Below are 72,089 nucleotides of genomic sequence, written 5' to 3' on the forward strand. Positions count from 1 at the left end.
TTAATGTTCTTCCTGTGGCCATATGGTTTTCCCCTTGGTGATCCGGAGTCCTTCCACACCTGGAACCACAAGTGGGTGGAAGAATTCATGGGGAGAGAAAGTTGCAAAGTTAAGTTGCATAGAATTGATGGGCCAGAATAGCTTCTTCTATTCTGTAAGGAAACAGAGAAGAGTGGTGAGAATGTGGGACAGTGCCAGAAGTCAATGGGGCTTCTGAACGACAATATGCGTAAATTCGAGTTGTTATTCTTATTAAAATACCAGCAACTCCAAGTCATTTATAAGAAAGAAAAACCTGATGAGGAATACAAAATAATAAGAGGCATAGGATCATGTGGATAGCCTAAACATTTTCCCAGAGCAAAAATGGCTGATACCAGGCTGACATAAGTTTAAAGTGATTGGGGAAAGATTAGAGGGAATGTCAGAGAGTGTTCTTTTTCCCACAGAGAGTGGTGAGTGCATGGTCAGGCATGCTTATAGAGACAGATGCATTAGGGGCATTAAAAACTCTTAGATCGGAACATGGGTGATAGAAAAATGAAGGGTTATGTAGGAAGGAAGGGTTAGACAGATCTTGGAGTAGGTTAAGAGATTGGCACAACATCGTGGGCTGAAGGGCCTGTGCTATGCTGTACTGTTCTATGTTCTAAAAATAGGGCATGCATTTTTGATCCAATTGGGTTAAATGAGTTTTGGAGAAAGAAGAGGTTGAAAGAGATGTTGGTCTATTAGAAATAAGAATTTTTTTTGTGTTTTGATAGTTATTGGGTATTTCTGAGCACTGAAGAGCTGGGTTTCATTTGTGTTTCTTCTGCTTAGAAGATGACAGTTTCCAGAGACAACCTGAAGCAAAAAGTCCAACTGAGCCATGGCAAAGACTAGGATATTAAAGTTAATGCCTCTCTTATTGTTGCAAGCAAGGAAAAGATTCTATTGAAATCATATCTGGGCCAAACTTCCAGAAGTTCTAACATAATGGTTCTTGTATTAATGCCTGCACTTAAACAAAAAGTTCTTAGCTGACACTCCACTGTTCTTCAGATGAAGCATAGGACTGAGGCTATGCATTCAATTTGGCACTTGTATTAGGTACAGGAGAGGAACCTGGTGTGGCCCTCAGCTTCTATAGCCTATCCAATTCAAGGTCTGATGTGTTGTGCATTCAAAGATGACCTTCTGCATTCTATTGTTGTAACACACTATTATTTAAACAACTGTTACCTTCCTGTCAGCTTGAACCAGTCTGGCCATTTTTCCGTAACGTTTCGTATTAACAAGGCATTTTTATCCACAGAACTGCTTCTCATTAGATTATTTTTTGTTGTTCACATTATTCTCTGTAAACTTTTGAGACCATTGTTAGTGAAAATTTCAGATCTACATTTTCTGAGATACTCGAACCACCCCATCTGGCACCAATAGTTATTCCACAGTCAAAGTCAATTAGATCACATTTCTTACCCATTTCGATATTTGGACTGAACAACAATTGAACCTCTTGACCGTGTCTGTATGCTTTTATGCATTGAGTTGCTGACACATGATTGGCTGATCGGATATTTGCATTATCAAACAGCTGTACAGCTGTACCTAATGAATTAACCACCAAGTTCATTTGCCCTCTTAGTTGGCTATAATAAATTTGATAGCTCATTTCAATATATACCTTTTTCTCAGGCCCGAGTCAATATTCAGTATGATATTATTGTTAGTGTGACCAAGCTGTGTTCAAAATGTTTTTTGCATTTATCATGTTACACCATCACGAAAATGGATTTCATCAACTGCAAAGCATTTTATAATGTTCTGAAAGTTGTTACAGAAAATTTGTCTTTCCACCTATTGATTTAAAGAGAGATCTGTGATCTGTACTCCAACTCACTATCACACAGCTCACCTAGACAAAATTAACCCCATTGTTACTCTACCTAAAATCCCAACATTAAATGTGTTTACTGAATGGTTCTCTTAACCCCTCTACTTGCAGCTAGCCTGTGTGTAAAGCCCTGGTTCATATTTTCACTATCATGCTGTACGTATTCTATTTTGTGCTGTTCTGTGCAATTGGCTTGTTTTCAGCTTATGTGTGGGTTATTGTTGAAGATAAGAGAGGGGATAAATGTCTGCCATCCAATTAGGATGGTCGGATTAAGAGGAGCTTTCTCTGGTGAGGGACACTAAGGTTGGGCTTGGAGCTTTTGTTCGAGAGGAGATGAAGAGAGAAGACACTGGGGAGAACCAGTCGTAGCATACGATCTGGTGGGAGTCCCGTTTGTTCGAGATGGATTGCGAGCGAGGTATGCTGCTTTCATGTTGACCGAAGGCCCAGCACATGAGTGACAGAGAAGTTCAAGATGAGCTCCAACTTGTACACATTTGACTGTTTAATTAGAATGGGCCCTTTTCCTTTTGTTATTCCTACTATCCCTTTAGTTAAGATTCATAAATATAATTCCTTTAATCGTATGCAGTGTACTGTCTGTTATTTTGTGGCACTAATTTGTAATAGGGTAGCAAATTACACAGCATCCACACAAACTGGGGTTTGGGGTGGGATCAAGCACGTCTCTATCTCAGACGTTTGGCAGGGCCAGAGGTTGTCTTCCCTCGACTTACGCGCTCAAGGAAACCAGGGTGTTTAATATGTGTAAATGAATGCTTATCACCTGACAGGTAAACTTTCTGTTAACTGCAACATCCAAACACACCTTTCTCAAAATCAAAATTCAAAGTAAATATATTATCAATGTACGTATAGGTTACCAAATACAACCCTGAGATGCATCTTCTTGCACATATTCACAGTAGAACAAAAATACAGCAGAATCAGTGAAAAACTATGCACAAACAGACTCACAGCAACCAGTGTGCAAAAGAAGACAAACTGTGCAAATACAAAACTAATAACGACAATCAAGTAGCAGACATCATTCACCAGAATCTTGCTTTAGAATACAAACTCGTAAAAGACACCCTACCTTACTATAAATACAAGTCTGATCCGGTTTTAGAGTCAGTGTCCAACAAATTACATTATGTCCAATCCATTATTACAGATAGGATAATCCCTAATAACTGTCTGGATATAATATTACAGGATAAACAAGCAGGGACAACTTACTTAATAGATATAGCCATTCCAAATACACATAACATACTGAAATCATTAAGTGAAAAACAACAGAAATATGTTGAATTAAAAGACTATGGAACATGATCAGAGTATACATTGTCTCAATAGTAATATCTACAACTGGTATCAACTCAAATTTACTACACCATAGGATTAAATAATCAGGGCAACACAACCATATTTCTGTAAATCTCCAGAAAGCCACAATACTAAGTACCGCTAGAATAGTTTGAAAGTTCGTAGCAACCTATGCCCATACCGCAGGTTTTACCAGCTAAGAAGAAGCAATAATAGTTATAAATATTTAATACTGAGAACATGTGTTGTAGAGTCCTTGAAAGTAAGTCCTTAGATTGTGGAATCAGTTCAGTGTGTTGAGGTGAGTGAAGTTACCTCCGCTGGTTCATGAGCCTTATGGTTGAAGGGTAAGTACTGTTGTACATCTGGTGGGACAAAACGCTCCTACACCTCCTTCCTGATAAAAGCAGTGAGAAGAGAGCATGGTCTGGCTGGTATGGGTCTTTGGTGATGCTTCTATAGTGTCAGAACAGTACAGTACATCAGCCTATGTAGTCCATGACACCCTGATCTTCTGGCTAATCTCATCTAGATGTACCCAAACCATATCTCTCCAAACTCCCCCCATCCATGTACCTATCCAGACTTCTCTTAAATGTTAGAATTCTACATCAGAAGATAATGTGGAACTATGGTCAGAACATGGGGCTCGATACCCGGATATTGAGGAAATGCTCCGTTGCAGGCGTTGTCCTCCGGTGAGACCGACCATGAAAGTGGTGTCACAGGTAGAAAAGATGGTGAAGAAGGCTTCTGGCATGCTGGCCTTTGTCAGTCAGGGTACGGAGTATAGAAATTTGGGTTGTTTTTTTTGCAGTTACACAAGATGGTATTGTGGCCACACTTGTAATGTTGTGTTCAGTTCTCGTCATACTGCAATAGGAAAGATGCCACTATGCTGGAAAGAGTGAAGAAGACATTTACGAGGATGTTGCCAGAACTTGAAGGACCTGGCTATATGAAGAGGTTGGCAAGCTAGGGCCTTACTCCTTGGAGTGTAAGGAACTGATAGAGTGTACAAAATCATGAAGGGTATAGATAGGGTGAATGAATGCACAGAGTCTTTTCACCATGGTGGGGGAATAAAGAATCAGAAGGTTTAAGGTGAGAGAGAAAAGATGTAATAAGGACCTGAGGGACAACATTTTCACTCAGAGAGTCAACAGTAAATGGAACGCGCTGCCAGAAGAAGTGGTCTGGGAGGGAAGGTTAACAACATTTAAAAAACATTTGGACAGGTTTAGAGAGATATGTGTCAACTGTAGGTGGATGGGGCTAGTTTAGATGGACATTTGGGTCAGTATGCAAACCTTGGGCTGAAGGGCCTTTTGTCTGTGCTGCAGGACTCCATGACTCTATGACCTCTTGTTGCATTTCTGAGGATGGACAAATATTTATCTACATTACTGAGTTTCATTGCTTATCTCTAAAGTTGTTTAAAGCTGTCAATCCATTGTGTCCTCTTGTGCAAGGTGAAGCAACCCTCGGGGAAATGGAGCAACACCTTATTTTCCATCTGGGCAGCCTCCAACCCGATGACGTGAATATCAATTTCTCCTTCCAGTGAGCAAATTCTCCCCCACCTCCTCTATTCCCCACTCTGACCTTTCACTTCTTCTCACTCGCCTATTACTTCCCCTCGGATCCCCTCCTCATCCCCTTTCTTCTACTGTCCACTCTCCTCTCCTATCAGATTCTTTCTTCTCCAACCCTTTACCTTTCCCACCCACCTGGCCTCCAGCTAGCCTCCTTTATCTCCCTCCCACCTGCTTATTCAGGCATTTTTCCCCTTGCGTCTCAGTCCTGAAGAAGGGTCTCGGCCTGAAACGTCGACTGTTTACCCGTTTCCATAGCTGCTGCCTGACCTGCTTTACTTTACTTCATTGTCACCAAACAAGTGATACTAGAACGTATAATCATTACAGCGATATTTGATTCTGCGCTTCGCGCTCCCTGAAGTACAAATCGAAGTAAAAATAATAAAAATTTAAATTATAAATCATAATTAGAAAATAGAAAAGGGAAAGTAAGGTAGTGCAAGTCAGGTCCGGATATTTGGAAGGTACGGCCCAGATCTGGGTCAGGATCTGTTCAGCAGTCTTATCACAGTTGGAAAGTAGCTGTTCCCAAATCTGGCTGTACAAATCTTCAAGCTCCTGAACCATTCTCCCGGACGTAAGAGGGACAAAAAGTGTGTCTTTTTTGACAAAAAGCATTTTTTGTGTGTGCTACTTTGTTTAAAGCTGAGTTTATTGTTATATTCACAAGTACATGTATGCACAGATACACTGAAATTCTTGCAGCAACATCACAGGCACGTAACATTACACCTGTATAAGGAGCATTCACAAGAAAGGCATAAATGAAGTACAAGTTAAACATGTTTGTAAGAAATAATAGATTTAGAACAAAAATAAAGGTAATTTTAGTATAAGGTGATCAAAATGGCCATCCTGCTGCTAAATTTGATTGACCAGAGTCACTTTCTGGAATGACTGGGTCCGGGAGTAATCCCATTATAAATCTTACATTCGGATTATTCTATCTGTGTGACAGGAAGGGGAGCGTGGGGAATTGCATTCACTTGCCTGAGGTGTGCCAGGAGATGCGAATAGGAGGAATTGAACTGGTTCGGATGTTGTTTGATGTTCCATCCTTATTTGAGCTCAGGTAAGCTGAAAAGCTGGAGAGCCGCTTTCCACTCACCTCCCAGCAACCTCTCAGCACGCACTCTTAACACTCAGCAGTGGAGAACAGTGACAGACTTGGCAAATTCCCTCTGCTTAACAAGTACTGTGAACAATTCAGCACTATTCATGAGGCGAGTTCATCACTCGCATAATTAAGTCTGATAATTTATTTCCAACGGTAACATCATTTTATATTACACATATTTTATGGATTATTAATAATCAGTTGCCTTCGATCTCTCCAGAGTCCTGCAAAGTGTGCAGATCCACGTTCTGTATTAGCATTAATGTATCTGGTCTCTGTCAATAGTGCTCCCCTATTACAACGATCCATCTCTTTTGTTCTTTATTCTCTGTCATCTTCTTGTCAATGGATAAGCAAAAAGAGACAGAAATGTCAAAATATTTTTGGACGGACCAGATGTAAGAGTTCTATTCTATAAACCTGTACTAAGTCTAAATGCAAATCAAGTTACTTACTTACTGTCTGTTACACCACCGGCATTTAGGGCAGCATTGAAGGTCCTCCATCTCTGGTGGTGTTCAGGCTACCTTGACGGAATACAAGCTGTTGCTCAGCTTTTACCCTGAGGGTGGCCTTGTCTTGGCACAAGAGAAGGCCATGGATTGACATGTCGGAATGGGAATGGGAATCTGAATTTAAATATTTGGCCACTGGGATGTTCCGCTTTTGGCAGACGTAGCGGAGATGCTTGACGAAGCAGTCCCCCAATTTACAACAGGTCTTACCAATGCACAGGAGGCTGCACCAGGAGTGCTGGACACAATAGACGACCCCAGCAGGTTCACAGGTGAAGTGTTGCCTCACCTGGAAGGACTGTTTAGGGCCCTGAATGGAGGTGAGGATGGAGGTGTATGGGCAGGTGTTGCGGTTAGGCCACTTCTAGGGATAAGTGCCAAGAGAGAGATTAGCGGGGAAGGATGAGTGGGCAAGGGAATTGCAGAGGTAGCAATCCTGTGGACAGCAGAGGGGTGGAGGAAATGAAGATTTGTTTAATTTCATTAATTATATTACGCTATGCATCCATTGTTGTAATAGAAACCTGGACTTACTATTAGACCTGTGGATAATCACTTTGTCCTGTCTTCAGGACCTAGTCTGTTACTTAATTCAGCTTTTCTGTAGCCAACATTCTGTTAACAAATTTTACTGGTAATCTCATCAACTGAGAATGTAAAAGCTGTACCAAATTCATGCTCGGGCATGTCAGCTTTGACTGGTCTCCCAGAGCACACCAGTTTTTTAAAAATAAATTGCCCATTAGTTCAAACACTAAGTCCGTGTCATCTCTCAGTTTGCTCCAACACGCCAGCTTGCACCATGGTCAGTGTTATTGGGCCCATCTCATTGCATCGCATCTTGCTCAGTCAAATTGGTTTGGAGGCTTTGAAGGCTATAGGCCTCTCCAGGTAGTCTAGACCTCCTTTGTCTCCTACAGGTGGTCAGTAGCCCAATTGCCCCACTCTCAAGGGCCAATGGTCGTATTTGCTCTAACTCCCCAAGTGTGGATCTCTGTGATGGAAAAGGCTCTCTGTGTTATCATGAGGAGCTTCTGTTCCAAAGGGATACGTAACTGTTCGTACTGACTCAATGCTAAAGATGTGATCCGCTGGACTATACTGACACTGGAATGCTGAAGTAATAAAAATTAATGTTCGAAGGATATTTGATTTTCTTCACAGAGGCAAGCCCAGAGCTTTTTTAAATTGTCTGCACCTTAAATGAGCATTTTAAACGAGATGTAAAATGGGAAAAAAGAAGTTGAATATTACCTTCGACAAATGTGGCTGAAAGTTTTCAGGAATCCCTGAGCTTTGGCTCCAAGAAAATGAAAATATTTGATGTGATTTGTTTCCTTGCTGTTAAGGTAGTATCATTGGAGAAACAATTCCCACTATCATTTAGAAATCTAGAGCAAAGGAACAATGACTTTGATTTAGGAATATTTTTTTCTTGTCAGACTGACTTTGTCCAAGACCCTTCTGGCTTTCATTTCTTCATAAACCCACACCTCCATATATCACTTTCCTCTTCAGAAGGGCCTGATGCTGGTCTCATTGTCTAACTCTGTCAGATGGTGGATTCAAGTCTCACCAGAGTCTTTAGGTACAAGAATCTTGGCAATGGACATTGACATTGAACTAATGCATACAAAATGCTGGAGGAACTCAGCAATTCAGTCAGAATCTATGGAGATGAATAAACAGTCAATGTTTCAGGCCAAGACCTCTCATCAGGACTGGAAAGGAAGGGGATAGAATAAGAAGTTGGGGAGAGGGGGAAGAGAACAAACTGGTGGGTGACACGTGTGACCATGTGAGTGGGTTGGAGAGGTGGGATGAGGTAAAAAGCTGTGAGGTGAAAGGTAGAGGAGGTAAAGGGCTGAAGAAAGAGCACTCTAATGGGAAAGGATAGTGGACAATGGGAGAAAGGAATGGAGAAGGGGAACTAGAGGTAGGTGAAGGGCTGGTAATGTGTAAGGCTGAGCAGGTAACTATAATGAAGAAATAAAAAAAGAGGGGAGAGTAATTACCAAAAGTTAGAATAACCCAGGTTACGCCATTGGGTTGGAGGCTACCCCGATGGAATATCAGGTGTTGAGCATAGAAATATAAGAGATGAATTGTTACTCCAAAGTTCTGTCTGCTCTGTTTAATTACACAGCTACCGAGGCTATTCAAAGGAGATTGAAATTTGGATCACATTTGATACTTTGGTGTGACTGCATCTGGAATATTGTAATCAGTTTTGGTTGCCCCATCATGGGAAGGAAGTGGAGGGGATATAGAAGAGGTTTACCAGGATGCTGCCTAGATTAACGGACATGTGGTGTATAGGGACTTTGAACAAATTGCAGACTTCTCTGGAGTGGAGGCTCAGGGAGAGAAACTTAAAAGATTTGAAGAAGCATAGAGTAGACAGCCAGTATCGTTTTCCAGAGGTCGAAACGTTTAATACTAGAGGGCACACATTTAAGGTGACAGTGGAGATATGTGGGACAAGTTTATTACAAAATGAATGTTAGGTAACTAGAATGCACTTCCAGGAGTGTTAGTGGAGATAAAGCTGATAGAAACATCTAAGAGGCTGCTAGATAGGTTGATGAATATGCAGAGACGGGAGGAGTATGGACATAGTGCAAGCAGAAGGGGTAAGTTCAATTAACCATTAAATTACTAGTGTAATTAATTAAAGGGTCTATTCCAGTACTATGCTGTTCTATTTATTAGCAGCCACCAGGAAAAGCCCTTCAAGAGGACCACAACCCTGTCGTGGTTAGGAGACTTGCATGCTTCGTTGACCTGTAGAGCTCTGCCAGCTGGAATCATCGCTTTCTGCTTTGGCTCTCAGTAGGGTCACCCATGCCAAACAGGTCAAAAGGAAAAAGCCAGACTAAGAGTGGTCTACCTGGCCTCCAAGGCCAGCAGTTCAGTTCAGGGCTAACAAGCGTGACCGGTAAAGCAAACTGTCATGGAAACAGCAATGAAGAATCCTTCTACCTCTGAGAGTGACGCTATTCCCGAGTCTCCACCTGGAACTTGCGTGACTGACAGTAGTGAAAACTGAAAGGAAGCTACTGGCGTGATGAAGGAAGCCCTGATCTTCACAAGAGATGGAGGACCTTCATTGTTGCCCTAAGTGCCAGCAGCATAATAGGCAGTAAGTAAGCAAGTAAGCACCAGGAGAAGGGAGAAACATGGATATTTACGGTACAGTCATTGGTCAGCTGGTGGGAAAGTAAAGTGCCCAACTTGGAGATAAGCAACTTTGAATGCAGTTACAAAGTTAAACAGAGCAAGAGTGAGAGTAAAGGTGCGAACTTTAAACCTGAAGCATCATCGGGAGTTTGCATGGGCCAGCAAGTGATGATGAGCACCGTGTATTGCAGAAATCATCTGGGTTTACAGAGAGAACAGTGCCAGCATATCAGTGGAATGGACAAGTTGCAGACATGAAGGGTGGGGTTTCAGCAGCATGTCAGCTGAGGGCAGAGCTGGATGCAGGGAGTATTCAGGAGCTGGTTGCGAGGGAACGTGGCTCTGTTAACTCAGAGAAAGAGCAGTGTCTGTCTTTGGTCAAGGACAGAGGGTGGAGAGCCTGGCTGATTTTCTGAAATCTACCTGGCCCTTGATTCTTGTACTCCGTTTAAACCAACGGTTCCTGGCCATTTTCTTCCGTGGACCAATAACATTAAGCAAGGGGTCCATGTACCCGAGGTTGGGAACTCCTGCAGTTTCAACAGACCATGTTCACGGTAAAATTCCCTATTCTGCCGTGTAATATCAAAAAAATTATTTAATAGTATATTGAAGAATATTAAAAAAAAGAAAAACATTTAATAGTCCAAGAAGTCTACTCATCAAGCTCTACCAAACTCTAGAGCAGGCTAGACCAACAGTGTTAATGTATAAAATAAGCAGCATCCATCATCAAGAAGCCCCAGTATCCAGGTCATGCTTTATTTTCACTAGTACCATCAGGCGAAATGTACAGGAGCCTTAGGTCCCACACCACCTGGTTCAGGAACAGTTATTATCCTACAGATATCAAGCTCCTGAACAAGCGTAGATAACTTCATTCACCACAACACTGGACAGATTCCACAACTTATAGACTTACTTGCTAAGGGCTCTACATCTCTGCTGTTCTCAGTATTATAAGACCATACGACATAAGAGCAGATTAAGCCCTTCAGCCCATCCAATCTGCACCAACATTTCATCATGGCTGCTACATTTTCCTCTTAACCCCATTTTCCTGCCTTCTCCCCACAACCTTTCCTGCCCTGACTAATCAGGAACCTACCATAAATGTACCCCGTGATATTATTTCCTTACTTTTTTAAAAATTATTTGCCCAGCTTGCCAACTATTGCACATTGGTTGTTTATCAGTCTTTGCTTATGTGTAGTTTTTCATAAATTCTATTGTGTTTCTTTATTTTCCTGTAAATGATTGCAAGGAAATTAATCTCCGGGTTGTATATGGTGACATATATGTACTTTGATAATAAATTTACTTTGAACTTTGAACTAAGCGAAGTGACAATCAGAACAGTCATCCCTGAAGTAGATCCTAAGGCTCAGTGTGCAGAGTTTGGTGCCCTATCTTCTCTGTGGCTCCAGTTCAGAGGTACAAAGTTGTGAGAGCTTGGACCCTGGTCCAACAGTTGGAAGTAGGCCTTCAGTATTTCAGTAGGTGCTTCTTGCCTCTGTCAGGACAACAGGTGATTCTAACTTCATGAGATTGGAGAGTCTGCGCCCATTCCTTGCTGAAGTGCTTGAAAGATGGACTGGGTCCACAGAACATTGGATCCAAGGAGGACATTGCCTCCAGGAAGCGTTGTTACGGTGACACCAAATATACAAACTATTGTGCTAACAGATAAAAACGTAATGGCTCAAACCGTGAATGAGAGTAGCGTCCCAGGAGCCTGTATGGTTTAATAATTCAGTAGATGGAACTATTTTCAAAGCATAGTAAGAGACTGTTTAGTCCAAGAGGCAAGTACTTTGTTTCATCAGCTTAAATTCTACTGCCCCTCATGTGTTTATTTATTTTCGTCTTGAACGTGTCTGTAGTAACCATTGTTCCCTCAAAGGAAAGCTCTATGTTGTTTGGGTAAAGTGGTTTTTCTTAAGCTCCCTCTTGGTTTATTAGTGACAATCAGACATAAATATTTTCTCATTTTGCACGCAAGAGGTAATGCATTTTCAGCCTTTACCCTATTAAACAGCAAGACTCTGGAGGAGCTCAGAACGCAGGCTTAGATTGCTTTATAAAGTGGCAAAAATACTTTGACAAATCATTTTTGAAAGCGTTTTCAATGAATGCAAAGTTATTGATTTCTTTCCCTGAAATCTGTCTGGAACAGTTTATCCAGCTTCACCGTGGATGTTTTGAGAAAGCCCCAGCTTACTTGTACAGGAGCTGTTTATTGCTCAGCCCCCAGGTCCCCTGGCCTCCACTGGGGTCATTACATTGATTTCCTGACTGGCTCAACGGGACCAGGGCTAATAATATAATTTATTTATTTCTTGGGATACCGCGCGGAATAGGCACTCCTGACTCTTTGAGCCGTGCTGCCCAGCAAATCTCCGATTTAATCCCAGCCTAATCATGGGACAATTTACAATGACCAATTAACCAACCAGTCGGTATGTCCATGGACCGTGGAAGGAAACCGAAGCACCCGGAGGAAACCCATGCAGTCGTGGGAAGAATGTACAAACTCCTTACAGGCAGCGGCAGGGATTGAACCCGGTTGCTTGTACTCTAAAGTGTTGTGCTAACTACTATGCTGCCATTCCGCAATCCTTACTGTTTAAGACCATAATGCCGTAAAACGATAAGATATAGGAGTGAATTAGGTCATTGGGCCCATCGAGTCTGCTCTGCCATTTCATCATGGCTGATTCACTTTTCCTCTCAGCCCTGATCTCCTGCCTTCTCCCTATATCCCTTCATGTCCTGAACAATCAGGAATCTATCAGCCTCACCCTTAAATATATCTAATGGCCTGATTTCCACAGGCGTCAGTGGCAATAAATTCCACAGTTTCACCATTCACTGGCTAAAGAAATCCCCCCTCATTCCATTCTAAAAAGGCACCTCTCTATTCTGAGACTCTCCCACCTCCACTCTATCAAGGCCTTTCACCATTTAATTGGTTTCAAAGAGGTCACCCCTGGCTCTTCTGAATCCCAGGGAGTACAGGCCCAGAACCATCAAACGCTCTTCATATGACAAAGCCTTTCAATCCTGGAATCATTTTCATGAACTTCCTTTGAACCTCCAATGTCAGAACATCCTTTCTGAGATAAGAGAGCCAAAACTGCTCACAATACTCCAAGTGCAGCCTCACCAGTGCCTTATAACATTGCATCTGTGCTTTTATATTATTTTACATTGTATATTACATCATTTTATTTATATTTAAACATGATTAGCTTGCCTGATGTAAAATGGGGGCTGCTTTGCAAATAAAGTGTTTATGATAAATCAAGTTTTCACATTGTTGGTCATAATCATTGAAGAATCCATTCCTTTCACAGTAACTGGTCATCCAATCACTCCCACTCCCCTATTCTTCACCTACAGCTCTCCAATGGTTCAAGCATTTATGCAATTTCCCTGCATTTATGCCAAGAGGTTATTGAGGCTGGGATTGTTATTATAGCTTGTTGTCTTTCATGGTGATGCAGTCACCAAGAAAGCAGGCCAGCAGCTATACTTCATTAGGAATTTTTGCTCAGTACTGCATGTCCCTCGTGATCTTACAAACCTCTAGAACGTCATCCATAAGCCTCCTTTATTCAAGGAGAAAAAAAACCTGGTCTATCCAGTCTCTCTTATAACTCAGGCCTTCCAGACCTGGCATCATCCTTGTGAATCTTATATGCACATTTCCAGATTTGTCACTCATCAAAGTATGGTCCACAAGCGTGACTGACTGTAGGATGATTTAGTCAGCTCTGGCTACTATATCATTGTCACTATCTGCAGACTTAAATGTTAATATTGTCTTGAAACCAAAAATGAAGTCGAGGGAATACACACTGGTCCTTATCAACAGGTCAGCAGTGGAGAGGGTGAGCAGTCCAAATTCCTGGATCTCAGCATCTCTGAAAATTAATCCTGGGCCCAACATATGGATGCAGTTATAAAGAAGGCATGACAGCAGCTATACTTCATTAGGAGTCTGAGGAGATTTGGTAGGTCACCTAACATCCCCCCAGATGCACAATGGAGAGAATTATGACTGGTTGCATCATTGGCTGGTATAAAAGAGGAGGAGCTAGAAAAGATGGTGCCAGAGGTTTTTATGGACCCAGGCGACTTCTTCCAGTTCATCCACAAAATAAATTATTCTTCTTTTCTCATGGCTGGGGTCCTGTTGGAGTCCGTGATCTACAGCTCCAGCTCGAACTATGGTGGGTTCTCGGACTCCCCGTGTGGCCTGGTTTTCCAACATCTCCAGGAGCTTCGCAGAAGACGTGCTCCTTTGGGGTGTGGCCCCGTAGACAACACTGTTCCTCGCCGATGGCCCAGGCTGAAGCGTAGGGGGAGGCAAACACTGAGACAGCGGGTGGTGTCTGTTGCTGTATTCAAGTGATCCTTTCTCTCTCTTCTGACGGCGAGTGAGAGCCTGTCGGTCCTCGAGTTTGGGGCCTCGGAGAAGTGGCGCGGAAGATCGTAACGTTGGAACAGCGAGCTGCTGGTTGTTGCAGGAGCAAGATCTCTCTCCCTCGCTGGTGAGACAGAGCCTGTCTGGGATACCAAAGCGTGAGCTGGATCACGGTCTGTTTGGGGGCTTTTGCTATTGCTTGCATGGTGAGGAAGAGGCAGTGGTCTGTACTGCCGATGCAAGCATGGGAAGGGGGGTGGGGGGAAGGAGAGGCAAAATGCTTCTGCTGCTGCTTGTGTGTGTTGGGGGGAAGGGTATGTTTTGAGGCACTGATATTTCTGTAATTCATTCTTTGGAGTCTTGTGTTTCATGGATGTCTTCAAATAGTAAGAATTTCAGGTTGTATACTTTCTCTGGTATTAAATTGAACCATTTAACTTTTTTTTGCATGAGAAGCTTTAGATGGTTGGAGCAAGCCTACCCAACTTTGAGGCCATTTTTAAAAGTTAGTGCCTCAAGAAGGCGGCATACATCCTGATGGACCTTCACCAACCAGGACATGCTCTCTTCTCAGTACTACTGTACATTTTGTTACTTCTAAACATTAAACTAATAGAAAGGAAGAGACAGGAGTCTATCTTCAGGTTTATTTTAAGCGAGCTGCGCACTTATCACACGGTAGCTTAAAGACTTAGGCAATTAATGTATTTTTGATGAAGATGGCATCCGTTAGTCTCACGATCTGCACCTGGAAAGTCTTGCATCTCCAGGGCTCAGGTCTGGGCAAGGTTGTATGGAAGACCGGCGGTTGCCATGAAACAAGTCTCCTCTCTCCATACCACCGATGTTGTCCAAGGGAAGGGCAAGGGCCGATACAGCTTGTCACCAGTGACGTCACAGGAGTTGCCAGAACGAGGTTGAAGACAACGTCGGACTGCCTTAGGGACTCCAGCTCCAGATTTGTCCTCAGGGTTTACTCCCAAAGCCTTTCCCATGAGAGGGTATGGCCGCAAGGCAGCGGAGGTTTGAAATCAGAGTTTTCCCTCTCTTAGATTGTCTGCCTTCTCAGGCTGACGAGCTCCATCTACCCGAAGCACTGGTTTTAAGGCACCAGGACCCGCCTTCATCCCTTCTCCTGTCAGTAGAAACAGGTCCGCTGGGCTTAGAGGCACATGAGAAGGCCAGGAGTTGGACTTGGTTGTCAGAGGCGATTTGAGGCGCATGCCGTGAGGAGCACTTTTAGGTAGTGGGAGCTTGACCCCACTACTACTCCTCGGCTTGACAACCTTGGAACATATATATATGTAACCAGGTGACCATTGAATATAATTTTTTTTATTGTAAAGTGCACTCATGTACTCACCTTGGTAATGCTAAAATAACTGCCTGTGCCTTTAAGAGAAAATGGTGATGTCATTTTGCCTGGGTGGAGTAGAACAAAGAGTTGCCATGTTCTAGAAAGGACGACGTTCAAATGCTTTTGCCAGGTTTGGTGAGGAAAGATTTTCACGAGTAAATTGATCAGCGTTGGATAGCCTGATTGCAAAGTTCCTTAATTGGACTACTAGCGTGAACGAGGAGAACTAATTTCAAGATCTAGCCTATATGTGTTTGGAAGTTAAACATGTGTGTACCAAATGTGAGTATATCTCTTCGTTGAGATGAGATGTATTCATTCATGTTTTTGATGTTGTCTGTAAGGTACAGGGTTGGTGAGATTCTAATGTTGTTTGTATTTTTTTTTAGAATTGCCACTACCATATTGGTTTTGTATATATTGGTTTAGTTGTTTTCATGCTGCATATGTTACAAGGGTGTGGTCTGAAGTTAAACCGAGATTGTAATAGCGGGAACTGTTTTAAAAAAAATTATTTTGTTGTCTTTATTTTGATACTCTCTTTCTGCAATGAAACATCTAAAACAGGTACAGGAATTTAAGACCTGAAGAAATATTTGTTGTCCTGCATGTGTATTTTTCCCCAGGCTACAAAATTTATATATACACAAGATTACTCAAAAATCATTGAAATAATAAATACTTAACACTCCTACAGGAGTTGGAAAACCCTCACTCAATGTTTTTGGAACAGTTTCTCCCACTTTGCCATCAGATTTCTCAATAGTCCATGAAATCATGAACACTACCTCACTATTCCTTTTGCTTTATTTATACTTTTATTGTAGCTTTCAGTAATTTGTTATGTCCGCACTGTACTGCTACTACAAAACAACAATTGCATAGTGACAATAAGCCTGATTCTGACCCTGAATGTAACGATTACGATTATGAATTTATAATCCAGTTATATGAGGCATCTCGATCTCTACATAAAATTTCCTCAACTCCTCTCAAATACTTCTTCTCAGCATTCCTCATCTTCCCAAGACAGGAACTAGTTTTGTTTCTGAATTACCTTCATCAATTTTAAATATTTGATTAAACTTTTCTTTAACCTTTTCTGCTTCAGAAACAGACAGACTTACAAATCAGGAAAATCGAATTTATTGTCACTTACGCCAGTACATGTACGCTTGGGTGCAATAAAATATTTGGTTTTTTTTTCTGTTTCAGGGATGTCTGTGACGTGTAAGAATTTCAGGTGTATACTGTATACATTCTCTGATATTAAATTGAACCACTGAAGCAGAAGCATTAAAGGCACACAGCATTAGAGATACAAGATTCACAAGGTAAACTTAACTTAAACATAAATTAAATAAAATTATACACAGAAGAACACATTTAATTTAAAAAAAACAACTTAAGCTTGCATTCTGAGCTCCTTCAGAGGTCTACTCTTTAGTGAGGAAGAGACAGAGAAGGTATAGTCTTTTGTGTATACAATAAGAAAATATTAATATCAGATTGTAGTGAAATGTGGTCACGGCGATGCTATTCTGAGGTAGCGATTAGCTTTGTGCAGACTACTTCAAGAACTGAATGGTTGAAGGGAAGTAGCTACTTTTGAACCTGGTTTCTGTACCTCCTGCCTGATGGCAGATGCAAGAAAGTGGCATGGCCTGGATGATGGGGATCTTTAATGTCAGGTGATCATTCTCTTGAGCTCTCTGGGTATTTCAATAAGATTGTGGCTGATCCTTTTGTGACCTCAACTATGCTCACCCCTGTAACATTTGACTCACTTAGCAAAGATTTATCGATCACTGCCTTAAAAATATGAGAAGACTTTACTTCCCTTTCAGAGAGAGAGTTCCAAGGACTCTGTGAGAGAAAAAAAAACTTTTTCTCTGTCATACACGAGTGACATCTTATTTTCAAACAATGACCCCCCCCCCCCCCCCCAGCTCTATATTCCCACACAGGGGAAACATCCTCACATATCCACCCTCTCAATTCTCCAGATGACCAATCAAGCTCTCCTCATTCCTCTAAACTCCAGCAGATCCATCTCCCATCCTTCATAGAGTTATGCAACATGGAAAAGAGGTTCTTTGTCTCAACTTATCCTTGCCAACTTTTCTCACGGGCCACTATCCAACTATTGGCCCATTGAATCTTCTCTGAGGTGCTTCTAATGCATTAACATCCTTCCCGAAATAAGACCAATACTCTACACAGTAATCCAGATAATTACTCAACAAAGTCACACAAACAAGATGCTGAAGTAACTCAGCAGGTCAGGCAGCATCTACCAAAATGAATAAACAGTCGATGGTTCAGGCCGAGACCCTTTTTTCAGGACTAGAAATGAAGGGAGACGACGCCAAAATGAAAGGAAGAAGAAAAATACCTCATTAATACTTTATGTAGCTGAAACAAAATTCCCTTCACAAAGAAAGGTAATAAAGAATAACATATGAAGACAATGATTCTGACTTACTGCTTACTGAAGTCCCTCTCAGAGTAGATAGCAGCCTACAAAGAATACTTAAACCTACAATCTCTGCTTTGTAAAACTAGTGCTATGTGGACGATGGCAAGTGATTTTATTTACTTATTTATTGACATACGGTGTGGAATAAGCTCTTCCAGTCCTTCAAGCCAGCAATTTCGCCAGTTTAAACCCAGCCTAATCTTAGGACAATTTACAATGACCAATTAACCTATCAAATGGTACGTCTTTGGACTGTGGAATCCCGTGGGTCAGTGAGAACCCCAGGTCAACGAGTCCCAAAGTTGAGGTCCATGCAGGCAGGAAGCACGAAGTTCGTTGTCCCCCTCCAGATTGCAAGTACCAGGGTCGAGGCCTGTGTGAGTTCAGAGGACGAAGCTCAGAGCTCAAAATCTCATGATTGGCGTGTCCTGGGGTTGTCCAGTGAAATCTGAAGCTAGAAGTCCAGGGACTGTCAAAGCCTGAAGATCAAAAACTGAAATCACTGAGTTTGGAGATCAAGGCATGACATTTGAAGCCCCTGGGTCATCATATCCTGAGGGTGGAGGTCTGCCACTCTGCACCAGGGACTGGAGATTGGAGGCCCAGAGGTGATATGTTCACTGGGTGGGAGGTCTGCCTGTCTGCATGTGCGGGTGGGATAAGTACTTGTTTTGCTGTTGTTGAGTTGTTGTTCTTGTTGCTTGTGTTGTTCTATTGACCAGTAGGGGCAGTATATGTTGGGACTGCTTGTGGGCTGCCCCCAGCAGAAAATTAGGTTGTGTTTGTTGTTAACACAAGCAATGCAGTTCACTGTATATTTGATAAATAAAGGAATCTGAATAATTCTGAGGTAAGAGTGACATCTCAGAATCTCGAATGGCGAACCAGCAGAGAGAACCTACTCTTCCTTAGGCCTTGTACGTATACAGCCCAAAAGTAGGCCTGACAACACTAATTGAGCTGGTGTTTGTACTCCATGGGTAAACCAGCAGTAATAACGAAGGAAAGCACAACAAAATACAGTAGCTTAATAGTTTGCACAACACTTTACAGTAGCAGCGATCCGGGTTCAATTCCCATCACTGTCCGTAAGGTGTTTTTATATTCTCCTCGTGACCACTTCACAGTACTAGCGACCCGAGTTCAATTCCCTTCAGGGTCTGTAAGGAGTTTTTACATTGTCCCCGTGACCGCAAGGGTTTCCTCCGGCTGCTTCAGTTTCTTTCCACAGTCCAAAGACATATGATTGGTAGGTTAATTAGTCATTGTAAATTGTCATGTGATTAGGCTAGGGTAAATCGCTGTTTGGTGGACGGCGTAGCTCAAAGGGCCAGAAGGGCTTACTCTGTGTTGTAGCTCAATAAATAGAGACAAGATTGTGGACTAATTGTAAATACATAAACTTGCCACCCAACAAGGCAGCAGACTGCCTTTTTACACCAGCCTCAATATATCTTTCTATCCTTTGCCTCCTCATATAATCATCCAATTTCTAATTTCCTCCACTGCTCATTGAGCCATAGACTTGCAGTGTGGAAATGGGGCTTCCATCCTACCTTGTCCATGCTGCTGTGTTGCCCAGTTAGCTAGAGCCGACTGGCTAAATTTGGCCTAGAGCCCTCCAATCCTCTCCTACATATCCAGATAACTTCTAACTATCGCTGTTCTGCTCCCCCAGCCACTATTTCTGGCAATTCATTCCAAATATGCACCAACCTTTGAGTTGCCCCTGATGCTTCTTTGAAACCTCTTGCCCCTAATCTTAAAGCAGTGCCCTCTTGTTTACACAATCAATGGTCACTTTATTAGATACAACTGTACGCCTGCCTGTTAATGCAAATATCTAATCATTAGGTACAGAAGATAACAAATGAAGTGGCTACTGAATATAGATACAAGATAAACTGTAGGTGCTGAAAATCCAGAGAAATGCATGCAAGATGCTGGAGGAACACACCAGGTCAGATAGGATATATATGAAGGGAAATGAGCAAAGTCTCAGAAGAAGACTCTTTATCAGAGGGTCGAGATCACATTTGTTTCCCTCCACAGACGCCGCCGGACCTGTTGAGTTCCTTTGGCATTTGCTTCCATCATGTCTATGCCCCTCGTGTTCTTAGATACATCTAGGAGGTCCCCCTGAATCTCCAAGGAATAAAGTAAGTGTCTATGCAACCTCTCCTTGTAAATCAAACCCCCAAGTCTAATATCCTGCTTCTTGCGATAAGGAGTCCATACTAATTAGTCCCCTTATCTCCTTATTGTATTTATACCCTCTATGTTTCTCTTCTCCTCAGAGTAGATATATACTGACAAAAAAATAACAGTTCATCAAATTAACGGACATCCAAACAACTGATTGCATGTAATTTCCTCATTAGATTCATTGAAGACGAATGTAAAACATAGAATGTAGAACATGGATGGTAAGATATAGGACAATGCAGCACAGTATGGGCCCTTTGTCCCAGAATCTTGTGTCGAACAATGCAATGAGGAAATAGGCCTAATAACTCAATTTCTCAGAGCGCTTTAATGAATTTTTATTCAGGCGATACTCTTTAACCTAGATTTAAAAACTAGTTTTACACCATTGACTATCAAAAGTTATTTTAAAGGTCATTATACTTGATAATACCACTGTGGGTTGAGGGCTGATGTTACCAGGAACCAATTAAAAGGAAGACAATGTAGCAGTGATTAGAGTACTGGTGGGAGGTGCATGAAGGGCTTCCAGCTCTATGTGAGAAATCACCAAGGTCTACACATTCACTTAACTTCTAATAACCAACTACGAACCAGTTTCCAGCCCTGATAAATTTAAGTAGCTTACGATCAATAGGAATATATTTCTCACACCATTATATTTCCCATTATCACACAACCGTCACTCTTAGTTTTTTTTGGTTTTCTATAATCTATTTGTTCCACCAGTGTTCTTCAGGCGTGTGTGAATGCGTTGACAGCTTCTGAACGTGGTCTCTTTGGTGCAATAAGGGTGTCCAACACTACGTGAGAATCACCAAGGTCTTCACATTCACTAAACTTTTAATAACTAACTTTGAACCAGTTTCCAGTACTATTAAGTCTAAGATGTCTGGATACATGTTTATGCTTTATTTCCCCTGTGATCAGATCAGATCAAGGTATGAACTCCTGTTTGCCAATGCAATTTCTAACTTCCAGTAAGTGGACAGATTTATGATCGGTACTCTGGGACCAAGTGTGATTCTCAGTTGGCTTTCCATCATATACACTCAGTGGTACACCTGTATTCCTGCTTGTTAATGTAAATATCTAATCAGCCAATCCTGTGGCAGCAATACTAAATTAATCTACGTAAGTCACTTAGAACATTAATATTCATTTGAAGTAAAACTCTTGATCTCTCAGTCTACCTCGTCATGACTTTGCACCTTATTTGTCTAACTGCACTGTACTTTCTTTTCTTTGTAATTGTAGCACCATCCTGATTACTTACACTTAGTGACTACCTGCTCATTAATGCAAGTATCTAATCAGCCAATCATATGCCAGCTGGTCAATGCATAAAAGCATGCAGACATGGTCAAGAGGTTCAGTTGTTGTTCAGACCAACATATGTTTAGAATGGGGAATAAATGTGATCTCAGTGACTTTGACCATGGAATGTTTGTTGGTGCCAGTCGTGGTGGTTTGACTGTTTCAGAAACTGCTGATCTGCTGGGATTTTTACACACAGAAATTGCTAGAGCAGGGATTCCCAATGTAAAGTTTATGGACCCCTTGTTAATGGTAGGCATCCATGACATAAAAAAGTTCGGGAACTCCTGCTCTAGAGTTTACAGAGAATTGTGTGAAAAACAAAAAAAAAATTGAGCCCCATTTCTGTGGGTGAAAACACCTTGTTGATGAGAGAGGTCAGGGGACAATGGCCATTCAAGCTGACAAGAAGGCAACAGTAACTCAAATAACCATGACTGGCATGCCGAACAGTAACTCAGAGCACGCAACACCTGGATGGACCGCAGTAGCAGAAGACCACAAATGTACACCTTGTGGCCATTTCATTAGGTACACGAGGGACCTATTAAAGTGGCCACTGATTGTAAACTCCCCAGATGGAGGAGAGGTGTTGTCCCTTGTGCTTGCTTTGGCATGGTACAGAAGACCAAGGACAGAGAAGGACAGAATTTTTCACACCATTAGAATTAATTTCAGACACTTTGTTAGCATGTTAATTGGTTTGTTGACCTGCAATGCTACTTTTAATAATTCACCTGTACCCTAGTTGCCATAGATTTTCTAACCCAGTTATTTTCTAAAGCATAAAGGGTATTTTTACATTTCATGTTAGTGTGCGTTGTTTCCCATTTATCTGTATTGGAGATTAGACACCAGAAGATGCCAGACGTGGTGTAAATAGCAGCAAGCATCGGAAATTCAGTTTGCTGATCACAGTGATTTATCTGGCCCAATTTCTACAATGCTGGAGCTGAATATGTTTTCATGTTGAGTGCTCAGAACAAACAGAATCTCACTTTTGATCTTGACTGTGAAATTGAAACATCTATCGAGGAGTACTGAAGAACTTCATGCAAAAGGAACAACAAACTGAAGGAGGCATGCAACACAATGGTTAGTGCAGTTGACTTAATGCTTCAGGAACCCAGGTTCAATTCTGGCTTTGGATGCTGTTTGCACGCTCTCCCTGGAGCTTCCTCTGATTGCTTTGGTTCTCCACCCAAATTCCACACGTGTGGAAGGTCAGACCATTAGCCCATAAGACACAGGAGGAGAATTAGTCCATTTGGCAAGTCGAATCTGCTCCACTACTGATCCATTCTCTCCTAAACCCTGCCTTCTCTCTATAACATTTCAAGCTCTGAATAAGGTTAGTTGGTTACTGCAGGTTTACCCCTTGAGTAGTCTTGACAATATAAATAATAGGCCATGACTGAGAATAAGTTGGAGAGATACAGGCTGATGGGAGCCACCATGGATTTGATGGGCCAAGTGGCCTCCTTGCGAGCAGTGGTTAATAAATATGGTGAAGGATAAAGGGGTGAAGAAGGAATCTAATAGGAGAGCTTTGAGGACTGTAGATTAAAGGGAAGAAGGAGAAGGACCAGAGGGAGATGTTAAGCAGGTTTTGAGGTCAGGATAGGAAGAAGGAGCGAGAGGGTAACCAAAAGAGTGAATGGAAAAAGAGAGAAGGGTGAGGGGTAGTGTTACCCTCTTACCCCTTCTTCCTACCTGCACATCACCTCCCTTTGACTCCCTTCCTCCTTCCCTTTATTTCGTAGCTAGTTGTTCTCTCCTAGCAGATTCCTCCTCCTTCATTCCTTTAACTCTTCCATCTATCACCTCCCAGCTTCCCACATTATTCCCCTCTCCCACACCCACCCACCCACCTTGCCCCCTCACCTGGACTCACCTATTGCTTGCCAGCTTGACCCTCTTTTCCCGCCTTCTTATCCTGGCTTTTTTCAAATTAGCAGCACTCGTCTAACATTACAGTGATTGACCAATAAGGATAGGGAAAATATTGGCTCAGAAAATTGAATCAAGAATGAAGGGGGTGTTGGTCACGAATGCTGTGGGAAGCATTGTCGATCTGAGACAGGTTTTGGACTTAAGTGTTACCCCAGACAAATAGGACTGATAGACAATGTTGATGCTCTGGTCCAGGCCTCAAGGCCTCTTGGTGTTGCTGTATTTTGGACCCTTCACAGATGTAAAAACGTGGCCATGTTTAGTGGAGCTGGTAATTTCTTCTAGTTGTCCTGGGCAACATATCCTCTTGGGGCAGCATGGTAGCGTAGTGGTCAGTACAACGCTTTACAGTACCAGTGACCCAAGTTCAATTCCCGTCACTGCCTATGAGGAGTTTGTCGATTTTCCCCGTGACCTAGTGGGTTTCCTTTGGGTGCTCCAGTTTCCTTCCACAGTCCAAAGATGTACTGGTTGGTGGGTTAATTGGTCATTATAAATTAATTAGGCTAGGATTAAATCCAGATAATGAAGGGCAGAAGGGCCTATTCCATGCTGTATCTCAATAAACAAACAAATAAATAAATAATCAGCATCAACAAAAACAGGTACCTAATAAAGTGGCCAGTGAGTGTAAATGTATGTACTTTAATAATAAATTTGCTTCGAACTTTGGTATTTGGAGCTTACTGTGTGCAAATTGGCTGCTTGTCTTCCTAAAGAAAAAAATGTTTTGTTGGTTGCAAACCTCTTTGGGGATCTATAAAAATGGCTAAGTAGATGGAAGCTAACACAAGGAAATCTGGAGATGCTGGAAATTCAAGCAACACACACAAAGTGCTGGTGGAACACAACAGGCCAGGCAGCATCTATAGGAAGAAGCACCTGTCAGCACCCTGACGAATGGTCTTGGCCTAAAACATCAACAGCACTTCTTCCTATAGATGCTGCCTGGCCTGCTGTGTTCCACCAGCACTTTGTGTGTGTAGCCTAAGTAGATGGAAGCTTTTCTTTTCCAACAGCTTTCTTGAAGCACACCCAAATACCATTCTTAATCAAATAACATGGATAAGGAGTACAACAAATTGGACACTTTACAGTTTGCGTTAACCCCAATTATGTGTGAACGCATGAACAAGCTCGGCAAACCTATCTAGTTCTCGGGGATCACACAGGTTCACATTTATAATGTGTATATCCTTCCAGTGATTTTGTATGGTTCAAGGACATAGCAAATAACTGTTTCTGCATCTGAGATCTATGAGGGATTCATCATCAATCCTACCTCAACAGGATAACACTATGGACCATCTCTTTCACAATTCTGGACTTGTCACTGACTGTGGTTCTTCTTGCACTAATGTCACAAACTTCCTGTACCCAACAAAGTGACCACTCTGTGTATGTTCATCGACTTCTGCTGATGTAATCCATCCACTTCAAGGTTCAACAGGTCGTGCACTCATAGATGCTCTTCTGGACACTGCTGTTGTAACGTGTGGTTATTTGAGTTACTGTCTCCTTCCTGTCAGCTAAAACCAGTCTGGCCACTCTCCTCTAACATCTCTCATCAACAAGCCATTTTTTGCCTGGCAGAACTTCCATTCACTGGATGCTTGTTTTTAATTTGTGTTTGGCACTAATTTCTGTAAACTCTAGAGAGTGGAGTGTGTGAAAATCCCAGGAGATCAGCAGTTTCCGAAATGCTCAAACCACCCTGTCAGACACCAACAATCATTCCATGGTCAAAGTCACGTGGATCATGTTTCTTTGCCATTCTGATGTTTGGTCTGAACAACGGCTGAACCTCTCAACCATATCTGCATGCTTTTCTGTATTGAGTTGAGTTGCTGCCAGATGATTGGCTGATTCGATATTTGTGAGCAGGTGTGCAGGTGTACCTGATAAAGTGGGCACTGACTGTATGTGTCTATAATATTACAGCCCTGTCTGTGTTGAGATTGCACATAGTGCATAAGACTATGTAGATTTCCGTTGGGTGCTCTGGTTTCCTCCCACATCCTAAAGACATACAGAGTAATAACTAATTGTAAATTTTCCCTAACATATATGTGTGAAAGGACGAGTTTGGGAGGAGATTATCCCAGTTAATGGGGCTAACACACACAAAATGCTGGAGGAACTCAGCAAGTCAGGCAGCATCTATGGAAGGGAATAAGTAATCAGCATTTCGGGCTGAGTTCCTGTATCATGTCCTATAATCAGAAGGGTTATGCAGGAAATTCAGGAGGAGTAGACAGTATCTGTGGAGGAAAACATTCAGTCGTCTCAGTTCTGATGAAGGATCTCAGCCAATGTTCCCTCTAATGCTATATCAACACTACACCGGATAAATCCACAAGCAAAGCTTTTTCTCTTCATTTTTACCCTCAGTCCACACTAAAATGGTGTTTTCGTCCCCCGAAACTGGAGCTTTTCAGAAACGCTTTCCAGGGTGTGTAATTTTGAAAACGCCGCTTGGGCGGATCAGTGTGGACAGGGTAACTGGAGAAATCTGAAAGCGTTGTCAGACGGCAGCGCGCTATTTCATTGTTTTCTTGAATGCAGCCTAACAATTTCAGAACAGACAGCAACGGGACTGAAGCCAGAAGAGTTAGAAATGTACTCACCAAATACTTTGACCCATAACTTACTGAATAAATAAGTCTACTCACTTTGCCCTGTTTTCTGTCCTTGCTTGTATGAAGGTGGTTTACCTATTTACGCAAGTACTTCTCTGACACTAGATGTGTAACAGCCTAATGTAACATTGTATGGAAATACAAGATAACACTGATGCAGACATGTTTTATACATTTAACAAGGTGCTTTATTAATGCAACAGAGTTAGTCAGTTTTTCAATGTTTGTCATCAGCCGGGTCAATCTGTCTGTGAACTCCCTGTCGGTTGCCTCCATACGCTCCAGTATTTGTTTATTTTAGTTTTAAGTCCTCCTGCGCGAGAACCAACAGCTGCCCATTATTTGGCAATTTCCTTTTAAGTTTTTCTAGTCTGTAACTGCACAAATGTGCACTTTCACAGTGAGATTCAACACCAAACACGTCGCTTGTTTTCCGTAGATGTGTCCTGCGCATGCCCAGTAGGAGGAGATTCGCCGACATATCCGTTTCAATGTGGACAGAGATATTTTTAAAAACGCATAGTGTGGACGCCTATCATTTTTATGTGAAACCGGCATTTTCAAAGTTATCCAGTCTAGTGTGGATGTAGCCTAAGGTGCGTGCATATGCATGCACACACTTTTTTGTTACTAGGGCACAAAGGAATCTAAACTGTGTACCAGACGATTGTCACTCTCTACCTCATTGTTATGTTAAGTATATTTCATGATCATACACAATCACATGTCCTTTTTCGATTTCTAATGCGGACGGTATTGACAATGTGGAGTTTGCGTTGATTTGCCTGCAGATTTTAGAACTGGCTTATTTGATATGTTTTTATTGAAGAAATTATTGATTCACTATGTCGAATTCCAAAGAAGTAAAGGGAGTGATGTGCAAAAGAGCTGCCAGTTCATTTAAATCGGAATGACTTTTTAAAGCGTCATTTAGCAAGCAAATCGCATATGGACGGTGTGCAAAAGCTCCAGCAAGAAAATCCTTCATTACCCACTATAGGCCTGCTTCGTATGTTTTGTGAGAGTGCAGATGAACAAGAGCGAAAATGATCAAACCCAGAGGAAAACAAAGTTCTTAATGACGGTGTTTTCCTAGCTGTTGAAATGAATACCTCTATATATGTGAAATACAGTGCACACATGCTGTTCTCACGGGGTGAAAAATTGCGCAGCACAATATTTTTGCACACACTGGTCATCACAAATTAGAGGGAACATTGGTCTCAGCATTATTCCCCGCCATAGATGCTGCCGAACTTGCTGATTTCCTCCAGCATTTTGTGTGTGTTTCTCAGGGTTCCCAGCATCTGCAGAGTCTCTAATGTTTGGGAATTAGTGGGGGGGGGGTGGTGGGGTGGGACTGTTCTGTGAACCAGTGTACTTTCTGTGGACTATAAAAACCTTCTATGTCAGAGGGGACTTGAGATATGAACTGCAGCTGAGCCCTGGCCAGCAGTCAAACGCTGAAGGAAGTCTAGCATCCAACAGTACCATTGTTGATAAGGGCAAGAAGGGTTAAGGTGGACAGTGATCAGTGGGGAAGCATTACTGATACAGGGTGACACAGAGCATCTCAAGGGGACTGGGTTTGGGTGGTAGTAGCCAGAGAGTGGTAAATCTGTGGAACATAGCCAGGTGGTGGAATTCATTGCCACAGAGTTGTTGGGTGCACTTAAAGTGGAGATTGATAGGTTCTTGATTAGTAAGAGCTTCAAAGGTTATCGGTAAAAGGCAGGAGAATGAGGTTGGGAGGAAAAATAAATCAGCCATGATGGAACGGTGGAGCAGCTCGATGGGCTGAATGGCCTACTTCTGCTCCAATGTTTTATGCCTATGCTTATTCCCTTGAGAAGCTCTATGTTACCTTATATTGGTAAATGCTATCACATTGACATCCACGTTGACTGCTGTCCACCTTAACCCCTCTTGCCCACATCAACCATGGTCTGGCTGGAGGTCAGCTTTCCTCCTGTGCTTGGTTGTTGCACAGGGCTCAGCTGCAATTCATATTTCAGGTTCCTCCTGACACAGAAGGCTATTTTAGTCCACAGAAACTACAGAACAGTCCCATCCCCAACTAATTGTAGGCAGCTAAAGAAGGAGAAGCCAACCGTAGGTTTAAATGAAACCACCTGCTCTTATCAATACTGTTTTGCCCTTGGGTGCAGCCATCACTAAAGGCATACAACACTGCTACACTCCTAACCCATTTGCTTTTGGTGTTCAGGGGCCCCACAGCTCTTAGGCACTCTGCAAAATTACACATTATAGGCACCAGTGGTCTTGTTCAGTTTGATGCCTGACACTACTGTCAATGACTGGCAATTTACAAAAGCAAGCACCACTATTTTTAGAGGCTGTGTGATTTGTGACATGAATGCATTTTGAGTCATTCTCTCTCCATAAACAGTGCCAAGCCCGTGTCAAATCAAGTGCAACGTGTCCCTGTGACATTTTATAAGGCATAGCAGTTTAAACAGACACATAGGCTAAGGTAGTGTGTAAGGTCAAAGCTCTCAAACAGCATATCTTATTAAAGCTCACTCTCTACTAATGCAAACATGCATTTTAGAGGTTATTTGGCTGTTCAGTCGCAGTTTAACACCTCTGCTTCCATTCTCATGTCGCTTTCAGGAGGCAAGAATCTCTGCCTCCACTCCTGTCATACTGACTGAGGGAGCAGAGACTTGCATACCTTCCTCCATCACTCACCTATCCCTGCCCACCATGAGCTGAGGTTAATTAAAACCAGAAAATGCTGGAAATGCTGAGCAGGTCAGGTAGGGTCTGTGGAATGAAAAACAGCTTATGTTTCATGGTCCAGGACCCTTCATAAGACCATAAGACCACAAGACATAGGAGCAGAATTAGGTAATCTGGCCCATTGAGTCTGCACCACCTTTCAATCAGTCCTGATCCTTTTTTTTTGTCTCTTCCTCAACCCCAGTTCCCGGCCTTCTCCCCATAACCTTTGATGCCATGTCCACTCAAGAACCTATCAATCTCTGCCTCAAATACACCCAACGACCTGGCCTCCACAGCTGCACGTGGCAACAAATTCCACAAATTCACCATCCTCTGGCAAAAGAAATTTCTCTGCATCTGTTTTGAATGGATGCCCCTGTATCCTGAGGCTGTACCCTCTTGTCCTAGACTCTCCCACCATCCTTTCCACATCTACTCAGTCTAGTCCTTTCAACATTCGAAAGGTTTCAATGAGATCCCCCCTCATACTTCTAAATTCCAGCGAGTACAGACCTAGAGCCATCAAACATTCCTCGTATGATAACCCTTTCACTCCTGGAATTATTCTTGTGTACCTCTTCTGGACCCTCTCCAATTCCAGCACATTTGTCCAATATGAGGTGCTAACAAAGTGAAACTCCTTCACTCAGAGGGTCATGAGAGTGTGCAAGTAATGTGTGCAAACTCGATTTCAACATTCAAGAAAAGTTTGGATAGGAACATGGATGGAAAGTGTATGGAGATCTCGGATCTGGGTACAGGTCAGTGGGAGTTGGGAGTTTCAATGGTTTAGCACAGACTAGATGGGCTGAAGGGCCTGCTTCTGTGCTGTACTTTTCTATGACTCCATGACTTAAAGGGAACATCTCTGATAGGGTGAGATCAGTCAAAGTCAAGTTGCTTGTCATATGTAAATACACGTTTGAACAGCCTACTCGAAGTAGCATCATAGGCCCAGAGCATTCACAACAAAAAGACATATAATATGCATAAAAGATCGCAATGATGATAACAAAAGCCCATAAAGCTGATTTGAGGAGGTCTCCGTCGTTCAGGGTTGACTATGGACGTTGCATCCCAGATGTCTAGATACGCAAGCCTGGCGGAACGCAGAACCCAATACAGTTTGGCATCGGCAGCGTTGCAGGGTTGCCAGTCAGCATGGAACTCCAACTCCAGATTTTCTCCTCGGGGTTTATTCCTGAAGCCTGCCCCATGAGTGGGTACAGTCGTGAGGCGGTGAAGGTTTGAGATCAGAGTTTCCCTTCTCCTAGATGAGCTGCCAACAGTGGCTGACAAGCCCCATCTTCCCATCAGTCTATTTATTGCAAAGTGATCAAAGGGGTCATAGTGTTGCTCTACTGAGGCAGTGATTATGGTTGTGCTGGTTGGCTCAAGAACTAAATGCTGGAAAGTATGTAGCTGCTTTTAAGCCAGCCGGACTAAATGTGCTGGACAGTATTATTCTTGGACCAAGTGGATTAATGGGAACAGTTACCAGTGTACTATCTTTCTTTCTTTGGATACAGTGTGGTAAATATTGAGGCTGAGGACACGTCCAGCAGGACAGACTATACAAAGAGTAAAAGAAAATCCGAGCCAAAATTAAGACGAGCAATTATAGGTGGTCCTGATAAAGACAGAAAGACATGGAGTGGAGCATAAAGTTGGAGAATACAAGATTGAGCTTGGGAGGCTGCAATATGCCCAGAAGCTGTGGATCCTCAAGCTCTTGTCGGGTCTCACTATAATAATGTAGGAAACTCTTTATGTATTGATCTATTTCTCTGAGAGCAATGACTCCTCTTAACACCTCTTATTGACTGGTAACCTACCCATGCACATTGATCTGTTGTGCTCTGTCCACAAAGTGAATATACCCAGTTAAGAACATAAGAAATAGGAGCAGGAGTAGGCCATTTGGCCCATCCAGTCTGCCCCGCCATTCAATAAGATCATGGCTGATCTGTCCGTAAACTCAGCTCCATCGACCTGCCCTTTCCCCATAACCCTTAATTCCCTTACTATGTAAAATCTATCTAACTGTATCTTAAATATATTTAGTGAAGAAGCCTCAACTGCTTCCCTGGGCAGAGAATTCCACAGATTCACCACTCTCTAGGAAAAGCAGTTTCTCCTCAACTCCAACCTCATCCTTGCATGTGTGCTTTTATTTAATTGATATGTAGTTGTACAGACATAACTGAGACCACAAACTGAAAGGTCAAAGTGAAAGTGGGATGCAGAATTAAAATGGCAAGCAATCAGATGTTTGGAATCACTCTTACAGAACGGTGGTTGAAATTGGAATTGAGTTAGTGCAGTCACATGCACCGAGGTTCAGAGAAAAGCTTGTCTTGCCTCCTGCTCGTACAGATCAAATCATTACACAGTGCATTGGGATAGTACACTGATCTAGTAAAACAAAATCAAATGCAGGGCAGTGTGTAACAGCTACAGGGAAAGGGTGAGCAGCTTCAAGTTTCTGGGCGCAAATACCTTGGAGGACCTATCCTGGGCTCAGATTATTGATGCAGTCATGAAGAGGACACAACAGCAGCTCTAGTTTATTAGGAGTTGGAAGAGATTTGCTATGTCACCAAAGACTTAGAACATTTCTACAGATGTACGGTGGAGACATGCTGACCGGTTGCATCACCGCATGGTATGGAGGCTCCAATGCATGGGATTGAAAAAGGCTGCAGAGGGTCGTAGACTCAGTCAGATCAATCACAGTCAACGTACCCCACCATCAAGGACAATTTGAAACGGCGGTTCCTCAAGATGGTGACATCCATAATTAACGACACTCACCATCCAGGACAAGCCCTGTTCTCATTACTACAGTCAGAGATAAGGTACAGGAGCCTGATAAACATCACTTGAAGGGCCTCGATAGAGGGGATCTGAAGAGCATGTTTCCTATGTTGGGGGAGTCCAAGACCAGAAGACATAGCCTCAGAATAGAGGGGCATCCATTTAGAAGCGAGATAAGGAGGAATTTCTTTAGCCAGAGGGTAGTGAATCTGTGGAATTCGTTGCCACAAACGTCTGTGAAGGTAAAGTCATTGGGTATATTTCAGGCAGAGGTTGAACGGACCTAAATTGATTAGTCAGGGCATGGAGGGATGCAGGGAGAAGGCAGGAGTTTGGGCTGAAAGGGAAAATGGATCAGCCATGATAAAATGGCAGAGCAGACATGATTGGCCAAATGGCCTAATTCTGTTCCTATACCTTATGGTCTTAGGATCTCAGGTTTTTCTCCTCTGCTGTCAGATTTCAAAATGATCCATAAGCTCACAAATATTACTCACCATTCCTCTTTTGCTCTATTTATCAACTATCCACCTATCATCAATCTATTTGTTTATTGATTAATTGATTGATTGTAACATATAGTAATGTTTGTCTCACACTGTATTGCTGTAGCAAATGTCACATGTCAGAATGATAAACCTGATTCTGATAGTGCAGTCCAGGTAGGTGAAAAGGCGCAAGACCATAACAGAGTAGAGTGTGAGGTCAACAGTCCAATGCTGCTTTAGCTGGAATTGAGAACGAGAGGTCATAGGTTTAGAGGCTTGTCATGAGGCATATCAAGACCTCTCTGAACCCCCTGCAGTTTGCGTACCGTCCCAACTGCTCAACAGATGATGCCATTGCCATCAGACTCCACCTGGCCCTAACTCACCTGGACAAAAAAGACACGTCTGTTCGAATGCTGTTCATAGACTTCAGTTCAGCATTCAACACAATCATCCCTCAGAAACTGATTGGAAAGCTGAGCCTACTGGGCCTGAACACCTCCCTCTGCAACTGGATCCTAGACTTCCTGACTGGGAGACCTCAGTCAGTCCGGATCAGGAGCAGCATCTCCAACACCATCACACTGAGCACGGGGGCTCCCCAGGGTTGCGTGCTCAGTCCACTGCTGTTCACTCTGCTGACCCACGACTGTGCTGCAACACACAGCTCGAACCACATCATCAAGTTCGCCAATGACACCACCGTGGTGGGTCTCATCAGTAGGAACAATGAGTCAGCTTACAGAGAGGAGGTGCAGTGGCTAACGGACTGGTGCAGAGCCAACAACCTGTCTCTTAACATGAACAAAACAAAAGAGATGGTTGTTGACTTCAGGAGAACACGGAGCGACTACTCCCCGCTGAACATCGATGGCTCCTCGGTAGAGATCGTTAAGAGCACCAAATTTCTTAGTGTTCACCTGGCAGAGAATCTCACCTGGTCCCTCAACACCAGCTCCATAGCAAAGAAAGCCCAGCAGCGTCTCTACTCTCTGCGAAGGTTAAGGGAAGTCCATCTCCCAGCCCCCATCCTCATCCCATTCTATAGGCATTGTAATGAGAGCATCCTGAGCAGCTGCATCACTGCCTGGTTCGGAAATTGCACCATCTTGGATCGCAAGACCCTGCAGCAGATAGTGAGGTCAGCTGAGAAGATCATTGGGGTCTCTCTTCCTGCCATCACGGACATTTACACTACACGGTGCATCCACAAAGCAAACAGCATTATGAAGGACCCCGCGCACCCCTCATACAAACTTTTCTCCCTCCTGCCGTCTGGAAAAAGGCACCAAAGCATTCGGGCTCTCACGACCAGACTATGTAACAGTTTCTTCCCCCAAGCCATCAGACTCCTCAGTACTCAGAGCCTGGACTGACACCTTACTGCCCTATTGTCCTGTTTATTATTTATTGTAATGCCTGCACTGTTTTGTGCACTTTATGCAGTCCTGGGTAGGTCTGTAGTCTAGTGTAGTTGTTTTTTTTTCTCTCTGTGTTGTTTTTTACGTAGTTCAGTCTAGTTTTTGTACTGTGTCATATAACACCATGGTCCTGAAAAACGTCTCATTTTTACTATGCTCTGTACATAGCAGTTATGGCTGAAATGACAATAAAAGTGACTTGACTTGACTTAGAGCAGGGCTTCGCAAACTTTTTTTTTACCATGGACCCTTATCATTAACTGAGGGTTTTCATGAACTCCAGGTTGAGAACCTCTGGTTTAGGGCGAAAGGTAAAGTATTCAAGGGGAACCTGAGGGGAAACTTCTTCACTCAGAGCGTGGTGAAAGCTTCCAGCAGAAATGGTGGATGCGGGTGCAATTACAACATTAAAAGAAGTTTGGATAGGCACACGGGTGAGGGGGTATGGATGTCTATAGGTGCGGTGCAGGTTGATGGGACTAGGCAAAACACAAGTCTTCATGGACTGGATGGGTAGAGAGGCCTGTTTTTTTGCTATAGTGTTTTATGACTCCATGACCTATGAACAAAAGCTTTTCCTATTATTAGAGCTCTCGACAGAAACCTTAGATGTGGGTCAACTACTTCCTAAGGCTTTGACTAGAGTCCTCCAGTTCAATTACTTCAAGATTAACTTTATCTGCATATTGAAATACTACAGCCTGCAGTCACGGGGAAAACGTACAACCTCTTCCGGACAGTGGTAGCGGGAATTGAACCCCAGTCGTTGATCGCTGGCACTGTAAAGTGGTGCGCTAACCACTATACTACCGTGAAGCCCCTCTCTGTAATAAGGAGAATAACTGTCCAGGTAACTAATTATAGCCACATTAATCACTCTCCCTTACTTACATTGAACCCTGGATGGTTCCCTGGTGCACATATGGATGTGAGCATTATCCACAGGCTGAAAGTTGTTCTACTTCACAACAATAACTCTTCGATGTGTTCTGTTTCAGTCTGGATTCTCATAAGCAAAAAGCCCAAATGGTAAATATTTACACAGCAGCTCATTTTAATAATTAATTCAGCAACGCTATCAAAAAGTAGCTGTTTAACAGAAAGCAATTTTGCACTAATGTAATTAGATTTCTCAAACAGACTGCAGTTTTCATTAAAATTTGGCTGCATTCCACTGTGGCAATATTCAAAGCAAGATTTTAGACCAGAAATGGCTTACGTTCTTGCTGCCCACCCACCTCCAACTTGCGTGCACAGCAACTGTGGTGGCTGAGGGTGGCAGGGGATGGAATGGGTTGAAAGGGTGCAGCCTTAGATTGGAGTTTCATAGAGCATAAAACATAGAACAGTACAGCACAGTATGGGCCCTTTGGCCCACGATGTTGTGCTGACCTTCCAGTTTCCATCACTGCTTTTGCCTTTGGGATTCCAGAAATGGATAGTCGACTCTTCACCCTAACCAACAGGATGTCATAAGGCGGCGATGATAGTGGACCTAAATGCAAAACACAGACACTGAAGTAGTAGGAACTGGACTATGTTTATTAAGAATGCTAGGGAAGCCAAGGAGCAGGGATAAAATGACAACATGAACATAGATGTAGAGTGACAAACCGGAAAACCTGGACTTGGACTTGGGACTTGAACTTGACAGGGAACTCAGGTCTTGGCAGGGACTCGGTACCCGGGTCTAGACTTGGCTCTTGACTAGGACTCGGACGTGGCTTGGCTTGGACTTGACTCGGGCACTTCTTGGGCACAGGACACAGAGCCCGGACTCTTCCTTGGACACAGGACACAGAGCCGGGACTCTCCTTTGGACATCAAACACAGAGCTGAGCGTCTGGGTGTGGGTTCTGACGAGGTTACTGATGAGGACAGTTCAGCAAGGAATCACTGGACTTCAGAGCTATTTATGTTGCCAGTCTGAAACCAGAATCAGGTGCCTCAATTAAGGCGCCCAATGGAACAAGGGAAAAAAGGAGTAGCCAGAATATGGAATCCATGGACCGGACTGTGAACCAGAATGTGGACTTCACAGGCCAGACCGTGACACAGGTTTGCCTGAGTCTGGATCATTCTCAAGTGTAATGGCCTTCATAAATGAGTAAGACCATAAGGCATGGGTGCAGAATTAAGCCATTCAGCCCATTGAGTCTGCTCCATCATTCAACCACGACAGATTTATTTTCCCTCTCAAACCCATTTTCCTGCCTTCTCCCCGGAACCTAGCGATTAAAGTTCTATCAATTGGCTCAAGAGATAAAGATTTCATTTCACGCTATTTACTAAAGGTGCTGTTAACCTTAAAAATAATGAAAATGGATTTACGAAATCTCACACACTCCTAAGGCTTGTAGATTAAACAGATGACAAAGTATGATGCTGCAGGGTGGACGCTGACCATGTGGAATGAAATCACTGGGACAGTCAGTCTCACGATCAGAGGGATGAGAATCTCCAGGACAAAGTCTTTGAATAATAAATAACTTAGAGTATTGATTTAGAATTCAAAGTAATGCACAGGGAAGAGCCTTTAACGTGGCTTAGCGCAGGCAGCCCGCATCATCAGTTAGAATGGAGCATGGTGTTAGATCGTGGAGGCACCCAGTACCCACAAAGCAGAGGTCCTCTGTCTTTCTGCACCCTTAGTTTGAGCACCCAGCTGATAAAGGTTGTCAACAATACCCTGTCCTAGCCTATCCAGCCCTTCCTTATAACCCCAGCTCTCCAGAACAGGTAACACCCTTGTGAATCTTTTCTGCACCTTTTCCAGCTTAATGACATCTTTTCTATAGCTGGATGATGAGAACGCAAAGTTGAAAGGGGTCAAAGTAAATTTATTAACAAAGTTCATATGGTACTGTGGAAAACTCTTGGGCACGCATATACGGCTAAGGAGCCTAAGACTTTTGCACAGTACTGTAGTAATTTTGCACTGTACTGTTGCCACATGAAAAAAATATCAAGACACATGTGAGTACTGATAAACCTGATTCTGATACAGGTCTCTGTTATGGACTGCAAGTGGGAAGGGGGCATGGAGAGGGGAATCATGGGTGGGAAAAGGAGAGTAGGGAGCGGGAAGCACCTGAGGGATATTATGTAATAATCAATAAACCAATTATTTGGAATCAAGTGACCTTGCCTGGTGTCTCAGGGCTGGGTGTGTCTGCACCAGCACCACTGCCTCTACCCCACCACTCCTTCTCTGTCACCTGCCCCACACCCCTCCCTTGGTATTCCATCTTTGCCATTCCTAACATCCTTTGCTCCTGCCAAACTCGCTCTCCACTCCACATTGACATATACAGTACTGTGCAATAGTCTTCAGTATATGTACAGTCATGTATATGACACCAGATGCTATCCTGAGAGCCATTTTCTTGCAGGCATTCACAGTAAATACAAAAAAAACCCAGTAGAATCGATGAACAACCAATGTGAAAACCAACATCTACTACACACAGTGTTGCATGCGTGGCAGATTAAAACCACTGCCTCCTGGTTCATGGAAGAAGTGTTTCTTCATATGTATTATACAGTATTGAAATCTTTAGTGTGTGGAGCTTCAGGGTATGTAATGGCAACTCAGCTCTCTCCTCTCTGGCCACAGCAAGAGCTCTCAGCGTGGTGCTTCTCAACGGGAACCCGCTACTGATCATTGCTTGGGAGTGCAGGTAGGCACACAGTGGGTTTTCCCATTTTGTCAGTGGGTGTTTGGTCAGTGTGGTGCTGGAGGTGAGTACCTGGGCCATTGCCCCCAAAGATAACAAAAGGCCCCACTTGCTATCCCAGGAGGTATCTTGTCTCTGAGTGAATCCAAATTTTCTTTGAAGTCAGACGCATCCTTGATGCTCCATCAGTTTAATCAATGCACCAGAAAGTGGGAACCATTCCCATATCTCAGTATCCATCTTTCAATGAAGGTGGGCTTTATTGAGGCATGGAAATGGGCTCTTCAGCCTAACTTGTCCATCCACGCTAAATAGTTAACTCAGTTAACTTTATTGGTAACACTGGACACCAGAGGTTTTGCTTCCTGAATACTTTTGTGCGTCTCTTATGAATTTTGGGCTGCTGATCATGAAGATCACCATGAGCTTTCTCTATCAGTACCATTTTTGAATTCTCTTATATTCATTATTGCAGTTCATAATTCAAGTCAGAATAACTGATGCCAAGATTAAGGACAGCAATTTTGTTGGTCCACAAATCATCAATGACAAGCTATTCAAAGAGTTTCCATTGACAGTGGAGAAAATTGCATGGAAGGCTTTCAGGGATGTTATTGAAAATGTTCTTGGCAACTACAGAGCACCAAACTACGTGCAGCTGGTTGACAACATGCTTCAAACATGTAAAGCCACGGGGTGCAACATGTCACTAAAGATTTATGTTCTCTTTTCCTATATAGACTTCTTTCCTGCAAATCATGGCACTGCCAGTGATGAGCGTGGTGAAAGTTTTCCCCAGGACGTTGCGGTCAACGGGATCTGGGCAACCGGAATCCATCAATGCTGGCTGATTATTGTTGGACGCTTAAGCAAGAAGTCTCATACACTGAGTAAAAGCAAAAATCATCAACAAACATTTTTAGCTCAGTTGAACCATTGCAAAGCATCAGCCCCGTCATGCAATTAAACAAATTATATTCAATAAAAGTTAATTTCTTGTTTCTCCAAATTCCTATGTGATACAAGTAGTCTGAAATTATATTTGTGTTCAGTTTCAAGCAGTCTATGATAAATAAAAAAAATTGAAAAGAATTGTTGTCCAGTTGGTTAATTATTCTTACATGTCCTTAGATAAAGTGAAAAATTTTGTTTAGCATCCCATCCATGCAGATCATTCCATCACATCAATACTCTGAGGTAGTACAAGGGAAAAACGATAACACAATGCAGAATATACTGTTCCTGGTACAGAAAAAGTACAGTGCAGGTACGTAATAAGGTGCAAGGGCCACGAGAGGTAAATTGTGAGGTCAAGAGTTCATCTCTTTCGCTCAATACTCTTATAGCAGTGGCATAGAAGCTGCTGGTGATCCTGATGGTAGATGTTCACAGGCTTTTGTATCTTCTGCCAGATGCAGGGTGCAGAGGAGAGAATGTCCAGGATGGGAGGAGTCTTTGATTATGTTGACTCCTTTTCTGAGGCATCGAGAGGAAAGGCTTATTTCCCTGTGCTTGGCCCTTGATCTTCTTAAACCTTTCCTACCCAGTCCAAATGTCTTTTAAACATTGTAATTGCATTCATGCCTACAGAATGTTGGGCATACCCACCACTAAGGCGTGCTTCTTTCATTAAGACTAAGCTGAAGACAGCTTGGCCATTGACTAAAAGCATGATGGGTTTTCTACATCAGCGCCACTCTCCTTGACTGAGCTCATTTTCAAATTCAGATTTAGATTTATCTATCCAACAGGGAAATGTGTCATTGCCTTAGCAATCAACACACCCAAGGCTGAGCTTGGGGCAGCCCACAATTGTTGCTACACATTCTGGCACCAACATAGCATGCTCACAATGCTCAGCAGAACAACACAAAACAGGACACCAAGCAAATAAAGCAACAACAGCGGAACAAGCCCTGTTCCTCCCTTCGACGCACATACACTGTCCTCTAACCCCAAGACAGGCCATCTTCAGCTACCAGCCTTCAGCAGGCTTGTGAATTCGCAAACTCCAGGACCTGTCTTAAAGTTCAAAGTAAATTTATTGTCAAAAGTATGTAGATATCACACTATGCTACCCCGAGATTCATTTTCTTGCAGACATTCACAGTACAAAAAGAAATACAATAGAATTAGCAAATAACTACACAAAAATATAAATGAACAACCAATGTGCAAAAGAAGACAAACTGTGCAAATACCAAAAAAAACTGATAAAATAAACACATACATACATACATACATACATACATACATAGGTAGATAGATGTATAAATAAATACATAATATTGAGAACATGAGTTGTAGAGTCCTTGAAAGTGAATACATCTGCTGTGGAATGAGTTCTGTGTTGAGGTGAGCGGTTATCCAAACTGGTTCAGAAACTTGATGGTTGTAGGGATATAGTTGTTCCTGAACCTTGTCATGTGGGACCCAAGACTCCGGTATTTTCATTCCAATTGCATCAGTGATAGAGAGCATGACCTGGGTTGTAGGGGTCTTTGATAATGGACCTCCCCTCAGTCCCTCCAATTTCTGCGCTGTTTCTCCTTCAGGTACAAGCACACTCACCGTAGCAATGCCCGCTGACTCCTGCATACATGGAGATGACATTCAGCGGGCCTGTCACAAGCAAGGAAATTCGTCATTTAAATTTCCATCCAACATGGTAAGAATTGCGGGAAGCATTTAGCAATCGATTTTGCACTTCCATTCCATTGTATAGAGCATAAAAATTATGTATTATACGATTGAATTTCCAGACCACTGAGTTTTAACCTTTTAAGCTGAAGGGATCTATGCTTTAAGATGCCGCTCACATAGCAGCATAAAGCATGTTAAACTCTGCGGCACTGACATCTCTTTCCTCATACCGTTGAAATTACAAGGCTAAAAGGTTAACCGTTCAAACCCACCGTGATGTGAGGTACCAATCAGAATATTGCCTGTCTTATCTCCTTCTGACAATGCCTGACCTGCAGCAAAATTACACCATTTTTAATTTTGATTTCAGATCTCTCAATTTCACGTCTTACTGTGGCAGCACAGTGAAAGAGGAGTCAGCAGAATTGAGGGTGTGAAAGGGGCACTGTGGAGGGGCTGCTACACAGTGGGGTGGGTCGTTCTGACGGGGCGCCACACTGTGCGAGGGCCTTACTGACAGAATGTGGCACAGTGGGAGGGGAAGTACTGAGAGAGTGGGGCACTGCTGAAGGGACACACAAAATGTTGGAGGAACTCAGCAGGCCAGGCAGCTTCTATGGAAAAGAGTAACCAGTCAACGTTTTGGGCCAAAACCCTTCATCAGAACTGGAAAAAAGGATGAGGAGGCAGAGATGGATTCCATTTCCTTTTTTTTCCAGTCCTGATGAAGGTTCTCATTTCAAAACTGGATATTGAAAGGCTTTGTTAGAGTGGATGAGCAGAGGATGTCCAATAGTGGGAGAGTCTAGGATCAGACTCAGAATAGAAGAAAGTCCCTTTAGAACAGAGGTGAGGAGGAATTCCTTTACTCAGAATGTAGTGAATCTCTAGAATTCATTGCCACAGACGACTATGGATGTCAAGTCATTGAGTATACTTAAAATGGAGGTTAATAGGTTCTTGATAATTGAAGGAGTGAAAGGTTATGGGAGAAGGCAAGAGAATGGGTTTGAGAGGGAAAATAAATCAGACATGATTGAATAGTGGAGCAGACTCAAGGGGCTGGATGGTTTAAAACTGTTCCTATCACATGTACTCTTTCCCATTAATGATGCCCGGCCTGCTGAGTTCCTCCAGCATTTTGTGTGTGTTGTTTGGATTTTCAGCATCTGCAGATTTTCCCTCAGCACTGAGGGAGTTCTGCACAGTATTTTTCAGTACTGAAGGGGTGCTGCACTGTTAGAGGGGCAGTGCTGATCGACAGCTGCACTAAAGTAGTCGTCTCTTTCTCCCCCATTGCTCCAAAACCTATCAGGTCCTTTCTTCTGCACCTTCTCTTAACTTACAGGGCTGATTGATCACATTCTCTGATAAAGCAGTCCTCTATGGTATTTCCATCATCTCCAAACTCCAGACTGACCTGAGGACCACCTGACCATCACAAAAACCTGGACATTCCATATCGATGTACTTCATTGCTCTTTTTGTGGGAGCTTGCAGGGCACAATTTAATTGCCCTGATCCTTAAGGTACAACAGTGTCTTTATCTTGTAAGCATATCATTGTGTGTAAATACCTTGGAGCACCTTGAGTTTATAAAAAGGTACTTTAATAACATGAACTATTATTTTCGCCCAAATGAATCACCTCAGGATTTGCCTGTTTCCTAAATAGGTTATAGACAACAGTTTGGAGATGGCCCCATGGTCCAACTAGTCTAGGCTAACCAAGATGTCCCATACAAGTTATTTCTCATTAAGACCATCTGATAGGAACAGTTTTAAACCATCCAGCCCCTTGAGTCTGCCCCACTATTCAATCATGTCTGATTTATTTTCCCTCTCAAACTCATTCTCTTGCCTTCTCCCATAACCTTTAACTCCTTCAATTATGAAGAACCTATTAACCTCCATTTTAAGTATACTCAATGACTTGGCATCCATAGCTGTCTGTGGCAAATGAATTCTAGAGATTCACTACATTCTGAGTAAAGAAATTCCTCCTCATCTCTGTTCTAAAGGGACTTTCTTCTATTCTGAGTCTGATCCTAGACTCTCCCACTATTAGACATCCTCTGCTCATCCACTCTAACAAAACCTTTCAATATCCAGTAGGGTTTCAATGGGAACACCCCCAACATTTGACAAAATTTGGCTGATAACCATCTAAAAGTTTCCTACCCATATACAGTACTATGCAAAAGTTCTAGGCACATATATATATAGCTAGGGTGCCTAAGACTTTTGCACAGCACTGTAGTAATTTTATGTATTGTTCTGTACTGCTATCACACAAAAAAAATCAAATTTCATGACATATATGAGTGATGATAAACCTGATCTGATATGGGTCTCTATTGTGGATGGAGAGTGGGAATGGGGTAGAGTGAGGGAAATCATGGTCGAAAATGAAAAGGGAGAGGAGAGGAAGCAGGAAGAACCAGAGAGATATATTGTACTGATCAATAAATCAATTGTTTGGAATCAAATGACCTTGTCTGATGACTCTGAGTTAGATGCAGCTGCAATGGTGCCACCCCCCCCCCACACACCCATACCCAGCTCTCCTTCCTTGCCACATAATCCATACCCCTCCTGCGGTGCTCCACCCTCGCCATTCCCAACATCCTTTGATCCTGCCAGATTTACAAACTCACTCTCTGCTCCATGTTGTCAAACTGTGCAAAAGTCTTAGGTGTACCTGCTTAAAACTTTTACACAGTGCTGTACCTATGTCAAAGTGTCCTTTTCAAAGTTGTTGTTGTATTTACCTCTACCACTTCCTCTGGCAGCTCGTTCCATATAGAGGAACAGTATTGCCCTCAAGTTCCTATTAACTCTTTTCCCTCTCACTGTAAACTTTTGCCCTCTAGTTCTTGATTCAGAAATTCTGGGAAGAAGACAGAGTGCATTCCCTGTGCCTCTCCAAGAGGACCACAACCTTATCATGGTTTGGAGGTTTGTGTGCCTCAGTGACTTGGGCAGCTGTGTTACCTGGAGTCAGGGCCTTCTGCTTTGGCTCCTTATAGGGTCAGCCATGCTAAACAGGTCAAAGGGTAGAGGCTAGACTAAGAGTGGTCCCCTGATCCTCTAGGTTTGGGGATTCAGCTCAGGGCTTACAACCCTGACTGGTCAAACAAAATTGTTATGGAAAATCAATGAAGAATCTTTCTACATCGGTTTGAGACCCTTGGTCAGACAGAGATGGAGGACCTTCATTGCTGTCCTAAACATCAGCGGAGTAACAGGAAGATGAATGAACGAATTCACGCTGTCATTCTTGCCCTTCATGATTTAATACACAAAGCCTAATCTTATATCTTCAACAGGTTGAAGTCAGACTTGTTGAAACAAACCCTCATCCTCCTCTGATCTAGGGAACAGTCGTTACTGTGTATCTTGTGTGTATGTTGTTGCTATAATGAGCTCTCCTATTCTAATGGCCTCCTACTCCATCACCACGAGTTGTTTAGCTTGTTTAGCCAGTGCTGCTGAAGTTTCTTTCATTTGCTTCCAGCATGGTACCAGCACAACACTTTACAGTACTGTCGATCTGGGTTCAATTCCCGCCACTGTTTGTTGATTCTCCCCATGACCACATGGGTTTCCTCCTGGTCCTCTGGTTTCCTCCCACCGTCCAAAGACACACCGATTGTTAGGTTAATTGGTCATTGCCAATTGTCTCAAGACTAGCTAGGGTTAAATTGAGGGATTGCTGAGGGGCATGGCCAGAAAGAGCCTACTTCATGCTGTATCTCAATAAAATAAATAAAAATAAGTGTGCAGAAGCAAGTGTCCTTTTTACTTGTAGTGCACGTTGTCATAGCAACATGCATCATATCAGAATATGAGCTTTGTTTATGACTTGTGTGTTATTGTCTAGATAGGGTGGTCGTGGAGAGGATGTGTTCTATATGGGGGAGTCCAGGACCAGGGGGCACAGCCTCAAAATACAATGTCCCTTTAGAACAAAGATGTGGAGGAATGTATTTAATTATTTAGAGACATAGCGAGGAATAGGCCCTTCTGGTTCAACAAGCTGCACCACCTATTTAACCCTAGCCTAATCACAGGACAACTTATACTGACCAATTAACCTACTGTATGTAGGCCTCCGTTAGTCTCAATAGACCATGGATTTGCACCTTGGAAAGCCTGGGCAAGATTTTTTTATGGAAGACCGGCAGTTGCCCAAGCTGCAAGTCTCCCCTCTCCATGCCATCGATGTTTTCCAAGGGAAGGGCATTAGGACCCATCCAGCTTGGCACCGGTGTCGTCGCAGAGCAATGTGTGGTTAAGTGCCTTGCTCAAGGGAACACATGCAGCCTCAGCCAAGGCTCGAACTAGCGACCTTCAGATCGCTAGACATATGCCTTAACCACTTGGCCACGCGCTAACACGATTAACCTACTAATCAGTATGTCTTTGGATTGTGGGAGGAAATCGGAGTTCCTAGAGGAAACCGACAAACCCATCCACCCAAGGAGAACATGCAAGTTCCATGCAGATGACACCAGAATTGAACTCTGACCTCCTACTTCAGACACAGGGTGGTGAATCTGTGGAATTCACTGCCACAGACGGCTGTGGAGACCAAATCATTGGGTATATTTAAGGTGAAGGTTGACAGGTTTTTGATTAATCAAGGTGTCAAAGTTGATGAGGAGGAGGCAGGAGAATAGGGTTGAGAGGGATAATAAATCTGCCTTGGTGGAACAATATTTTCTCCTCTTGTGTCTAGTAGTCTCCGTGGCAAGATGTCTCTCCATTGACTATTCCTTCCCTCCAGAGACGCTGCTCAATCCACTGAGCAACTCCAGAAGTTTGTTTCTTGCCCCTTCCTCTCTCTTGTGTTCATCATTCATAGAGAGACAGCTTATAACCCATCTTTCTCAATTAGCTTTGTGATATAAACCCTGAAAGAAAGATACGATAACCACTTGAGTCACCTCAAGAATTCTAATATTGGCTACATTAATATTCATAAATAATCCGGTACTAATTTATTATAATACTAACCCTCAATCCTTTTTTTCCTGGAATGCTTTAAAAGTCTTTATTCCCTCTCTGCTTAATCTAGCTTATATCCTGCATGTTAATATTCTCTGTCAATTAGTGAGATGAGGTGGGGGAGACTGCTTCAGTCTAGAGCCAGTTCAGAGCTTAATTAGAGAAAAGCTTTTTATTTACTTGCTTCTGAATATTACCTACTTATTATAGCAAAGAAGGAGGCCTTGCAGTCCACTGGATCCATGCCAGCTCGCAGAGGAGCAATCTCATCAGTCCTAATCCTTTTCTTTCCATTTCCTTTACTTCTGTAATTTATTCTCCCTTGGCTCATTTTGTCACTGATTTCCACTCGGAGATCATTTACAGCTGCCAATTAATCTGCCCGTGCGTCCTTGGGATGTGTGAGGAAACTGGAGCACCCGGAGGAAACGCATGGAATCTTTGAGAGGAAATGAAACCACTACACGAGAGATGGGATGTTATGTTGAAGTTGTATAAGACATTGGTGAGGCCTAATTTGGAGTATTGTGTGTAGTTTTAGTCACCTACAGGAAAGATGTAAATAATGTTGAAAGAGCACAGTGGAAATTTACAAGTATATTGCCAGGTCTGGAGGGCCTGAGATGCAAGGAAAGATTGAATAGGTTAGGACTTTATTCCTTGAAATGTAGAAAATTGGTAGAGGTATACAAAATTATGAGGGGTATAGACAGGGTAAATGCAAGCAGGCTTTTTCCACTGAGGCTGGGTGGGACTACAACGAGAGGTCATGGGTTAAGGGTGAAAGGTGAAATGTTTAAACGGAGCTTGAGGGGCAACTTCTTCACTCAGAGGATTGTGAGAGTCTGGATCAAGCTGCCAGCACAGGTGGTGCATGTGAGCTCGATTACAATGTTTAAGAGAAGTTTGGATAGGTAAATGGATGGTAGGGTTACGGAGGGCTGTGGTCCCGGTGCATGTTGATGGGAGTAGGCAGTTTAAATGGTTTGGCATGGATTAGATGGGCCGAAGGACCTGCTTCTGTGCTCAAATTTACTATGACTCTATTAGGTTCAAAATCGACTCAACACCTGTTACACCACTGTACCAGCGTCAATCACACATCAAAGCCCATGGAACAGAACAGGTCAAGTCAAGTCAAATCACTTTTATTGTCATTTCGACCATAACTGCTGGTACAGTACACAGTAAAAATGAGACAACGTTTTTCAGGACCATGGTGTTACATGACACAGTACAAAAACTAGACTGAACTATGTAAAAAAAAACAACACAGAGAAAGCTACACTAGACTACAGACCTACACAGGACTGCATAAGGTGCACAAAAACAGTGCAGGCATTACAATAAATAATAAACAGGACAATAGGGCAAGGTGTCAGTCCAGGCTTCGGGTGTTGAGAAGTCTGATAGCTTGGGGGAAGAAACTGTTACATAGTCTTGCCGTGAGAGCCCGAATGCTTCGGAGCCTTTTCCTAGACGGCAGGAGGGAGAAGAGATTGTATGAGGGGTGCATGGGGTCCTTCATAATGCTGTTTCCTTTGCAGATGCAGCGTGTATTGTAAATGTCCATGATGGTGGGAAGAGAGACCCCGATGATCTTCTCAGCTGACCTCATTATCTGCTGCAGGGTCTTGCGATCTGAGATGGTGCAATTTCTGAACCAGGCAGTGATGCAGCTGCTCAGGATGCTCTCAATACAACCCCTGTAGAATGTGATGAGGATGGGGGGGGGGGGGGGGTGGGAGATGGACTTTCCTTAACCTTCGCAGAAAGTAGAGATGCTGCTGGGCTTTCTTTGCAATGGAGCTGGTGTTGAGGGACCAGGTGAGATTCTCTGTCAGGTGAACACCAAGAAATTAGGTGTTGGAACCTTACTGGTCCGAGGGCAAAACTGACTTGGCCTTTACCTCTGCCTTAAGCCAGAAGTGTTCATACGGATCAAAGTATTGTACTGTGGAAATCTGGAATAAAAATGGGAGTTGATGGGAATAATCTGGCAGGATCACAACACAAATGTCTGATACCAGAGGGTATGTACTGAAGGTGAGAGGGGGTAGGTTCAAAGGGGATGTGAGGGGTAAGTTTTTTACTCAGAGTGGTGGCTGCCTGGAATGCACCTCCTGGTATGATGGTAGAGGCAAAGTCATTAGAAGCTTTCAAGAGATGCTTGGACAAGCACATGAATGTGAGGAAGATGGAGGGATATTGACATTGTGTAGGTAGGAGGGATTAGTTTTTGTTTTGTTTTAATTTACTTTTTAGCTGGTTTGGCACAACATTCTACCATTGTTGGTAGAATCTCAGATGGTGACGAGAGGGTGTACAGGAGCGAGATATGCCAACTAGTGGAGTGGTGTCGCAGCAACAACCTGGCACTCAACATCAGTAAAATGAAAGAACTGATTGTGGACTTCAGGAAGGATAAGACGAATGAACACATACTAATTCTCACAGAGGGATCAGAAGTGAAGAGAGTGATCAGTTTCAAGTTCCAGGGTGCCAAGATCTCTGAGGACCTAACCTAATCCCAACGTATCAATGCAGTTATAAAGAAGGCAAGACAGTGACTATAATTTATTTGGAGTTTGAAGAGATTTGGTATGTCAACAAATACACTCAAAAACTTCTATAGATGTACCATGGAGAGCATTCTGACAAGCTGCATCACTGTCCGAAATGGGGGTTGGGGGGCTACTCACAGGACCGAAAGAAGCTGCAGAGGGTTGCAACTTGAGTCGGCTCCACCTTAGGTACTAGCCGACAAAGTACCCAGGACATCTTCAAGAAGCAGTGTCTCAGAAAGGCAGCGACAATTATTAAAGAGCTCCAGCACCCATGGAATGTCCTTTTCTCACTGTTACCATCAGGGAGGAGGTACAGAAGCCTGAAGGCACACACTTAGCGATTCAGGAACATCTTCTTCCCCTCTGTTGTCTGATTCCTAAATGGACATTGAACACTACCTCACTTTTTAAACTTACAGTATATTATTTTTGTTTTCTTGCACAATTTTTAATCTATTCAATATACATATACTGAAATTGATTTACTTATTTATCATTATTATTTTATTCCTTTTCTCTTCTATCGTATGTATTGCATTGAACTGCTGCTGCTAAGTTAACACATCTCATGGCACATGCTGGTGATAATAAACCTGATTCTGATTCTGGCCCATTCTTATGCTACACAGTTCTATGTTAACTGGATGACCTCTACAACTTATCACCGTGACCATCCTGCACTCACCCGGTCACAGATACTCCATTTTCTCCTATATATCCTTTCCTCATTGTCTCTGCAGCTTATATGTTGTTCCTGTGCTGTAGGTTCCATGTTCTGTGTTCTAAAACTCCGGAGGATCAGGCAGCATATATGGGGAAAAAAACTGATAGTCAACATTTTGGACCGAGGCACTTCATCATGAATGGAAGGGAAAGGGATAGAAGCTAGAGGAAATGGGTAGGGGAGTGGGGGTAGAGCAGCAGCTGGCAAGCGATAGATGAATCCAGGTGAGAGGTGGAAGGCAGGAGGGGTGAGGTAGGGGTAACGTGAAAAGCAATTCAAGTCATTGAGCTTTCTGATGGTGCTAATCAGGGAAATGGCCAAGGCAATCTAGAGGAGTTCAAAGTTCAAAGTAAATCTATCATCAGATTAGATATATATCACAATATACTTCCATGAGATCCATTTTCAGTTCAAGTTTAAAACACACAACACATACAGACACGTAGAACAAAATTGTCTAGTAATCAAAAGAGATTAAATGATAGAAAGAGTGACAGTGTAAAGTGAAAGGTAATGGGATAAGCAATTAAAGAAACGGCCGAGAAAAATGGGAATGACAGAAGGTGAGGTGGTAAAATTTCAAAGGGGATGCAAAAAGCGAGTATTTCCACAGAGAGTGCTAGGCTACATGGAACAAACGACCACGAGCGGGAGAGGCAGGCACAATTACAATGTTTAAAAGTAGGCCACTTGGTCGGTACGGACCAGTGGGGCCGAATAGCGGGTTCCTGTGCTGTATAGATCTATGACTAATCAGCACTGCCCAGGGCTGCACGCTACCTCAGTGTTTTAGTCAGAAGGGAAGTAATTAGGCAATTCCTCTGTCAATCAAGATTTGATAACAGCCACTTTGACTGATTGAGATTGATTTAAAGCAGATAATTTATTTATGATTGCCCTCCACTCACTGTATCTTGCTTCTATTGGGAATGCTAATTGCAGTTTCTGCTTCTAAGCCAAAGAACATTTATTCCTGTGCAATATACAGTACTGTGCAAAAGTCGTAGGCTCATTTATATATAAATATGAATATAGAGAGCTAGGATGCCTAAGAAGTCGTAGACACACATATATAAATATATATTTTTTTCAGCTAGGTAGCCTAAGACTTGTATTTATCAAAGTGAAGCAGAGAGCAGTACATGTGTTGTCTTTTACATGCCATTGGGGCAGATCATGCTATATATAATCATTTCAAGGAAATGAAAGGAAAATGTCATGTGATAATAATGTTACAGTTACAGAAGAAGTGTAGTGCTGGTGGACAAGTGAACTACAAGAGCCACAATGAGGTAGATTAAGAGAACAATGGTTCAAAGGTCATCTTGAAAACTAATTTGATTTCCTCTTTTTCCCAATTCCGATGGTCTTCAGCCTGAAATGTTGTTCTTCTCCTTCCGCAGATGCTGCCTGACCTGTTGAGCATTTTCTGTTTAAACCTCCTGTTATGTACCCGTGGGTATCTTGTACTAGTCACGTGACAGTGGTGTTGAAGCTATACTGGACTTGAGGTAATGGTCTTGTGATGGTGGAGTGACATCATTTTCCCGCCAGTAGAGGTCATGTGACAGTTTTTTTTAACAGGGTATAAAAGGAGGACCCCTCCCTGTGAGGAGGGGCAGTTCGTGGCTGGATTTGCCATTTTGACTCCATGCTACTGCGTGGTCCAATATTATGATGCAGTTCCGTTGAAGGATGGAGTTTAATTTAATGCCTAAAGTTTATAAGGTCATTTCTGGCAGTTTCTTTATAATACTGCCAGTTCAAAATCAGTGAAGAGCGTAGATCGGAGTTCGGAAGTTAAAAGATCGAGGAAATTCGATTTCAATGGTGAAACAGGTTTGACCTTGTTTGATCCTCATTCAGAAGGAATTCATTGGCTGTCCCTGTGTTAACTCCTGCAAATAATGGCAGAAAGGGTTGGGTACAGTTTTGTAAAGGAAAGGTCAGTGCCTTTAAGCCGTTTCATTTTCATCTTCGTAAATTCTCCGGGAAAGGTATAGTTGGACTGGGAACCGCGACAACATGACGTGAAAGAGAATTTAAACCATTTAAAAAGTCTCTCCTTTGACTTCCGGTAAGATGGCGATTGTTTAGCTGCTCTGAACTTCTGTTCCGTTAATGTTGCTATCTTTGCACTAAATGTCTTCATTTTTTAAACCTTAGTTAGGAATTTTTTCGGTATCTCTTACTTGCCTGTGAACATATCTAACTTACAATGTCTAGCAAGAGTTCTAAATCCGGGAGAAAAGAAGCTATGGCTACCTCGGACGAAACCTTGGTTGCGCTCGGAAAGCTCCGAGACAAAATTTTAAAGGAATTTAAAACCGCTTTCAAACAGTTGGAAGACAAACTGGATCAGATCAACGATAAAGTGGACAAGCATGCTGAACACTTATCTCGCATCGATTCAACTTCTGAAGATTTAGAAAGTCGTGTTCGATACTTGGAGACTCTCTGTTCCAGCTTAGAGGAAAAATCTAACAAACTCCTTTCCAAAATGGTGGATCTCGAAAATCGCAGCAGACGCTGCAATCTTAGAATTCTTGGATTGCCAGAGGCGACTGAACAGGGATCAACCGTGAAGTTTTTCGCCGAGTTTCTCTGTGAGATATTCAGGAAAGATTTGCTTCCGAAGCCGCCCGAGCTCGAACGGGCACACAGAGTTTATGTTCCCCCCGGAATTCTGGGCTCCCGTCCGCGACCAGTAATCTTGTACTTCCATCAATACCAGGTAAAACACAGTCTGATTGTGGAGGCACGTCGCAGGGGGTCTCTTCCTTTCCAGGATACAACCATTCGCTTTGTGGAAGATTTTGCACCCCAGTCCTTAAAGATGCGAGCTGAGTTTAAAGGCGTAATGAAAGTGCTGTTTGATCGTGGTTTTAAACCCTCTCTTCGCAATCCTGCTGATCTATGAATCAAGCTTAATACTGGAAAATACAAGTGGTTCAGGTCGGTGAAGGAAGCTGAAGCATTTGTGGCAAGTCTTCCGGTTATCCAGTCATCTTCGGAATCTGATCGGACCTCCTAAAATGGTAGATAAGTACTCCTCGTAGTAAAACTACTTTTTCTGGACTCAGACTTCACTTGAATCACTCAGACATTATTCATTGAAATTCTAAGGGCTGTTGACAATCTCTCCCGGGATTTGGTGTGTGTGTAATCTATTTTTACTCTTGTATAACCTTATCTACAGAGTTTTACAACTGACTCTAACTTGTTTTGGAGGTTTGAAGTCTTTAGTGAAGGCCTCCTTGTTTGTTGGTTCACAGTTTAATTGCTGATTTATTTTTCCCTTTTTTTATATTTATTTATCTTATCTTTTTTTCCTTTCTTCACCCCTTTTTTCTAATCTCTGATTTTTTTTCTCTCCTCTCAGTAAATGGTTGATAAATACTCGTCTTGAATTTATAATTTTCCCCTTCCTCTCCTTTTTTTTTTACCTTTTTTTTCCCTTTCTCTTACTTTATTCTTCTATAATTTTTCGCGGGTAGGTTAGTTTTGGTTTTCTTCCAATTTTCTCTGTATTAAGTTTTATATTTCTGCAGAAGGTGTTCTAATCTGTAGTTATGTTTTCTAGTGCATAAACTAGTTACTATTTGCTATAGTATTTATACGGAACTGTTGTCAATGACACAGATCTGGAAGTTGTATTTGTGTTAATTTTTTTGGTAGAGCTAGCTACTTGTTTTGGTAGCTATCTAGTTCCTCATTGGGATTTGGGGTTTTTAATTTGTAAAATGTTTTGAAAAACTAATAAAAAAATGTTTTAAAAAAAGTCTCTCCTTTAATGGACTGTATGCATTTTGAACTTTCGCAGTACTACTTTGAAGAACTGTTTTCGCAACATCGCTTTAAGAACTGTTTAAGCTGCCGCACAGCAGCTGATTTTCCGGTTGCGTTAGTCGTTTGTTTACTTTTTGGGGGTTTGTTTTTCAGTGTTTAACAAATGTTTTATTTGTTACTAAAAAAGCCCTGCCTCACTTATATATTTACCGTTGCTGAATCCGTAACACTCCTAAAAAAGAAGAATTTGATTAACAATGAGTAAGCTCCAACACTTAATAGGAAGCAAAACTAAGAAATAGGCTAACTCATTCATTGGAAGAAGTGCATATATAGAAAAACACCAAGGTAGTTTGGAAGAATCAAATAATAACAGCATTTAATCAAATGATGAGGTATCAATGCAGACTTTAAGAGGCACCAACAAGAGAAGAAGGAGTTCTGGAGAATTTGAAAGGCTTAGGAAGTCAGTTGTGGAGCCTGCCTTATTGGTAGCTGTGAGCTGGGAGGGGGTTAAAATTGGTTATGCATGGGTGGCTGAATCCAGACACATTGTACTGATCTTGGAGGATTGTTGGGATGGAGGAGATCGTGGTTGCCGCAACTGAGATTCTGGGATGTTCAAAGTTCAAAGTACATTTATTTTGAAAGTACAGAACCTTGAGATTTGTCTCCTCACAGGCAGCCACAAAACAAAGAAGCTGCAAAAGAGCCCGTTAAAAAAGACCGTCAAACATCCAGTGCGCAGAGGGGGGAAAAAGAATCATGCAAACAATAAAAGTAGGCAAATAGCTTACAAAGACCCGAAGCCAGGCATTACTGGAGCTGGAGGAGGCTGCACCCTCAGCTGGTTGCAGAGCCGAGGAAACGTCATGAGGCCACAGATGCGAAACCAGGCGTGGCTGCAGCTGGAGGTGGCCACAACCGCAGTTCATCACAGAGCTGAGTTCAGTTCCGTTTAACATTGAAACAGAAACTTGTGAAAAGGCTCAACAAAGTTGGGTAAGAACTCGTAGGGGTTTCCTCCCACAGACCAAATATATACCGGCTGGTAGGTCATTGTAAGTTGTCCTGTGATCAGGCTAGGATTAACTGGTTGGGGGGCACAGTGGTAAAGTGGATAGAGCTGCTGCCTCCCAACCCCAGAGAACTGGGTTTGACCCTCCCCTCTGCTCACAAACGTGCATGTGCCTATCTGAGAGTTTCTTAAATGCCTCTTTCTGGAGCGCAGGAGGCTGAGGGGTGGCATGGTCGGCAGCTGAAATGTGCTGTACGTTTCTATGTTCTATGCTGCTGGGCGGTGAGGCTCATTGGGCTGTAAGGGTCTGTTCCACGCTGTATCCCTAAATAAAATAAAATCATCAAAGTAAATTCATTATCAAAGTTATGTATATCTCGCCACATACTATCCTGAGATTGATTTTCTTGCGAGCAAAAACTGACAAACAACCAATCTGCAAAAGAAGACAAACTGTGCAAATACAGAAAAACGATAGAATTTGAAAATCATGGTGTTCATTGACCAGCGGCCAGGACAGTGAGCAGAGAGCTGATGAGTGATGGATGGTTGTAGGTAATTTCATTGAATATTTCTGCATCTTCTGCAAAGTGTAGTCATAATACACTTTGTGAATGAGTGATTAATGAGTGCCTGGAAGGATCTTGCTTGCTGGCACTCTGTTTAACTTTGCTCAGCTCTCTCTAGGCCTTGAGCCAAAACCAGGGCTCATTAAAAGCTCTGCTTGGTTGGGTAAAAGCTCGCGATGGTTCAGGAGGGGCATCTCTTCAAAGCTGCACTAAATGATCCGGTGCTGACTGTCAAGGCATCAATTGATGTTTCATCTGTGGGAGTGTATCCTGGCCTCTCACCTTGTCACCGGTCTTCCTTCACTGTGGGGCAAGGAACCAGCAAGGTGGCTGTCTTGGCTTTGATCTGGCTCATTGTACTAGAAAGAGAGAAAGAAAAAGACTTGACATATTAGGTCAACGATCTTTCGTAATTTCTCCCCATATATATAGTGTGATTGTATTTTACTGATATTCTACATGTGCTTGCTATTTTGTATTTGCGAGGAGTAGGCCTCAAGCAGCAGTGTCACCTGATAACAGCTGGCAGGAGAGAGGTGCCTGAGCCAGTGTGCTTCACCGGTGCTGTGTCTGGGCTGGAGTTGACGCTGTCCCCCCAGTGATCGCTCGGCAGAAGACAAGCTCTATCGTGGTTGCCTTCAGAATTCTGTGGCATTCAATGACTTGCGTTTGGACTGTTTTATTGCTTGGCTGTATCTTACTGATATCTTTATCTGTTTGCGATCTTATACGCGCTATCTGTGCTTTGTGCTGTGTGTGACTGCTGGTATTGTGATTTGCACTTTGGCCCCAGAGTATTGCTGTATTGTTTGGTTGTATTCATGAGTATTCATGTATGGCTGAATGAAAATTAAACTTGAATTGAATTGAATCTGATGCCTGGCCTGCTCAGTATTTCAAACATTCTCGGTTTCCATTACAATGATGCAGGTGCAAAGAAAGTTATGACCAATTCTCAGATTTTTATGGAATTATGGTCTGGTACAGCACAGAGTGAGAACATTCACTTCAGTGTCAATACATTGACAGAACTACTTACCTGTTAGAGATGTCACTAGTACAGCTGCTGCCTGGTCAGAGCTCGCACCAGACCTCTGACGTTGCTTATATGGTATATATGGTATATGCTTATATAGTTTGTATTTTCTCCTTCCATCCGCATGAGCTTTCTTTGGATGATCCAGTTTCCTGTTGCTTTACTTATTTGCTTTTGTTGAGATACAGCTCAGCAGAAGCCCTTTTAGCCCTTGGCTGCACGGCAATCCCCCGATTTAATCCTAGCCTTGTCACGGGACAATTCACAGCAACCAATTAATCTACTGACTGGTACGTCTTTGGACTGTGGGAGGAAACCGGAGCGCCCTGAGGAAACCCATGTGGTCACGGGGAGAACGTACAAACTTCTTACCGGCAGCAGCAGGAATTGAACCCAGTTTACTGGTACTGTAACCACTACGCTACAGTGCCGCCCCAGTTTGCAGGTTAGTAGGTTAAGCTGTGTGCTGGGGAATATGGGTAGAATAAAAGTAGGGTTAGTGTGGATTTGATGGCCTGCTTTCATGCTGTGTGATTCCACCTGGTTATCCGGTTCTCTTCTGGTCATTACTCCATTGACCCTGCTTCCCTTGCTGTTCTCACAAAACTCGTTGCACCAAGAACCTTCCTGCCTGTCACCTCTGATTCATTTTCCCGTCACCTCAAATCCCAGATCCACACAGGGAACACCAGAGGTCAGGATCAAATCTAGGATGCTGGAGCTGCAACACAACAGCTCAGAGGCCAGTGTAGTTGTGTAGCAGTTAGCGTAACACTGGGAAGTTGAAGCCCAGTGTCTGCAGGCCCAAGTCGGCTGGAGGCCGAAGGCCTGTCGTAGGGTTAGAAGACTCTGTATGTGCATGGATGGATCAGTGTTTTGCTGTGTTCTGCGTTCATCTGCTGAGCAGAGTGGGTATGTGTGGCAACATCTGGAGGCTGCACCCAGCATATCAAGTCAAGTCACTTTTTATTGTAATTTCGATCATAACTGCTCGTTCAGCACACAGTAAAAACGAGACATTTTTCAGGACCATGGTGCTACATGAAACAGTACAAAAACTACACTGAACTACGTAAAAACAACACAGAAAAAAGAAACTACGTTAGACTGCAGACCTACCCAGGACTGCATAAAGTGCACAAAACAGTGTAGGCGTTACAATAAATAATAAACAAGACAATAGGCACAGTAGAGGGCAGTAAGTTGGTGTCAGTCCAGACTCTGGGTATTGAGGAGTCTGATGGCTTAGGGGAAGAAACTGTTACATAGTCTGGTCCTGAGAGCCCGAATGCTTCGGTGCCTTTTCCCAGATGGCAGGAGGGAGAAGAGTTTGTATGAGGGGTGCGTGGGGTCCTTCATAATGCTGTTTGCTTTGCGGATGCAGCGTGTAGTGTTAAGTGTCTGTAATGGCGGGAGGATGATCTTCTCAGCTGATCCTCACAGCTTCCAGTTTACTAGAACTAGGGCACATAGCCTCAAGATTCGAGGGTGTGGATTTAGGACAGAGATGAGGAGGAACTGTTTTTCCAAGAGAGTGGTGAATCTGTGAAATTCTCTGCCCAATGCAGCAGTGGCGGCTACCTCAGTAAATATATTTAAGACAAGGTTGGATAGATTTTTTCCACAGTAGGGGAATTAAGGGTTATGGGGAAAAGGCAGGCAGGTGGAGATGAGTCCTTGACCAGTTCAGGTAAGGGTGATCTTACTGAATGACAGATCAGGCTTGATGGACAGATGGCCTACTCCTGCTGCTCTTTCTTATGTGTTGGTTGTTAACATGAACAAAGTATTTTGCTGCATGCTTCAAGGTACATGTGTCAAAGATGAATCTTGAATCTTGATGTACAGCATCAGCAACCTCGGTTCAATTCCACCACTCTCGGTAAGGAGTTTATACAGTTTATATGTTTTCACTGTGACCACGTGGGTTTCCTTCAAATGCTTGAGTTTCTTCCTACATTCAAAAGTATACAGCTTCGCAGATTAAATGGTTACTTGGGTATAATTGGACAGTGCAGCCTCGCTAGGCCAAAAGAGCCTGTTACAATCTGTTATTTTTTATAATAAGTAATAAAAAATAACAAGATCTCTACTAATTGCGCCAGTGATAGCACTGATTGAAAATAAAGTTTTTAAAAATGAATAAAACATGTTTTAACGTTTTAAGTTTTTTTTCCATAATTTTCAATACTTCCCTTTGTCAGAGACATTGAGTATGGTTGAAAGCTGATGAAGCAGGAGGGCTGTATGGCTTTGGTGTTGGTTAAAGATCTCCAGGCAGACAAAGGTTGTTTGAATTTATATATATACACACATACATACATACATAGGGTATGCACAGTACTGTAGTAATTTTATATGTTGCACTATACTATTGCCACACAAAAAAAAACAACAAATTTCATGGCATATGTGAGTGATGATAAACCTGATTCTGATATGTGTCTCTATTGTGGACTGAGAGTGGGAAGGGGTCAGGAAGAGGGGAGTCCTGGTTGGGAAAAGGGCAAAGGAGAAGGGAGGGTGTTTGAAGCACCAGAGAGATATTCTGTAACGATCAATAAACCAGTTGTTTGGAATCAAATGGCCTTGCCTGGTGTCTCAGGGCTGGGTGCGTCTGGCACTCCTTCTCTACTACCTATCCCACACCCCCTTCTGCAGCCATTCTCAACATCCTTTACTCCCGCCAGATTTACAAATCTGCTCTTCATTCCATGTTGTTAAATACAATACTGTGCAAAAGTCTTAAGCACCATAGATATATATACTGTACATATGTGCCAAAGGCTTTTGCACAGTACTGTATATCCCTGACATCGTGTTTTTCATTTTTCTCCCTCACTGCAGGACTGCCTTGCCCTTACTGGGTAATTTTAGAGCAGTGAGTGCAGCAGCTGAGCCCACTCAAGACAACCTCGACCCAGCTATTTGAGTAATGTTGGTGGAGGGTAAAATACACTGGGTTGAGATAGGCATGACCATGTAAAGTAGAATCATTGCACATTAGTACGGGGAAGAGGGGCATAGATAGGCTGAATGTGGGGAATTCTTTCCCACTGCTGGGAAACCAAGAACTAGAATGTACTGGGAAAGGTACATGGATAGAATTGGGTAAATAGGACTAGCTTGTTGGGAATCTTGTTCGGCACGGACCAAAGAATCCATTTTCATGCAGTATGTCTCTATGAGTTTATAATATCTGGCCTGTAAGATAGACTAATTCAGGAGACGTGATTCTGTGTAAATACCATACTAATTTGGAACTCAAACCAATATGGAAAAGTGCACAGGTACAGAGTCATACACACCTTTGGCTCACCATGCCCATGTTTACCCCAATTAGTTCATCTATTGTCTGTTCATTATGGTCTTTCCATGACCATGATTGGTCTTGGCAAATTTTTCTACAGAAGTGGTTTGCCATTGCCTTCTTCTGGGCAGTGTCTTTACAAGATGGATGACCCCCAGCCATTATCAATATGCCTGGCGTCAGTGGTCACGTATCCAGGACTTGTGATTTGTACCAGCTGCCCATATGACCATCCACCACCTGCTCCCATGGTTTCACATGACCCTGATAGGGGGGCTAAGCAGGTACTACACCTTGCCCATGGGTGACCTGCAGGCTAGCAGAGGGAAGGAGCGCCTGACACCTTCTTTGGTAGAGACATGTCCCCACCCTGCCACCCAGTGTGTGGTTGTTTCCAAGCATCCTCTTCCACTGATCCAACCACGCAAATAAAATGTTGGTTAACTGGTGGCAATATTAGCATATCATAGACACAAGAAAGTCTGCAGATGCTGGAAATCCAAAGCAACACACACAAAATGTAGGAGAAACTCAGCAGATCAGGCAGCATCAAATGAATAAATAGTCGACATTTTAGGCCAAGACCCTTCTTCAGGACTGAAAAGGAAGGGAGAAGACCCCAGAATGAAAAGATGAAGGGAAAGGAAGGAGAATAGTTAGAAGTTGATGGGTGAAGCCAAGTGGGTGGGAAAGGTAATGGGCTGGAGAGGAAGGAATTGGATAGGAGAAAAGAGTGGAACACAAAAGGAAGGGAAGGAGCTGGGTGGGCAGTCCGGGGGGAAGAGATAGACAGTTGAGAAGAGGTAAAAGGCCAGAGTGAGGAATAGTGGAAGAGGGGAGGGGTAGGGAATATTTATTTTACTGGATGGAATAATCGATATTCATGCCATCAGATTGGAAGTTACCCAGACGCAATACAAGAACATGAGGGGGCCTTGGATTAACATGTCAGAATGGGACTGGGAATTGGAAATCAAATGTTTGGCCACCAGGAAGTTCTGCTTTTGGCGGATGGAGCGGAGGTGCTTGACGAAGCAGTCCCCCAATTCACGGCAGGTCTCACCAATGTAGAGGAGGCCCCAGTGGGAGCAGACGACACCAGCAGATTTGCAGGTGAAGTATTGCCTAATATTAGCTTATGCTTCTCTCTGGACTTCTACGCTGCTAAGATCCCTCTGGCTGGTTGCCTGAGAAACTCGAAATAATATGCATTTTAAGCAGTGCTTGAAAAATACGTCCAACATACGGTTAGCACAACATGCAGCATTAGAAATTAATGTACCTAAAACATCTCTTTATTCCTCAGAATAATGTCAACAAAGGAACTTGAATATCCACAGGATAAAACATTCTCTCTAGGGTCGACTTCAGAAGTGGAACGGGAGCGCAGAAGAATGAGGCAATTGTTCTAAAAATAAGGATTGCAGGTAGAAGTGTTCTCGACTTCCTCTCCATTTCACAGATTTGGCACTTCCTGTGGGTGCAGCTTGGAGGAAATGCGGGGACGTGGGCAGGAACAGTGGCAGAGAGGCGTTAGTGCTGAGACACTCTTGTCAGCAAGTTGTTCAGTCGTTGTTGCCTCAGTCAAGGGTGTGAAATAGAACCATAGAGTTTGAGGCTGCTGTGCTCGCCCAGCTTGGCAATTAGCTAGCAGAGGTGTCATGGCCATTCATTTCAGGACCCCTAAGAGCCAATGAAATTCAAAATTCAACTGAAGGAAGTACCCAACTAGGACCGAGGCAAGTGAACGGGTGGGGGGGGGGGGGGGGGGTGGTATATAAGTGCGAACACTCCCAGAGAAAAACATCACCTCGATTGGTGATGAAACATCGGCAAGCTAATTGCCAAGCTCAGCGAAAACCGCGACATCAAATGCCTCAACCTGAGGTACAAATATTTACCACCGATTTGCTTACTGATCGCATCACTGGCTACAGCAACTTCTGAGTGAACACTGCAGTACCATCAAGGACTGTTCGCTGCTTCCCCAACAAACCATGGGTCACCAGTGATCTAAAGGCTCTGCTCAACCACAAGAAGAAAGCCTTTAGATCACGGGCAGGGAGGAATTGAAACATGTGCAGAGAGAGCTAAAGGATAAGCTCAAGATGGCTACAGATGAATACAAGGGAGAGCTGGAAAACAAGAGTAGTACGCAAGAGGTGTGGAGAGGCATGAAGAACATCACTGGCTTCAATCAGGCTAGCTGCAGAGTGTCAGAATGCAGCCATGAATGGGCTAATAAATTAGACCAATTCTTTAATAGGCTTGACAATTGCCCTCCTGTTCACACCCCCCCTCAGTACACCAGTCCAGGTGCCAAGGCACTCAATGCTCCCTCAGCGCCAACACCTCTCCACTTCTCACCTCCCTCCTCCAATTCAACACGTGGATGAACAACGGAGGCTGCCACTGCCCACATACCCTCCTTCCCCTGCATCTACCATCCACATCTCCATATACCAACTGCTAAAGTCTCGATCTTCATCTACCCCAACCCTCACTCAGACATGGCAAAATATTGGGATTGGATGGTGTGAACCCCAAGGTCCTGAGGGAGAGTGTTGAGCAGCTGTGTGGAGTTCTCTAGTGCATTTTCAATCTGCGCCTCAGCCTTGAAAGGGTCCCGCCTGTGTGGAAAACATCATGTGTGGTCCCAGTCCCCAAGAAGGGCCAACTGAAAGTCTTGAATGACTACCATCCAGGTGGCCACTTTATGAAATACAGGGGGTATTTCATAATAAAGTGGCCACTGAGTGCAAGAGGGAATGGAAAAACATTGACAGAATTACTCAGAAAGACAGCATAATCTCAAAGGGTTGAACAGCCTCTTTCTATTTCATAAAATAACATGAGAAAAGCAGAAAAACACAATGAAGACATGCCAGCTGCTCTAATTCATTACAAGTTCTTGGAGATTTGTTATGTCACCCAAGGCCCTTGCAAATTTCTACAGATAGTTGATGGACAGCATTCTGAACGGTCTTCTGGAATGGACTTTCCATTGAACAAAAATACAAGAGGCTGCGGAGTTTGTAGACTCAGTCCATCACGGGCAGAACCCTCCCTACCACCAAGAACATCTTCAAGAGGTGGTACCTTAGGAAAGCAGCATCCATTATTAAAGATCTTTGTCATCCAGGGCATGTCCTCTTTGCTTTACCACCATAGATGATTATATAACGGAGTCTGAAGACCCACACTCAAGTTTTAAAAATAACTTCTTCCTTTCTGCCATCAGATTTCTGAATGACTTATGAATCATTGAACACTACCTTGTTATTTGTCTTTTGGACTGTTTATTTATTTGTAACTTAGAGTAATTTTTATGTCTTGCACTGTACTGCTGCCACGAAACACCAAATTTCATGACAGATGTCACTGATAATAAAACCTGAATCTGATTCTGAAAGCAGGCAAGATATTGTCTCAGTCTCTCCAGGGCATATTTCCCTATCTCCTGGAGGACAGCTAAAGTCTGGAGGATCTCCCAGTGAAAAATGCAAGGTTCAAAGTGGTTCATATATTTAACAGATGGATGACATTGTCCATCAGAAAAAGGGTGAGGAGTCTCATGAAAATACAGTAGAAAAAAAAGTTCTGGAACTTCGATGCCAAAACAGAAAATCCTGGAAACACCTACAGTTCAGGTAGCATCTGTGGGAAGAGACCTGAAACATTAACTCTGTTTCATTTCCCTCAGGTATTGTGATGGCTAACCTTGGTTAAAATAATGTGGGTAAAGTGATTTGAATGAAACTGGCTAAAGGTAGAACACAAGAGATTCTGCAGATGCTGGAAATCTTGAGCAAACGCACGGCAGGTCAATCAGCGTCTACAGAGGGGGAGCAAACTGTCAATGTTTTGGTGGAGGGAAATAAACAGATAAAGATTCATAATGGATTTATTTGTCATATACATACTGAAATATCAAAATACAATGAAACTCGTCATTTCCGCCAATGGCCAATGTAGTCTGAGCACTGTGCTGTGGGCACTCAGCAAGTGTTGCCACACTACCAAAGCCAACATAGCATTCCCCCCAATGCACTAACCCTACCCTCATTGTACATCTTTGGAATATGGGAGGAAACCCACACAATTGTGGAGAGAGCGTGCAAATTCCTTACACTCAGCGGTCCAAGTTGAAAACTAATCAGTGATTGCCAGTGTTGAAAAGCATTGCGCTAATGATCACACTATCATGGGGCTAAGGGACTCAGTCTGACATGTCGACTGTTAATTCCTCTCCGTAAATGCTGCCTGATTTGTTAAGTTTCTCCAGCATTTTGTGTGCAGGATACTGACTGAAGGGTTTCAATTATGAGGCCAGCTTGTGTCAAATGAGCAAATATCCCCTGGACACAACCAGCAAAGTACTTAGACTGTTAGAAGGAATTAACAAGATGCAAAAGGAGACAGTAAGTGGTCTGGCGGGGCAGGTGAGATTAAAGAGGCACAGTGAAGCAGCTTGTAAAGTTGCTATCTCATATCTCCAGTGACCTGTTTCCAATTCTGACTTCTGGTGCCTGTGGGGAGTTAATACTTTGCATGGATTTCCTTAAAATGCTGTGGTGTGCATTTTAGCACTTTCATTTGGCTACTTCGAATTGTATCTAGAATGGAAATGAGTGTTAGAATCTGGAGGTGGTAATATTGGGAGAATGAAACTGGATTTGAATGGGTGCTTAATGGTTGGGATGGAATCAGTGGGCTGAAGGGCCTGATCCTATACTATAACTCAAGAGTGCAGTCGTGCCTTCGAGATATTTGAGTTCAGTGATAAAGTATCATTATAACTAGCACTTATTAAGTATCAAAAATAGCAAACACAGAGGTGTTCTCTCATACAGGAAATTCCAGGTTATAGACCCAGTGACATTAAATCAATATCCACCTCCAAATGGTAACTTAGAAAATAAAACATTGTACACAGCACAGCAAAGGTCTTTTGACTCACAATGTCTGCACTGAACAGAATTCCGAATTGAACTAAATCTCTTGTACCTGTCCACGATCCATAACCATTCATTCCCTGTGTATTCATCTACCTAACCACCTCTGTTGTATCTGCTTCCACCACCAACCCGTCTCTCTGTTCCAGGTGACTACCGCACCTTGCGTGGAAGAAAACTTCTCCCTACCTCAGCTAAAATGCATGTCTTCTAGTACTTGTCACATCTACTCTGGAAAAAAAATGATTCTGTGTGAAATAAAGAGGAACCATCACTGGCTGCCCTTGGCCTTCTCAGTGGTGAAGAACACTGGCTTGGAAGATGCAGTTGGCACAGCTCTGACTAATAACCCACAGCAGCTATGTTGTACTAATAATGGAGAAAATGGACGTTGGAAGTGTGGGTGATCTTTCAAGGGATGTCATGTAAACAGATGATGGAGGGAAGGAAATGTGTGTGATTTGATTGGTCTCAATTTTGCTAATTAAGTTAGCTTCCTTGACCTCATTAAGTTTCTCCCATTCTTCAGCACACATAGAAAATAGAACATGGAACAGGACAACACAGTACAGGTCTTTTGGCCCATGATCTTTAAACTTACTCATGTGATAGATATTCACTTTCCAGGACCCGAGAGGCTTATTGCTGAACTCAGCTTTCTAGCACAGCTGCATGACCTTTCCAAAGGATCTGAATTGCTGGTGATAAAGTGAAACTTTTAACAAATATTCTTTGCTCAGCTTTTTGTAGTAAGCAGGAACCAACTCCCAGTTCTTAAATTGTAAACAGTAATCAGTTTGAAGTTGGAAGCACAGCTTTGCAAAGCAAAATGACCAAGAGACTTGGTCTTCATTAGCCAAGCAGAAGAAAGAGTGGTTAGGTCACTTAGCACATCTAACATAGTTATAACTTAAGACATTAGGTCATCCTCACAACTTAAATTGTGGATGTTTGGGATCTCCGTTGCCAGAATCCTTTAAGACCATCTGTGTGAATTATTTTGTCCCGGGAAAGGTATCTGGAATCATCACAAAGAGATGTTGTCATCTAATAAAGATTAATATAAATATCAGAAGCATTGTTAGAAATGACAAGGACAGAAAGATTGGGTGACAGAAAGAAGAACTAGAATACATTCCTTGACCTTTCGTTTCTGCAAAGGATGACTCATTTATTTGCAACTCATTGTAAGATTTATACCTGTGCTTGCAAATCCTTTGTAATTTGTAAATCTTTTTGTAATTCTGTAATCTTTTGCAAATTAGAAATCCTTTGTGAGTGTTAAATATGCATTAAGACCTACTTGTCCAAAGGTGTATCATTAAAAATAAAATAACAGTGTTGAAACTACTTAGTTAGCTGGAAATATCTCCCCATTGGTAGAGAGGGAACCCACCACTCAAGCAGTGAGTATTCATAACTAAACTTCATTGCAGAAGACATACAGGGAATTTCAAAGTTTAAAGTAATTTTATTATCAAAGTACATACAGGTCACCATATTCAACCCTGAGATTCATTTTCCTGTGGACATACTCAATAAATCCAATAACCACAATAGAACCAATGAAAGACCACACCGACGGCTTAGAACCAGTGTGCAAAAGACAATAAACTGCAATAATAAAATAGAATGATAATAATAAATAAATAAGCAATACATATCAAGAACATGAGATGAAGAGTCCTTGAAAGTGAGTCTATAGGTTGATATCCAATCACAAACAAAAGAAAATCTGTAGATGCTAGAAACCAAGCAACACACACAAAATACTGGAGGAACTCGTCAGGACAGACAGTATCTATGGAAAAAGAATACTGTTGACATTACAGGCCGAGACCCTTCAGCAGGATGGAGAAAAGATGAGGAATCAGAGTTAGAAGGTGAGGTAAGGGGAGGAAGAAGCACAAGGTGATAGGTAAAACTGCGGGGGGGGGGAGGTGGAGGAGGGGTGAAGTAAAGTGCTGGGAAGTTGATTGGTGAAAGAGATATAGGGCTGGAGAGGACAGAAGTTATGGAAGAAAGAAAAAAGGGGGAGGAGCACCAGAAGGATGCAATGGGCGGGCAAGGAGGCAAGTTGAGAGAGGAAAAAGGCATGGGGAATAGAAAAGGAGGTGGGGCATTACCAGAAACTCGAGAAATCGATGTTCATGCCGTCAGGTTGGAGGCTACCCAGATGGAATATAAGGTGTTGCTCTTCCAACCTGAGTGTGGCCTCATCGCATCAGTAGAGGAGGCCATAGATGGACATGGCGGAATTGGAATGGGAAGTGGAATTAACATGGGTGGCCACTGGGAGATCCCACTTTTTTGGCAGATGGAGCATAGGTGCTCGGCAAAACTGTCTGCCAATCGCGTAGGGAGTGATCTCTGTAGAACGCAGGAAAACACTCAGAGAGTGTCCCTCGGGTTCCACTGCCAGCTCTCGGGCCCTTGGAGACTCCACCTTCCTCTCACTATACCCTCCCTGAACGCCCCAACCATCCGCTCGCCTCTGACACTACCCACTCACTTCCGTCCTTCGATTACAGCCCTCGTCCATGCTGGGTCTTCACCATCTCCTCTGACCATTCCCTCTCTGAGGCAGAACATTCTGTCTTCAGTAAGGGCCTTACCTTTGTCCCTCTGCATTCACATCTCAGTGAGTTCCGCGCCCACCATGGCGCAGAGCTCTCCTTCCACCGTCTCCGACTCTGTGCTCTCTTCTTTGGCAAGGACTCTCACCCCGCACCTATGACCCCTTCCCCTGTCTTCAACGCTCTTCCTCTTCCTGGACACCCCTCTCTGGTCTTCTGCCTGCTCTGGATCTTTTCATTGTCAACTGCCAATGAGACATCAACCATCTCGACTTCACCATCCCTCTCTCCAATTCCAACCTCACTCCTTCCAAATGCGCTGCTCTCCACTCTCTCTGCACTAATCCTAAACTCACCATTAAACCTGGAGATAAGTATGGTATTGTAGTACTCTGGCCACCTGACCTTTACCTTGCTGAGGTCCAACGACAACTGTCAGTCACCTCCTCCTGTTTACCCCTCGAACAGGATCCCACTGAGTACCATGCCAATGTCTCCCACACCATCTGGGGATCACATATACACTGCCACCAGACTCACATTTCCCTCACCCTATACCTCCTGTTTCTACCTCCTACCCATGATCCACAAACCCGACTGTCTAGGTAGACCAATTGCTTCATCTTGTTCCTGCCCCGCTGAACTTATATCTGCAAACCTTGACTCAGTTCAGTCCCTTCCTACCTACATCTGTGGTACTTCACATGCTTTGGATCTTTTCAAAGATTTCAAGTTCCTTAGCTCCGAGCATCTTATTTTCACTATGGATGTCCAGTGAAGGCTTCACCAGTATCTCCCACCAGGAAGACCTCAAAGCTCTCCATTTCTTTCTGGACAACAGACCCAACAAGTTCCCCTCCACCAGCACTCTCCTCCAGTGGAGCTTGTCCACACTCTCAATAGTATCTCCTTTGGCTCCTCTCACTTCCTTCAAACAAAAGGTGTAGCCATGGGTACTCTCATGGGTCCCAGCTATATTGCAAGCCTACACTGGTGTCACTCCCCAACTTTTCCTTCGCTACATTGACGACTGCATTGGTACTGTTTCCTGCACCCATGCCGTGTTTGCCGACATCATCAACTTTCCTCCAACCTCCACCCCGCCGTCAAATATACACCACCCTCCCCTTTCTTGAGCTCTATGTCTCTATCTCTGGAGACAGCTTTTCCACTGACATCTATTACAAACTCGCTGAGTCTCACATCTGCCTGGATTATACATCCTCCCACACTGATACTTGTAAAAATACTATCTCCTTCTCTCAATTCCTCCACCCCTGCTGCATCTGCTCTGAGAATGAGGCTTTTCATTCCAGAACGAAGGAGATACCCTTCATCTTCAAAGAAAGGGTCTTCCCTTCCTCCACCATCAGTGCTGTCCTCAACTGCATGGCGTCCATTTCATGCATGTTTCCTCTCACCTCATTCTCCCGTCACCCTACCAGAGATTGGGTTCCTCTTGTCCTTACCAACCACCCCACCAGTCTTCGTGTCCAACACATAATTCTTGGTAACTTCAGCCATCTCCAATGGGATCCCACCACCAAGCACATTTTCTCTTCCCCCCACCCACTTTCAGCATTCCACAGGGAATGCTCCCTCTGCAACTCCCTTGTCCATTCACCCCTCTCTACAGATCTCCCTTCTGGTACCTATCCTCGCAATTGGAACAAGTGCTACACCTGCCCCTACACCTTCTTCTTCACTACCATTCAGAGCCCCAAACAGCTCTTCCAGGCTAGGCGACACTTCACCTGTGAGTCTGTAAGGGTCATCTATTGTATCTGGTGATCCCGGTGTGGCCTCTTGTATATTGGTGAGAGCTGGCGTAGAATTGGAGACAGCTTCGATGAGCACCTATACTCCAACTGCTAGAAAATGCGGGATTTCCCAGTGGCCACCCATTTTAATTCCGCTTCCTGTTCTTATTCCAACATGTCCATATATGGCCTTCTCTACTGTTGCAATGAGGCCACACTCAGGTTGGAAAAGCAACACCTTATATTCCATCTGAGTAGCTTCTAACCTGATGGCATGAACATCGATTTCTTGAACTTCCGGTAATGCCTACCCCTCCTTCTCTATTCCCCATCTCCTTTCCCTCTCTCACCTATCTCCTTACCTGCCCGTTGCATCATTCTGGTGCTCCCCTCCCTTTTTCTTTCTTCCATGGCCTTCTGATCCCCAATCAGATTCCCCTTTCTCCAACCCTGTATCCTTTTCACCAATGAACTTACCAGATCTTTACTTCACCCCATGCCTCCCCACTCCCGGTTTCAACCGTCACTCTTTTTCGTAGATGCTGCCTGGCCTTCTGAGTTCTTCCAGCATTCTGTGTGTGTTCTATAGGCTGTGAGAACATTTCAATGATGGGACAAGTGAAGTTGACTGAAGTTATCCCCTTTGGTTCAGGAGCCTGATGGATGAGAGGTAATAACTGTTCCTGAACCTGGTGGTCTTTGTCTTCCTGCTCCTGTATTTTCTTCCCAATGGCAGTAGCGAGAAGAGAACATGACCTGAGTGGTAGAGTCCCCGAAGATGGATGCTGCTTTCCTGCAACAATGGTTTGTGTAGGTGTGCTCAATGGAGGAGAGGGCTTTGCCCACAACGGACTGAGCCATATACAATACTTTTTGTAGGATTTTCCATTCAAGGGCATTGGTGTTTCCATCGTAGTTTGTGATGCAGCCAATCAATATGCTCTCCACCACACATCTATAGAAGTTTTTCAAAGTTATAGATCTTGTGTTGAAATAAGCTAGTCCTAGAAGAGTAGGTGGACACAATATAAACTCCCTATAGTGAGAGTACTTGTAGATACTTATATCAGACAACGCTTCAGATCTGCTTTTGAGTTTAGCCCTTACATACTGTTCGGGTCAAATTTGACCCATTTTGACATTTGACAGCAGTAAAAACACCCTAAATGCCATTTTTTTTAGTCAAAATTTGATGACTTTTCCCAAAGCGACCCAAAATGCGCAAAAATGAAAATATTTTAAAATTTTATACTTTTGTGCAGGTGCTTCAAATTTTTGTACATTGAGGCTGTTCTGGGTCAAATTTAACCCGTATCTATTGAAATGGATTTTAGATCTTTGAAACATTAATTAAGGATTAATAACACATTTATTAATGTCAGATAGGTTATTTATACATTCTATATAGATCTGTGGTTCAAAATTTAGTATAGTCACTTCTTATGAGGGGGATTCTTGGGCCAGGTCAAAATTGACCTGGACCATACTGTGAAGGTATAGAATATGAACAGGTTGCCTGGGTTAGGTCTTGTGGACAGGGAAGCCAAAACCATCACATTACAAGATCAATCTAATCTCTTCCCTCCCACATAGTCCTCCATTTTATTTTCATCCATATGCCTATCTAAGTAACTTTTAAATGTCTCTAATATATCTGCCTCCACTACTACACCTGACTGCAGGTTCCCTGCACCAACCACTCTGTGTGTAAAAATACTATCTCTGACATCTCCTCTATATTTTCCTTCAATCACCTTAAAATTATGCTCTGTCAAATAATCTGCTTTTGCCTTGCTAATAAGCTGCTGGCTGTCCACTCTGTCAACACCCCTTATCATCTCAGAATCAGAATCAGGTTTATTATCACCAGCATGTGATGTGAAATTTGTTACCTTAGCAGCAGCAGTTCAATGCAATACATAATATTGCATTGCATAATAATAAAAAACAAAATAAAATAATAATAAATAAATCAATTACAGTATATGTATATTGAATAGATTAAAAGCGATACAAAAAACAGAAATAATATATATTAAAAAAGTGAGGTAGTGTTCAAGGATTCAATGTCCATTTAGGAATTGGATGGCAGAGGAGAAGAAGCTGTTCCTGAATCGCTGAGTGGTTGCCTTCAGGCTTCTGTACCTCCTTCCTGATGGTAACAGTGAGAAAAGGGCATTCCCTGGGTGCTGGGGGTCCTTAATAATGGACACTGCCTTTCTGAGACACTGCTCCTTGAAGATGTCCTGGGTACTTTGTAGGCTAGTACCCAAGATGGAGCCGACTAAATTTACAACTCTGCAGCTTCTTTCGATCCTGTGCAGTAGCCCCCTATCACCCCCTTCCCCCATTTCAGACAGTGATGTAGCCTGTCAGAATGCTCTCCATGGTACATCTATGGAAGTTCTTGAATGTATTTGTTGACATCTCTTCAAACTCCTAATGGAAGTATAACCACTGGACACCACTGTCATGCCATCACATCCTCCTTCACTCCAAAGGGAAAAGCCATAGCTTGCTCAACCTATCCTCATTAGGCATATTTTCTGATCCAGGCAGCGTCCAGAAATTATACACGTGTGTAAATTGTAACACATGACGTGTGTAACATACACAGGTAAACTTGCTAGCCTTGGCATTAGATCGCACTGCACCATGTGTCTATACCCTTTTACTGGGATTTACAGCATGATGTGGGAATTCTGGACTTGCTTGTACCAGCTCCAGTGCTGAGCAGCAATATTTGGGTGCTTAGGCCAAGAGTCATACATGCTGAAACACGAGGGGGATTACCATAGACTAGATTGCACAGGCTCTTGTGAGATGTGTTTCTCTAGGACTTGTAGATCTCTACCCAAATCTGGAAACCCACTCAGATAAATCCCATTAAGTTATTTACTTCTCAGTTTATTATTCTGTGTGAGCTATACTCACCACAGTCCTGGAAAATTCCAAATTCATAATTTCCAAGACTTTCAGATGTTCGATTGCATAGCATAGTTTCTTTTGTCTACTACCTAAAAGAATTTGATCAAACACACCCCAAGGTTCAATATGACTATCAAGAGAACACTGGTTGAATTCTGCCTTGAGCTTTATGATTAGCATAGACATATACACTCAAAGACCACTAGATCCATACACGGTCATGTCACTGGGAACCCAGAGGGGTGTCAATGACTTTTCACTGATGACAAGTACTGATCCTGTTTAACCACTGAGTTTTCAATGAAACCCACTCAGGATGTAGACAAGAGTGCAATAGAATCAAGGTCATTCTTTGTTAACTTTGGAAAGATTATTTGAAACTTAGAAAGGTGCGATCCTTGTGCTGGCAATTCTTCAATGATTTATTTGCTCATCGTTTCTCAGCCTCAATTAGAGACTTGAGACCTTGCCTCTACTTAAGGGAGACCCAGCTTCACATGTGCAACTGCTTAGGAGCCTGAGAAGTCTCTGCATTCGTCTGTGCGACAGGAGAACCCACATCATATGTACAATAGTACAATAGTCTCTGTTCTATTATTTCATACATTACTATTGCACATTATTGCATATTGGTAAATTATTATTGCATATATTATTAGTCTGTATGTTATTATTCGTTAATATTATAATATTTATTATTATTGCTAAGTATGCTTTTAAATGTTACTACTGTAACAAAATAATTTCCCACTCAGGATCAATAAAGTGATTATTATTATTATTATTATTATTATTATTATTATTATTATTATTATTATTATTATTATTATTATTATTTTGTCCTTCTTCAAATAATGCCAGGCTGTAAACTGGCCTAAGCAACAGCAGGAGATCTCAAGCCTTTGTAAAAAGCTTTAATAGAACCACTGATGCACCACTGGGGCCAATTTGTGACTGAATATTTCTTATGGAAATACATACCTTAAATAAACCATTATCAGAATCTAACCCAGAGCCAACTTGATCTGCTCACGTAGTTTCCTACACATGACTGGGCCATTACCACACTGCTGCCCCTTTCTCTCTCCTCTATATTCTGGAATATATTTTATTATTTGTTAACTTATCTGTGGCGATATTACTCTATGTGTTGTGTGTCAGTTATATGTCCGTGTTATGCACCTTGGTCTGGAGCAACATTTCTTTTTGTTTTGTGTTGTGCAGGTGAATGACACAACTTGGATTTGGCTACTCAGTTCCTCCTACAGACACTTAACACCACCCATCCACCATTCCTCACCCCTGCTGCCAACACCCTGTCCTATCCCCTCTTCCATTCACTCCACCAACTCACTACCCACTCCCCTCCCTTACACTCCTATCTGCCCTCCTCAATCCCCTTGTTTGGTTCCGTGTCCCTTTCTTATCATCTGTAGCCCTTAGTTGCCTCCACCTATCAGCATTGTTTCCAGTTCCACTATTACCCCTCCTTGTCTGGGTCCACCTATCACTTGCCAGCTCTTGTTCCACCTCTTTCCCTCAATATTCACATCTCTCCTCTACTCCTTTCTGTCCAGATGAAGGCTCTCGGACAAAACATTTCTTTTAGATGTAGGTTCCTTTAATATCAGAGAAAGTATACAGAATCCAATCTGAAAATCATACTCTTCACAGACATCCACGCAACAAGAGACTCCATAGAATGAAATGATAGAACATTGACTGTGTCCATCTCCCTCCACAGATGCTGTCTGACCCACTGAGTTCCTCCAGCAGTTTGTTTAGTGTAGCACACAAATGTTTGTGGGACCTTGCTGTGCATAAATTGGCGTCTGAATCTCCTAGAACAGCGAATGCATTTCAAAAGGGTAGCTCATAACTTGTGAAGAACTCTGGAACAGCAGGCAATGTTATGGAATCATTTTTCCCCTTCATCATTAAGTTCTACGCCTGTCACCTACACTTGTTTTCCCTTTGCTTCAGTGTTTTATTCCTTTGATGAACTCGATTTATAATAAATCAGCTTAGTTAGAATTGGAGATCACTTAATGGAA

The 72,089-nt window shown here is 42.9% G+C and overlaps 1 long non-coding RNA gene across 1 annotated transcript; it reads left to right on the forward strand.

Moving 5' to 3' along the window:
* The first annotated feature begins 2,215 nt into the window (after positions 1 to 2,215).
* On the forward strand, positions 2,216 to 38,215 carry LOC140739501 (uncharacterized). Its single transcript, XR_012101665.1, has 3 exons — positions 2,216 to 2,300; positions 5,771 to 5,884; positions 37,892 to 38,215. It is a non-coding gene; the product is annotated as an uncharacterized lncRNA (long non-coding RNA).
* The last annotated feature ends 33,874 nt before the right edge of the window (positions 38,216 to 72,089 follow it).

The sequence above is a fragment of the Hemitrygon akajei genome, chromosome 1 (genome assembly GCF_048418815.1).
Source record: "Hemitrygon akajei chromosome 1, sHemAka1.3, whole genome shotgun sequence".
Lineage (NCBI taxonomy): Eukaryota > Metazoa > Chordata > Chondrichthyes > Myliobatiformes > Dasyatidae > Hemitrygon > Hemitrygon akajei.